At 36.0% G+C, this 67,248-nt stretch overlaps 6 protein-coding genes across 6 annotated transcripts; 1 reads left to right on the forward strand and 5 right to left on the reverse strand.

Moving 5' to 3' along the window:
* Positions 1–11,707: 11,707 nt before the first annotated feature.
* LOC110683272 (pentatricopeptide repeat-containing protein At5g50990-like) lies at positions 11,708–15,215 on the forward strand. Its single transcript, XM_021859619.1, has 3 exons — positions 11,708–11,834; positions 12,283–13,983; positions 14,938–15,215. Exons 1-2 carry the CDS (start codon positions 11,741–11,743, stop codon positions 13,797–13,799), a joined length of 1,611 nt encoding a protein of 536 aa, XP_021715311.1. The 5' UTR covers positions 11,708–11,740; the 3' UTR covers positions 13,800–13,983; positions 14,938–15,215.
* Positions 15,216–17,616: 2,401 nt separating this feature from the next.
* On the reverse strand, positions 17,617–20,452 carry LOC110683274 (random slug protein 5-like). Its single transcript, XM_021859621.1, has 6 exons — positions 19,660–20,452; positions 18,959–19,223; positions 18,821–18,857; positions 18,500–18,605; positions 18,143–18,253; positions 17,617–17,970 (listed from the first exon to the last, which is right to left on the reverse strand). Exons 1-6 carry the CDS (start codon positions 19,771–19,773, stop codon positions 17,854–17,856), a joined length of 750 nt encoding a protein of 249 aa, XP_021715313.1. The 5' UTR covers positions 19,774–20,452; the 3' UTR covers positions 17,617–17,853.
* Positions 20,453–21,133: 681 nt separating this feature from the next.
* LOC110683273 (protein real-time-like) lies at positions 21,134–23,817 on the reverse strand. The gene is made up of 6 exons (XM_021859620.1): positions 23,509–23,817; positions 22,380–22,644; positions 22,231–22,267; positions 22,009–22,114; positions 21,778–21,888; positions 21,134–21,604 (listed from the first exon to the last, which is right to left on the reverse strand). Exons 1-6 carry the CDS (start codon positions 23,680–23,682, stop codon positions 21,488–21,490), a joined length of 810 nt encoding a protein of 269 aa, XP_021715312.1. The 5' UTR covers positions 23,683–23,817; the 3' UTR covers positions 21,134–21,487.
* A 15,523-nt stretch (positions 23,818–39,340) lies between these two features.
* LOC110683275 (random slug protein 5-like) lies at positions 39,341–42,075 on the reverse strand. The gene is made up of 6 exons (XM_021859622.1): positions 41,705–42,075; positions 40,969–41,233; positions 40,794–40,830; positions 40,479–40,584; positions 39,998–40,108; positions 39,341–39,866 (listed from the first exon to the last, which is right to left on the reverse strand). Exons 1-6 carry the CDS (start codon positions 41,825–41,827, stop codon positions 39,750–39,752), a joined length of 759 nt encoding a protein of 252 aa, XP_021715314.1. The 5' UTR covers positions 41,828–42,075; the 3' UTR covers positions 39,341–39,749.
* A 348-nt stretch (positions 42,076–42,423) lies between these two features.
* Positions 42,424–47,982, reverse strand: LOC110683276 (VAMP-like protein YKT61). The gene is made up of 7 exons (XM_021859623.1): positions 47,751–47,982; positions 47,258–47,479; positions 46,419–46,516; positions 44,929–45,033; positions 44,753–44,818; positions 43,969–44,055; positions 42,424–42,720 (listed from the first exon to the last, which is right to left on the reverse strand). The coding sequence occupies exons 2-7, from the start codon at positions 47,448–47,450 to the stop codon at positions 42,670–42,672; spliced, it is 600 nt and encodes a 199-aa protein (XP_021715315.1). The 5' UTR covers positions 47,451–47,479; positions 47,751–47,982; the 3' UTR covers positions 42,424–42,669.
* A 2,474-nt stretch (positions 47,983–50,456) lies between these two features.
* Positions 50,457–51,095, reverse strand: LOC110683270. The gene is made up of 2 exons (XM_021859617.1): positions 50,900–51,095; positions 50,457–50,776 (listed from the first exon to the last, which is right to left on the reverse strand). Exons 1-2 carry the CDS (start codon positions 51,093–51,095, stop codon positions 50,457–50,459), a joined length of 516 nt encoding a protein of 171 aa, XP_021715309.1.
* Positions 51,096–67,248: the final 16,153 nt, after the last annotated feature.

Genomic DNA, 67,248 nt, shown 5'->3' on the forward strand with positions numbered 1-67,248 from the left:
AAGAATGATGATGTTGAATGCCATATTTTTGTAGCAATTCTTCACATTCCGCTTGAGAGTGAGTTCCATTGTCACTTATCATTTCATGTGGGACTCCGCATCGACAAATAATATTTCTCTCGATAAAGAGTGCTACATGTTTTGCAGTGAGTTTAGCGTATGATTGCGCTTCGACCCACTTTGTGAAATAATCAATTGCTACTAGGATATATTCATGGCCTCCTGTTCCTAGGGGAGTGATTTTGCCGATGATGTCAATTCCCCATGTAGAGAATGGCCATGGCGACGTGTAGGTGTAGAGCAAGGATGGAGGAACATGTTGTAAATTGGCATAGACTTGGCACTTAGGGCATCTTTTTACATATTGATGGCAATCCCTATTCATTGTAGTCCAATAATATCCTTCTCGCATTATCTTTTGGACTAATATTTTTCCATTTATGTGAGTGCCACAGATTCCTTCGTGGACTATCCTCATTGCTCTTTGTGCATCCTTTTTTCCTACACATAAGAGAGCTAAACCCTTAGGTACCCTTTTATGTACCTCGTTGTCTATGAGTACATATTGGGAACCCAAGAGTCTTAATGCTCTTTTTTCTCTTTTATCAGCATGGGGAGGGTATTCTCCTTTGGTGACATAATTGAGTATATCCGTGTACCACGATTCTTCTTCTTCTTCTTCTTCGTCTTGGACTACTTTGTCATCTTCTATAGCCAGAATGTATGCTGAATTGTGCCTCTTTTCTATAGTTAGAGGCATTTGCTCGATTTCCATGGGAATCCTAACCATCGAGGCTAGTCTTGCCAAGGCATCAGCAAATTGATTTTCTTCCCTAGGTAGATATGTGTATTCTACCTTCTCTAACTGATTAGTAAGAGTTTCCAGATAGGTTTGGTAAGGGGCTAGACTTTCGCTCCTTACTTTCCACCTTTTAGATATTTGATTGATGATTAATTAAGAGTCTCCGAATATCCTTAACTTTTTTACTCCCAATGCCAAAGCTGTTTCAAGGCCTACCACGCATGCTTCGTATTCAGCAGCGTTGTTGGTAACGTCGAAATCAAGCTTTATGGAGATTGGAACATGCTCTTTTTTAGGTAATACTAGTAATACTCAAACGCCACATCCCTTTTGGTTTGAGGCTCCGTCGAAGTAAAAGGTCCAAGTATCATCTTCAGTGACCATTAAGTCTTCATCTGGAAATTCATTGTCTTGTATTGGCGTCGAGTCTTCTATTGGAAAGTCCGCTAGAAAGTCTGAAACCACATATCCTTTGATAGGTTTTTACAGCATAAACCTTACATCAAACTGGGCTAAATTGACTATCCATATCGATATGCGTCCATTGAGTGTAGATTTCTCGAATAGATATTTGAGTGGATCTAATCGGGAGACTACAAAGACGGTATGCACTAGCATGTAATGTCTTAGCTTGGTTGTGGCCCACACCAAGGCGAGGCACAACTTCTCGAGTGGTGTATAACGTGCTTCATATTCGAGCATCTTCTTGCTTAGATAATAGATTGCGTTTTCTTTGCCTTCTACTTCTTGTGCTAGCATAGCTCCCATTGTCTCTTTGGTAACTGTTAAGTACAACCTAAGAGGTATTCCGGGAAGTGCTGGTGCTAATACAGGAGGATTTGCGAGATAGGCTTTGATCTTTTCAAAGGCTTTTTGACACTCGTCATCCCATATTACTGGTACATTCTTCTTAAGCTTCTTAAAGATTGGTTCACATATCGTTGTCAATTTTGATATGAACCTACTTATGTATTGCAACCAGCCAATAAATCCTCAAATTTGTTTCTCGGTTTTGGGCGGTGGCATTGACATGATTGCTTTGATCTTGGTTGGGTCTATCTCTATTCCTCTAGAACTTATGACATAACCCAAAAGTTTACTTGAGGTGACTCCAAAAGCACACTTAGATGGGTTCAACCTCATATTATATTTTCTTAGCCTTTCGAAAAATTTCCTTAAGGCTACTTGATGGCCTGGACGGTCTTTTGATTTTACAATCATGTCGTCGACATATAATTTGACTTCTTTATGCATCATGTCATGAAGTAAGGCAGTTGCTGCACGTTGGTAAGTGGCACCCGCGTTTTTCAACCCGAATGGCATTACCGTGTATCAGTAAGTGCCCCATGGTGTTATGAAGGTTGTTTTCTCCATGTCTTCTTCTGCCATGAGAATCTGATTATAACATGCGTATCCATCCATGAACGAGAGAAGTGCGTGATTTGCCGTGTTATCTACTAGAATGTCGATGTGTGGTAAAGGGAAGTCGTCCTTTGGACTTGCCTTATTTAGATCTCGATAGTCGACACACATTCTTACCCTTCCATCTTTTTTCGGAACTAGGACGACGTTGGCGACCCACTTAGGGTATTTGGATACCTTGATGAAACCTGCAGTTATTGTTTGTGGACCTCTTCTTTTATTTTAAGAGCTACGTCGGGTTTCATTCGACGCAACTTTTATTTTACAGGTTTCATTCCTGGAATTAGTGGTATAGTGTGTTGAGCTATTTCTCTATTAATTCCTGGCATATCTTCGTATGACCAAGCAAATACATCGATAAATTCTTTAAGTAAGTTAATTAAATCGGTTCTTTCTTGTTCGTTAAGTGTTAGTCCGATTTTAACTTCTCTTTTATTGGTTGAATCATTTGAGATATCAACCGTCTAAGTTTCTTCAATTATCGGTGCCACCCTAGCCCATTGAGTGCTCTACCTCGGGCCATCCATTGCTTTAACAAGTTCTTTGTCTTTTTCATTGTTAGTTAAGCAATGCTCGTCATCTTGGGTTAGATAAGAAGATAAGAAATAAGGAGAAGAAGATATATTATTGTACTCTAAGATCATTACATCAAAGAGTGATATGTCCTCAGGGAATTGATCACTAACTATTCTAGGAGAAGAGATAGAGGGGGAAGGTGCTACTACTAAAGACCTAGATGACTCTATAGGGAGAGACTCCGACTCAGACTCTGACTCAAACGACTCTTCGAACATCGGTCCTTGCCCTGTCGTGATAGATATCTTTCTTCCACTTGGGGTAGTCACCTTGACGGTCTTGCGCCACCCTTGTAATGATTCTTCTGCTGGAGTGATTAGCTTCGAGGGATCGAAGCCTTCGCTTTGTAGGACTTTTTGAATGAGCGAGGAGTTATCCTCCTTATAAGTTGGCTCATTCTTTTCTCGCCCAAATAATAATCCCATGACGTTAAAGTCAAAGCATGGGGGTGCTTTCTCCTTATGGACAGGAGTTGGGATTTCATCTGTGAAATAACAATCCAAGAAAATCTCAAACTTCGGTTGCCTTATGCCGTTTACAATAAATGGATCGAGAAATTCATGTCATGGATAGTCCTCTCATTCTTTTATAAATTGACCATTAAGTGTATGAGGGTACTGATCCATTGGGATTGCTTTCTTTTGAGTGCGAGCGTCTCTACGTGCCTTTGATTTTTCCTGGGCTCGCTTGAGATCTTTCCGAGTCGGTTCGAAACCAAGTCCGAAAGTGTCTAACTTAGGAAGGCCAGGTGACTCCAGCGGTTTTGCTATTCCCTTCTTCTTTCCCAGGGTCATCCTAGGAAAATGTCCTTGTTTCTTCAGAATAGCATTTACAATCATGTTGGAATGGGGGTCATGGCAAAGAGGGGTCCTTTCATCCTCCTAGATTAAGAATACCTCTTCGTTAAAGCCCCATAAATCTTCATCATCCTCATCGTGATCCACGTTAATTATTGGGTTTTCTATGGACTTGATCCTCATAGGTGAAGCATCGATGGTGATAGGAATTCCCCCAACTATGACTTTTACTTGTTGGTGGAGAGATGAGGAGACGACCTTTAGGTCATGAAGCCAAAGGCGTCCCAACAGTAGATTGAATGAAGCTTTAATGTCTACTACTTGGAAAGTAGTAGCATGTTCTATTGCTCCCGCCGTTACATTCATGGTAATTTTACCAAGAGCTTGACGACGAGTGTTGTCGTAGGCCCTTATTCCTTGTGTAGACGGAGTTAAATCTTCATCCCTTATGCCTAGCATCCTCGCAGTTCTAAGTGGACAGACGTTGATGGTTGATCCGTTGTCTACAAGAGTCATAGGGACGTTCATTCTCTTGAAAACTACCGTGAGGTTTAATGCCTTGTAATGTTTGTCACCTTCTGGAGGTAAATCCTTGTCAGAAAAGGTGATCAAATTGATTGGACTAGGAAGATCACTTGTGAGGAAGTTAGCCAACCCTCAGGAGTGGTGTCAGAATCTATCCCTATTTTGTCCAAGGCATTCATTACAGTCAACCTATGTTCTCGGGATGTCGCCAAAAGTTTCCATACGTTCATTTCAACTTTTGTTTTCTTAAACTGCTTGACGATATCATTGTCTTCAATGATAGGTATGGGAAGTTGTTGTGTGGTTGGCATGGGTTGTGTTGAAACGATAGGTTGCATTCTCCCGGATCTTGTGAGGACGTCTATTGACGAATCTTCTTCAGCCCAAAAGTCATCCATGGCGTATGACACCGAAGGTGGAGGTCCTACCATGTCTTTTAAGTAGACGTCTTCTTCATCACTGTCCCAAACTCCATTAATATTTGCATCCTCTTCTTGTGGAACTTAGACTAGTTTCTTTTCATCAATCATTTTCTGAATTAAATCTTTAAATTTAAAACAGTTTTCGATGGTGTGACCCCCTGATTGATGATACTGACAGTAATATCTATCTGTCCTTTTCAATGATTTAAATGGTCTAGGTTCGAGAGGTTTGATCTCGCCACTCTCGGAGAGCATTTCGAAAATTTGTACATATGGGATCCCAATTGGAGTGTAGAGTCTATTACTCTTCTTGGGTTTTTTGGTGACTTGTAAAGGAAAATGCTTTATCTCATAAGTCGTTCTCATGGGTGTGAATTCTCTCTTAGGTTCATCTTTCGGGAGTGGAACCTCGTCATATTTCTTTTGAAGTTCCTTTATAGCCTTGAGATTTTCACGTAGCAAATGGGATCCTTCCATCATAGACAATGTGAGAGATTGTATGTCCTCTTTACTTGCTGGTTTCGGAAGGTTATCCATGGCGTCGAAAAAGATCTCCTCCTCTTCTTCGATGGCATGGATTTGTTTGACAGGTTTAATGAGAGACGAGGGGTCAACCTCGTTTTCCTCATCAGAGATAGCCAAGCCATGAGCGAGAGGCGCATTATCAATACTTGGCTTCTTACTGGCAGGGGGCAATGGTAGCTTGTTGTTGTCGATTAAGTCTTGGATAGCTTCTTTAAGCTTCCAACAGTTCTCGGTGAGATGGCCCCTACCTTGGTGATACTTGCAGTGTGCATTGGGGTTCCAGTTAGCCGACCTCTTTTCGACTGGTGGGTCCCCAAATGGTCCAATGGGAGTTATAAGACCTTTTGCATTTAATCGATCAAATGCGGTGTCATAACTCATGCCAATAGGAGTAAAGTTCCTCCTAAATGGTTTCTTTTGTCCTTGATTATTCATAGCAAGGACTTCACCTAGGTTCAAAGTGCTAACGTTGTTTGAGTGGGTGGTTTTGGAAGAAGAAGGATTGTCGTTCTTCTTTCCTTTCTAGCGACTGTTGGAGTTATTGTTGGAAGCTTTTAACTTAGCTAGGTCGTCTTCAATATTGATTACAATGTCGTAGACGGCCTTGAAGGTATGGAGATTGTTTTGATACTTGATATGCTTGGAGTACTTTTCTTGAAGGTTTTTGATGAATAACCTTACAGACTCTTTTTCACTCGACACCTCGATCATCTTAGCTGAGGTTTCTCTCCATTTGTTAAAGAAAGAGGTGAAGCCTTCGTTCTCTTTCTGCTTGAGGATTTCAAGCTCCCTATGGTCAGTCTCAACTTGAATGTTGCATTTGTATCTATCAACGAAAGCGTTTGCTATGGACTTCCAGGTGGAGGTCTTTTCTTTCTCGAGAGAAAAGAACCACTGCTGGCAACGGTCTCGAGAGATAGTGAGAACAGAGAGGGGAACACCTTCTTATCGATACCCTTAATACTCATTATTTTTTTGAAGGCTCTTAAATGAAAATATGGGTTATCGGTTGCTTTGAATTTCGGGATGTCGTTGGCATTGAACTTCTGCGGAAGAAGATCTTTGTCCACCAAGACCCCTTGTGAACTAATCCCTTGAAACTTGTAGTCGCTAGATAGCTTGCTTAGACTCTCTTGCATGAGGTACATCTGTTGTTGTTTCACAGGATCATCGATCTTAAGTGTTAGGAGCTTCAGTGCCTCAGTCACGGTAACCAGTTGGTTCCTAAGCTCATTGACTTCTTCTTGTGTTGCCATTACTGTCATAGATTTCCTCTTACGAGTTATGGGTTTGTCGAAAAGTTGGACTTGTACGAAAAGGTTGTCTTTGATTAACCGTCCTTCCTTTCTTGACCACGCGCTGTAATTTAAACCATTTTGCGTTTTAATTACTTGACTCAAATCAACCTTGACTTTACGGTTTTAAAAAAAAAGAAAAATGAAAAAAGGGTGCATATTTATGTCAAAAATGATGTATATATTTTTTAAGAACTAAGTATGGTTTTTAAAATTGGAGGATTAATATCCGACTTACCCCCCTAAAAAAATTACGGAAAAAAAACGCGCATACAAGACTCTCTTAAACATGGTCAAAGTGTGTGTATTGGTGTGTGTGTGGAGTGTAAGTGACATGCTTGGACTCTTGTGTAAGACCATGGGACTTAGTGCCTAGACTCAATTAATGACTTGACAAATTAAAGTATTATTGACAGCGAAATTTAACCGAATTAATTAGTAAACTGGTTAAATAGACACTAGGTAATGACTCGATCAATAATCCGAATTGTCATCAAAACGACAGGACTGGCGCCTCTCTTTGTAGTGTAGCGCCAGACGACAGAGCTGTCGCCAGACGCCACACAGACAATACAGAGTGGCGCTACAGTTCAAACTTTGGCGCCATTACTGGAGCTTCAATCTGAGACTGTTTTCGATGTTATTAATCAACAGGGGATGCCTAAAGTCGTACTAGGTCAATTCTGGTTAAGATATTAGACTTTATTTACTCAAATTAATTAATTAATTGATTAATTAATTAGGCAAAGTTCTTTAAGTTATTAATTTATTTAATTTTAACACAAGTCAAAAAAACGGTTAAGAAAAACAGATACCATATGCACAACAAATAATGCACAATTAGTCAAGTAGGCACGATATGATGCAATGAGTTTGCAACCTAACCATGGCTCTAGTTCTCTAAAATTCGGGATATGGGTTAGTCAATAGAGGGTCCATGGTTAATTATCCGAATGCACCGCGCGAAAGCCTAACTGTGAAGGGTTGGCGCGAGTGGATGGGACACCGCGAGTTTTAGAAAAAAAAAACTCGCTTCCATGGTTTGGTGAATTCAACAATCTCGGATGTACCCTTTGTTGCTCAGAGCGTTCAATCAGATTGATGGAGCATGAATTCCCAGAGGGTTATGTCCATATGTAGAACACATATGGGTTTCAGAAAAGTGAGAAAAACTCAATCAGGAAGTAGGATCGAACAAACAATGCGAAAAACTGGTCGAAATTAGAACGCATATTTCTGGCTCGGTATTGGAAGAATTTGGCGCCAGCAAACAGAGATTGGCTCTAAATTTTAGCTGTAGCGCCTGGCGACTTAACTGTCGTCTGGCGCTACAGTTAAAAGTCTGGCGCTAATATTCTGTTCGCTGACGCTAATTCCTACATGCCTCAGCAGCTTTCTGTGCTCGATAAAATTTTCCAGTTTCGCGCAGTGTTATTTCGGTCCTAATTGTGAAAGATATTTCTCAAATTTCCTACGTGTAAAATCCTATGTTTTAACTCATTACGGATGGTCTTTCCAATGAGATCTTTTTTATGCATATGACAATAATGTTAATCAAAATTACGCACATGAAATACTTAGAACATTTCGAGTCTCATCCACTCATTCTAAATCATTGCCGAAATAAATTTCAGGAATTAAAATAGAAATCCTCCCCAGTAGAGTCGCCAAAAAATGTAGGGAATATTTCAAGCGTTAATCCCCTAGCTTGAACCCCACTGTGATCATACACTAAAGTACGGTGGCGTCCAAAGGGAAAGAAGATAGAGCAAAAGAGTCGCCAACAAGTTTTTTAGGAACTTGTAAACCGTTCACGAGGAAAGGTTACACCCCTTAACGATCTAAGAGATCGTCAACTCCATAAGGTATTGAACCAAATAGGGTTCGGGGATGAAGGTACAAATCCAACCTAAAAGAGATTGAACCTGGCCTAATAATAGGCCTCTACTTTATTCAGATCGTATTCATGTGCGCTTTCTGACTAACATGCAATCAATAGGTTTACCCTAAACCTGTTTAATCTATGTTGGTTGAATATTAATGCACAAATAAACTATTATTGGCGATCACTTGAATTATAATCATATTAACCCTAAATAAGATTATTAATTATCTTATTAAGCGTGATTACAAGTACAAATTCCCTTTAAACATGCATAAAAGATGTGATCAAGCAATAACAATAAATATAATCAAGCAACATAATAATAAATAAATAATAAAAATAATCATAATCAAAACAATAATCAACATCATGTTAATAATAAAGCATAATAATAGCAAGATCCTAGGCATGATACTAACAAGATTAATAACAAACCCTAGCATGTTACTAAGCAACAAAAAATCATATATTTAGCCGTAACATGATACTAACAATCATAAATATTAGGAAGAACATAGGAAGTATCGTACTTTTAATCATACTTGGATATTAAAGTTACCCTAGACATGATACTAGGAATATCATAATAACCTAAGCATGATTTCTTATATCATAAAATCAATAAAACAATTAAAGCACTTACTTGGATGCCTCGTACCTCTTTCTAATAACAAAATACACGCATTAGTAACTTCAAGAAAAATAATAATTAAAACAATTAAATTAAATAATTGAAAGAGAGATTTGGGACCAAACCCTCAGAAATTAAAACCTTTCACGTCTAGGGCGAAGGCAACTTCGAATATGGCTAGGTGTATCTAAATCTAATGAATGCGGAATTTTTGTATTTGAGAGAAGGCTAGTTTAGAAAAGAGAGAGAGAGAGAGAGAGTAATCAAGAAAATCTTGATGAAAGTAGGTGAATCAAAACGGAGTTTTTAGGAGACTATTCATAGAAAAAATAAGCCTAAAAGATAAAACATCAAAAACAGAGTTCTAACGCAAAAAGCCAGATTAGCGCCAAACGCTGACCTTAGCGCCTGGCGCTGACTAAGAAATTGACGTGTTTTCTTAAAATCAAATAGAAATTGCCGTACAGGAGGATAAAATCGTATTTTCCTCAAAAACGTTCTTTTATTCTGATTAAAACTCTAAAAAAAGTCAACAAAAGTCAATTTATCAATGCTAATTGAATTAGGAATGAAAAGAACCTTCTAGAAGAATCTAGAAGACTAAAACCATTCCTAATTGCATTAGGAATGATAAATCCATATTAGGCCCTCTTCTAAATCATTGGGCCGCATATAAGGCTCAAACCGGGCCCAGTTCAGTAATTTGGCCATAACTTCCTCAATATTCATAATTGGGCTTATAATATATCGTTGGAAAGCTCTTTTCAAGCCCCATCCAACTACACTACTATTGGACCCATATCATGGACCAACCAAACTAGATTGGCTGTTTTCTTAAAATAGGTTTTCAAAAACAGAGAGAAGAGAAAAGAAATTAAAACTATCCGCAACACTAAACTTTCCACACTTTCACCTCATTCGATTATGATTCGACGTGAAAGGCACTCATCACTGGATTTGGTTTTGGGGAGACAAAAATGGGTGTCTACAGTGGTAATCTGAGCATTTATTTAATTTAAGGGGTGGTAATTTAAAATAAAAAATTAAACAGGTGGTTAGTTCGAAAATTGTTACATTTTTGGGTGGTAATTTAAAAATTTTCCTTTTAAAAAAAATGAAATGTTGGGGATTTTGAGTGCTATATTGAATTGTTGATAAAGTAATTGTATACTCGTGCTAATGCATGTCATATGTTATACTACGTACCAAAAAAAAAAGTGAAATGTTAGTAGTAGTCCCTTGGGGAAAAAAAACAAAAAGGATATAGTGAATGGGGTAGTTATTGTTTTTTAAAAATTGATAAAAAATATATACTCTACAATGAGGTTTTGGAGGCTCCTCATTCACTTACTCTGCATTTATATACTTCTTGTGTTCTTTTTTACTTAACATGTTTCTTTTATCACGCTTGTCAATGCAAAACTTTAGCGATCAATAACTTTAATTCTTCATAAGTAAAAAATATAAAAGTTTTATATTACGATAGTACTTATTGAGACGAATTTAAAAAAGATATAATATAAATATATTTTTACTTACATATTATTCACAAAAGACGGTCAAAGGAGAGGTGGTGAATAGTGTAAAAGTCAAAGCGGGTCAAGTAAAAAAGAACGGAGGAAGTATTAGATTTTATTTTATTTGGCATCCAAACAACTTACACCTCATGCTTTCTTTTTTTCTCTCTCTAGCTTTTAGAGAGAGATAGTTCCCTCTAGGATTTTCCCTTGGGAGGGTTTTTCCTAGCCTCTTTTGCTAGGGTTTTTTCTTTGTTTTTTCTTCAATCCTTCCCTACTTTTCTTCATCTCCTTCATTCTTGATTTTTATTTGTGAATTTTGTAGGAGCTTCCACTGGTTTTTACCGATAGAAAGCCCCAAAATCTCTTTAATTGCTTTCAATAAAAAGATACCATCCTTAAGATGGTGTTCATGGTAGGGGTTTTAATTATTTGTTTATTGAAGAATGAAGATCAAAGGTTTTGCAATTTCTACTGGAATTTAGAAGATCACGGAAGGATATTCATCCAAAAAATTATGCATCTACAGATCTTATGCCGAATTAGAGCGAACTCACAGATTGTATTGCTTCGAATGAAGTTTTTTTGTTAAGGCTATTATCAATCGATTATGCGATGTTATTTTAAGGTTTTATATGTTTTTGTTGGAATTTTAAATTTCTCAAAAATTGATTGTAAGTGTCGTTTGACTATTTTATAAATGCAATCTTTAATCTTCCAGTAAAAAAAAAAAAAAAAAAAATAAAAAAACAACTTCCACCTCTCTTAACTTCCACTATTATTTTTCTTAATAACACCCAACTACAAAAAAAAAACTACCTATTTATTATATATCGAGTATTATATATATATATATACTAGGATAAGGCCAGTCACACATTACTTCGTGCGTCGCTCTATATTATGTCTACTATAAGTATATCTAGTACTCCGTACTCGACAAGGAAATAATCCAAATAGCTTATCACGAATATACCGAGTATTATATATATATATATATCAACTTCATGTACTACCTCCGTTTCTTATTAGTCGTAACTTTGGAATATTTTATATCTCACAAATAATACTCAGAGTTGCAACTAATAAGAAACAGAGGTAGTATTTGAAATATAATTTTATTATATATTGAGAACTTTATAAAATTCAATTTCACTTTTTTAAAATATAATTTTGTTATTAGATTTTTTTTATATATCCCGTGCATTTTGCACGAGTACACCCTAGTAATTTACACCCTAGTAATTTCAATTGCGGAGTATTCCGTGCAAATTACAAAACAACCCTTGTATCGTTCGAATTTAAAAACTACCCAGAACTAAAACAGGAGGAAATGTTTTAACATGCCGACGCTTCACCAGAACACTAGGATGTGCCTCTCTCTCCTCTTTTCTCGTCGCTTTTCTTCACCCCTTCCTGCCGCTGCCACTGCAACAGGTCTATTTTCTTCATCAATCAATCTTTTTTTTTTCTTTTTATTATAATTAATGGGAAATTGATGATTTTTAATTGCTGAATTGATATAGACAAAAAAAATGCAAAAAATGGTCACTTCTTGTTTGTTTACTGCCTTCTACAAACAAATGCTGATTACAACTGAATATCAACACTTTATAGTATATTTTAATTTGATTGGGTATTGTTGGAAATGCATTGTTTCATCGTTTAAAGCTTACCAATTAGTTGCAATAATCAAATTTTAAGTATATGTTGATGTTTTGTAAGTATATGTTGAGACACATCTTACAAAATCATGCATGATTATGTTTTTTTTAAGTATAAATCATCAAACATAGTCCAATTAGAGTGTGTAAATAGTGTCCTAATATTTCTAAATTAAGTATATTCATGGCAAGTTGAATATGGTTATCCATTTTTTCCCCAGATTTTCAAATGCTTAAATGTGTTCTTGATGACTGTAAAACCGCCTTGGATTCGAAAGCAGTACTTGAAACCCATGTCAAGATTGTTAAATTAGGATTTGGCATGGACTATTCGCTCGTATCTCATATGTTGCTGACTTATATTGATTGTGGGAAGCTTGATTTTGCCCGCCGCCTTCTAGATGAAACCCCATGTTGGAATGCTGATTTAATTACCGGGAATATAATGATATCAAGGTTTATGAAGAATGGAGATGTTGAAGCTGCCAAAAGGGTGTTTTTTAACATGCCTTTAAAAGATGTTGTCTCATGGAATTCCTTGATTGGTGGTTGTGTTAAAAATTCTAGAGTAGAGGAGGCATTAAGAATGTTTAAGGATATGTGCTTATTGGGTGTTGAGCCGGATGAGTTTACATTTTCTTCTGTTATTGCTGGGTGTGCACGGCTTGGAGCTCTTGACCATGCTTTATGGATACATAATCTCTTGATCGAGAAGGAAATTGCATTGAATGACATTTTACTGTCTGCAATTATAGATATGTATGCAAAATGTGGGAAAATAGAAATAGCAAAAGAAATTTTTGATGGTTGCAAAAGCAGTAGTGTGTCTGTTTGGAATTCGATGATTACTGGCCTGGCTGTTCATGGTCTTGCCACTGATGCTATTTATGTATTCTCTCGAATGGAAGAGGAAAATATTTTTCCTGATAGTATAACATTTCTTGGAATTTTAGTTGCATGTAGTCATTGTGGTTTAGTTGAGCTGGGAAAGAAATATTTTGACATGATGAATAGAAAATACTCTATAGAGCCAGAACTTGAGCATTATGGAACAATGGTTGATATTTTAGGTCGTGCTGGACGACTAGATGAAGCTTATGCCACCATCAGAGCAATGTCAATGAAACCTGATGTGGTAATATGGAAGGCACTTCTCAGTGCTTGTAGAACTTACAGAAATGCACCACTAGGTGAAATTGCCATTAGAAATATATCATCCCTTGATGGTGGTGATTATGTATTGCTGTCAAACACATATTGTTCTTTAAACAAGTGGAGCAGCTCTGCAAACATGAGAGAGGAGATGAAAAGGGAGGGGATCCACAAGGATCATGGAAAAAGTTGGATTGAATTAGCGGGGATCATACACCATTTTAAGGCAGGTAATCAGGCACACCCTGAAATGGAGGCAATATACAAGATTATGAAACAATTGATTAAAAGAGCCAAGTTAGGGGGTTATGTTCCTGCAACAGACTTGGTTTTGATGGATGTTTCAGAGGAGGAAAAGGAGGAGAATTTGATTTTCCACAGTGAGAAATTAGCATTAGCTTTTGGAGTACTTAAAACTAGTCCGAGAACGGAAATTCGAATTACAAAGAACTTACGAACTTGCTATGACTGTCATTCTTGGTTTAAAATAGTTTCAAGGATGTTGGCAAGGGTGATCATTGTCAGGGATCGTGTCCGATTTCACAAGTTTGAAGCTGGTTCTTGTTCGTGTGGGGACTACTGGTGAGTGTTCAACAAGTTCTAATGAACGTATGAAACTTCCTTCATACATGAGGCTGTTTCCTAGTGAGGATATACACCGCTGACAAAATTAGATTGGTAAGCTGATAGATCAGCTAAAGCTAGAGAGAAGAAAATTGATCAAATAGTTTGTGTTGTTCTGCTTCAAGTTTGGATATGAAGTAATGAAGGTATTCCACTTATGTTGAATCTGTTTTTGTCTGTTTCTTCTTCCATTAACCCCTCTTTGTAAGTCTTTGTTGGTCAATGTTAGAAGAAGAATATGCATGTCCAAGTATGTGAAACTTAGTTAGTTATAATTCCAAGGTTATATTTGAAGAAATAAATGAAACTTAGTTATTCTTACAACTTTCAAGGTTCTACTGTACTCGGGTAATAAATTTCCATATTGCCCATCCTTTTTTAAAAAAATAAAATAAAATAAAATAAAATTCTTGGTCAGTTTTCTGTGCCAATAATTTGAATATTCTGAGGCACTAGTCTGTGGACCAGATAATTAGTTGTAATTATACACTCCAAAGTAACTTTTACCTTTGTCGGAAACCACTTAAACAATATGTAAGTGATTATAGTCAATTATCATTCATTGTCTTTTATAGTATCTGTGGCTTATAGTAGAACAAAGTAAATTCACGAACAATTAGAAGAACTAGTAAGATGTATCTACATGTTTGAAATTTGATGACCATGAACTTGTTTGGGTTTAGATTTGGCACAACGAACTGAACATGTTTGGTTATTAGTTCAATTAGGGAGTATGTTGTTATGTGATCAAGATTTTTTTCTAGGTTATAATGTTGTGTTCCTTGTGTAGCCTTTAGAATGCAGAATTGCAGAAAAAGTGTACATGTTTCTTTTAATCACATGCCTTTCACGTACAAGATATAGGAGAATTGGATTTGGAAAGTCTGCAGCTAGTCAGCTACTAATCTTATTCTCGCAATTAATTAGTTTGTCTTAGTTTGATTGAGTGTTAGTTGATCCATTTTAGACTTTATTCCAGGAGCTTCTCTGTCAGTGGCTGTGCTCGGCTGCCTATGAATCTATAATGTCATTTTTTTTTCTCTTGAACTACTTTTTAAATTTTCTTTTTTAGGTGGTGACTTTGAATTTCTGCTCTGCAGGTGCTGTATTAGTCAATCTTACATTTTTACTGCTGCCATGCTTCTAAGTGTCCTCCTCAAGGTTGGTGCCTTAAATTGCAATTTGGATTTGTAGTCATCTAAAGATGTGACCTGGATATTTTTTTTCTCACAAGCTTGTTGAGTGCACGGTGTTCTTCTACATTGTCAATTGATTGTTATCTACCTTGTGTCTGATGCTTTTGTTGAATGAAATCGATTGGTTCTATGATATAGTGATATACTTTGCTGTCCTTCCATACATAAATGGAACATGGAACTAAAACACTGACCTATGTCTCTATATGTGGGTTACTATACTGTCGCCTGTAGAGATCATGGAAAGAGTAGGAATCCACCCATATCTATATGTGAGTTACAATGTTGCACCTTATGTGGTTGGTTTATTAAAGGTTTAATTGCTGGTGTTCCATATCAATTTCTTGGCTCTCAAGGATGCTGAGCAAATGCATGTTCCTACCTCTGCAAGTTCCTGACTTTCTTACTTAGTCGGGCCAGTTATATCCTAAAATTGTGCCCAATGCAGCTTTTGAGTTAAGGTATCTGCTGGTAGACTTTGTAAAACTTTCCAACTGAGATGTTGGTATAGAAGGATTTTTCTCTTAGTTGTTTGTCATGGTTGATGGATTTTGAGGTCAAAGCTCAAGTTTGATAATTTTAATGAATCTGTTTTTGAGTGAGTCTTACTGTAATGTAAAAGAAAGGGGATAGATTTCAGCTACGACTCCTACGAGCATTGCATCGAGTTACATATTTAAAGAGGCTGTGAGCTGCTAGTAATATTGGAGTTACCAAATAAGTTTATGTTGTGTTAATTCTCAATCGAGCAGTGAAACCAGGATGACCTTTCCTTTTTTTTCATTGTGGGTTGACAACTTTCCATTTTCTACCCTGCTTGCACATGCAGATGAACTATGCTGCTTCTAAGAATCTATGGATCCCTGGGCTGGGTCATCCTTTGGATGCTATGGCTGGACTTAAATATTGAAGTTATTTTGGAAAAGGGAGGTGCCAAGGTGGGTCTTGGACTCATGGCTGACTCGTACAGCAGTCTTGTTTCCAATTGGTGTGGAATAGCAGATTTGGAAACTTTTCCCTGACCAATTTAGAGGCACAACACAAATGACCTAATATCTTATTAATTTTTTTTATTTCTAGTGAACTTCTGCTATTTAAAATTTGTTTAAATGCTCATAACTTAACCTGCCAGTACATACATGGGTAGAAACGGTGGTAGAGCAAGTTTAGCCCCAAGTCTTAAGACTTGGGGTGACATCATCATTTTGAGTCTTGAGATTTATACTTAAGACTTTTCCCATTTTTCTTCAAAAATCTCAAGCAATTCTCAATTTGAGTCTTGAAATTTCAAGACTCAACTTAAGACTTGAGATTGGGACCCACTTCACTTTTATCTTTATTATCTTTTTTTTTTTTTTTTTACACTTTTCTACATATAATATGTCAAATAATTAAGTCTTAGGGCTAAAGTGATAAATTTGTGTAAGTCTTAGTGAGTCTTAACAAGAATTTGTTGACATCATTTTCAGTAGGGACCACCAAAAATGATGTCACATCCAAGCCTTAAGACTTGGGGCTAAACTTGCTCTAAACATGGTCTGCTAGTAATATTATGTTTGAATGCTGTCGCTTAATCTGTTAATTCCTTGTATATACTCTAGGTAAACCATATATTCCCTAGCAAGCTTTAACTTGGAGTGTATTATGTGACAGAAAATTTTGTTATTTAAGTAGAGTACAGTTTTACCTTGGCTTCGCTGTGGGTTTCACAGAATAAAATAGGATAATCAGAATTTTTTTTATTGGTTCTACTAGCTTTAATTTGAAACATACTTGGAATGTTTCTTGCTTATTCAAGCCTATAACACTCAGGTAGTGACTTTATGTATTCAGTGTTATCATGATGTGATTGGTTTTTTCTGAATAGCTTATGTGATGCTTGTTTGTCTGTTTGATTCTCAAATAAGCATTCCGGATTTAGAGTATCCCAAATTGACCTTAGCTAAAGCATATCACATGGGATGGTATGACGGTACCTAAATCTTTGGGGTGTTGAACCTAATCCACAAACTATGAACTGTAGGGATTCTGAATGGAGATTTATTTGGTTTCGAGTTTCTTGGTCATGGTTGTTAGCGAGCCATATCTATGTGTCCTTTTGACAGTTTCCATGTGCCCGCCATGTACAATGCCGGGATATCAGGAATTGGGGGGAGAGTTTGGTTTCCTGTATCAAGGAATTTAGCATAAACTTGGTACAGAATGTCAATTTTGAACTCATTGAATATCAGTTTATCTGAAACTTAGATTGGCATTTAATTTGTAGAGCATGTATTACTATTACTATTACTATGAAATTCGAGGAAGCCCCAGTTAATCTCTGCGATAAACAAAATTTGTTTATCACGTGGCATTTTGGTAAATAAATCAACAACTTTATCCAGTCATCATCTCTGTAGGACCCACTTTTATGGAAAAAAATGTTGATTTATTTACAAAATTGCCATGTGATAAACAAATTTTGTTAATCTCAGAGATTAACTTGTATTTACCCATGAAATTCATTGCGATTTGGAGAATGGTATCTCTGTTTAGAAGTAGTAAGATTTATTCCTTTCTGGTGATGGTAATAACATGAGCATAGCATGCAAATAGTGTATATATTAATAATTTGTCATCATACAGACTTTGGTTACTCATAATTTAACAATAGCTAAACACGTAACAATTGTGGATTCTGCCTGCGAATCTAATGAATACACATTTTTCCAGATATGATCAACGGGAGTGATCAGAAAGGTAGAATCACACTGACTGAGTTCTTTTGACAGCAGTGGATTCTAAAGGGTGTCCTTGTGGCTTTGCAGTGCTACAGTATCTTCAAGCATCTTGAATGGGCACTATCGGCAGTTTGCCTCCATATATGTCTGGAAGTTGGCTCTCCTCAATGTCTTCTAGCATGGTCGATTTCATCTGTTTTTTCTCCACAAATTCTATCTGCAACAGTGTGAAAAATAGTGATTGTTTCTCACATGGAATAATATGTAAGTCATACCCTCATGGTCTCATCCTTTACGTTCATGAGATTTAAAACCATTCCTTTACCCAAAACCAAATAAAGAAAGAAAAATAAATAAATATAGAGGGCAAAGTGCTTTCGAGAACTCACTTTGGTCTTGGTGTTGTCATCGATGAAGGGGTAGATAACCTTCCATACCGCCATAAAGATTTTTGGTGCGTGCACTATGCATAGCTTCCCTAATCTTTCTGGGTAGCAATCCTGGAACACACCCATAGCACATTATTTTCTTTCTGCGATATAGTTCCTTTTTTTTTTTTTTTTTTTTTGTGTCATTATTCATCTGTGAGTAGTTTGTGACAAACGTGCCATTGCCACAAATTCTAGGAGTCAAATGATCATTGAATTATAATCTTTCCCCTCTGATTTCTCTCAAGGGGCTCTTATTAGGAATATGATCATAGTGTTTGTAAACATAGGCCTAAATGCAACTAAAACTGCATTTACCTGCAAAATAGAGAGCGCCCCAAGATATCCTCGGATGTCACTGTTGGAGTATCCCCAGCCCTGAAGATCACCTATAGCAAGAAACTTTTCCTGTCCAGCAGGCATCCTGTTTTATAGTTACCTATATATTAGCTACGCGGCTATAAACATCAATGAATGACACACTTAACCACAATTATCTCCGAAATCTGCTGTAGTAGTCTAGGATTTGGGATGGCCTAAAACATATGAGATTAACAGAAAGCATTTTAATGAAAATGACCTCACTAAAATGCATTGTATACTTCAATTCGTATACAAGAATGAAAACGAGAGAGGTACCTTGCGCATAATGTGTCAAGAGTATACACAACAAGACCTGTTCAGAAACCCACCAGAGAAGTATGTTTAGATCAGAAACTAACTTTTCTGTAGATTGTTGCAGCTTAAGTAGTAATAGTTAAACAGTAAGATACATACGCTTAAACTCATCAAGACCCCCTGATTTGGAATTTTGGTAGTGCCGACCTGCAAACGCAACCACAATAGGGCGTCCTTTCTTGTCTACACCTCCTAGATGAATTTTGTTATGGGAAAGGTCATACTGTATCTCTTCCTTTGTGACACAACCTTTTGGTAAAAATGTCTTCCTCCATTTCAAATACTTTAGGAACATGGCACCCGCCTTCTCCACATTTAGATCACGAGCTCTTAGAAATCTTCTCAACATCAAGTCATCTACTTCCTGGTTTGCACATCAGAAACCCTTCAGTTTTGTACAAACATTATTGTTTTTGTAATACATAAATAAAGTCACTAATGGTAAATGACATAGACGAGATTCAATCTCGGCTCTTGAGTACAACCCCAAGAATACAACACATAGTTTTGTGATGTATATTGTAGCAATACTTATTTTTTTTGTGATCTTGAATCTTGATGAATAGTTTAATTAGTTCGACTTCTGAATTTTTAATGTCAGAGATTTTATAAAGATCAGTACTAGTAATGTATTATAAGGCTTAATGTTATGGAGGACAATTAGCTAGAGTAGCATCACTAGCATGAGCTCTAACACGAAATGCTTATTAAAGCACACAAGTTCATATGAGATCTTCCCTAGTTAATTCATCTTTCTTGTTGGGGAAGGGAAGATTGAGCAAAAAAGTAGAGTAGAAAACCTTAGAAGAGGGATCTCGGCTTTCGACGAAAACTCTCATCAGGGAGAGCTTATGTTGCTCTGCTGTGTCGTCCTTGCTTTCTATTCCATTACTCGCATGATCTGTTTCTGCCATCCTCACTTTCTCTATTTTCTCTCTCTTTTGTGTTTCTAAGTTGCTGAATAGTGATTATGGAAGAATGGTTAAACGATAGCAATAACGATAACAATATTGTGACAGCAGAAAGAAATGACCGACCCAAAAATTATCAACCCAGAATAAATGACCAACTTTATGTGTTGATGTTGTTGTGTATGGTTTTTGATAGGTAGGGTGCGATAAATGAATCACCGGGGTGTATTCGTGTAGGATCTAATTTGCGTCTATTAATGGCTAGGGCCAGTGGGGTTTGATCTTACAACCTCGATTGATATACAAACCTTTATGACTACAGAAGTTTTGAAAAATCATTCATGTCTTATTATTGGTCATACCAACTACTTGATATCTTGAATTCATTTTCCCACCGGTTTTGGTGGAGGTGATTGTTTTGTGGAAGATGAGAGAGATTGGAAACTTGAGATCTTGGTTAGCTAATAGCTATATAAAAGCGTTGATTTTTTTTTTTTTTTTTTGATGGGTCGTCAGAAAAGTTGATATTTAATTGTTTGTATTTATTTAGGTATTATAATATTCAACCAACTAGCTGTATTTATTGACTGCATGTGTATGGCGTGGACAAATGACAAGTCGTGACCACACTTCATTGACACCAAAATCTTTCATTGGTATTTTGTATGAATATGATCCTTTGGAAAAATAATGCAACTCTTTCATGACGTTTTAAACTAACAAACCATATGAAGCCAATGCCAACCTAGTTAGTTTGTTATCAGTCTTGTAGGAGCTGTAGTTTGTTTTTTTTTTGGTGAAGGGGAGCTGTAGTTTGTTTTCGTCTATGTTATTCAGATTCGGCTAGAAGTGTCAAACATAGATACTACCTCCGTTACAGGTTATGTGCAACAATTAGACATTTTCCCTTTCTGCTTTATGTCAAATCGTTGCACATAAGCTGTAACGGAGGTAGTACGTCACTCGTGTCTAGTGTCCAAATTAGTCGAGGTGAAATGAATAGATGGAATAACATAGATTTGCAACAACAAATTCTGCAGCGAAGGAACGAGGGGAAAAGAGGAGAGGGGAGGTGAAGCAAGGTTTTTCTTTCAAATCTTTCCAATTTTGAACGGATTTATCTTACGTAGTTATAGAGTGGATATAAATAGGCCTCACTCTCAGAGCTAATCAAACTTGGCTCGGTCCATGATCAGCTCTATTCTCTAGCATTTTTTTGTTGTCCGAGTACCAAATTGAGACCAGAATAACGGAAATGGACCCTTATCCTCCCAATCCCTTCTCTTTCAATCTTTTTAATAGAATGAACAAGTAGTTGGGTTCACTTCTTTTTCAGGCAATTAATGAATGAAGATATACAAGATCACGAATAAAGTTTGTGAATATGAATAATTGCATAAGTAGTCTGAAACTTTGGCAGCAAAGTGATGGAATATGCCATCTAAACTAATAGACAATGATCACTTCCTAGTGATAATATTACACGAGTCAGTGATGGAGTAGTACGATGGATATCTTATACAATCACAAAGCCCTAGTATATCATAATTCAACATGAACTACAGAGGTTTATGCTATTGATTCTTCCGGCTACTTGTATTTGCGTGGGAGTGTTAAGAGGTACTATCCGTGGTGCAGGAATCATTTCAAATTTTTTGAAAATTTGTTTCCTGAATATCATCTGTTTCTGTGTCTCGCTCAGTTATACTAATTACTGTCAGGCATCTTGAATAGGTACCAGCGGTAGTTTGCCTCCATATATGTCAGGGAGCTGGCTCTCGTCAATGTGTTCAAGCAAGGTTGATTTCAGGTGCCGATTCTCCACAAATACCATCTGCAAAGTGCGAAAATGGTAATTTTAATTAACAGATGAAATATTTCATATGAGCTATACTTCTTAATTTCTATAGCAAAATTTGTTCTTTATGTTCGGAAGTTTTTTAATGCATGTTTGTATAACTAGCAAACTACATTAGAACACTGACTTATAAGACAATTTTGAATTACCTTAGTCTTAGTTTTTGCATCTATGAAAGGGCAGATGATCTTCCACACTGTCATAAAGATTCTTGGGGCGTGTACTATCAACATCTTCCCCAATCTTTCTGGGTAACATTCCTGCAATAAACACAAGCATTGAAGCGTCAATACATTGTTTTAGTCTGAAAGTAACGAGGGAATATGTTGATCAAATTGTCAGTATGTATGCCTATGCCTGAGTTGCATAATTGCATATACCTGCAGTAGAGTGAGAACCCCTATGTATGCACGGACATCACTGTTAGAATATCCCCATCCTTGAAGATCAGCAATACCCAGATACTTTTCCTGTCCAGGCGGTATCCTGGTATAGTAATCAGATACAATGTTGCAGTTTAGTCAGGCAGTAAACATTATTTGATTGCACAACTACAACGGAAAGGATTAAGGACTGTCATATGAGATTGCGTAGAGCATAACCTTGAGCATATCTTGTCAAGACTGTAAACACAGAATCCTGTAAAACCAACGAAACCAGAACAAGCTGCTTAGAACTTTGCCAAAGTTGCATAGTATTGCAGAAGATTGAAAAACTGTGTTTTCGCAGATAATATGAGTAAGTAACATACGCTTGAAGTCATCAAGACCTCCTGGTTTGGGATTTTGGAAATGTTTACTTCCCAAGACAACGTTAATTGGGCGGCCTTGCTTATCAAAGCCTTGCAGAAACATTTTTTTGTGGCCGAGATCATACTCTATCTCCTTCTCTGAGATAAAGCCATTGGGTACAAATGTCCTCCTCCATTTGAGATACCTCAAGAACAACCCTGCTGCTTTCTCCACATCTAGGTCGCGGGCTCTTAAGAATCTCCTCAACATCAAGTCATCCGCCTCCTGATGCATACATTGTTAAGTTATGGACTACATAACTATGTGTATATTGACAAACAAGTGCAATTTTACTAGGCATTGTTGTAATGCAATCGTGTGTGCGAGTCTACCACTAACTGTGCAAATTAAGGTTCTAAACTTCTCCGGTGAGCTTAAAATCGAGAATGTTGGTAATTATTGAGATAGTTTTAGAAGTTTAAGGATCATTAAGCGATATTTAATAAATACAGTAGTAGCTTGGAGATTATTTTGGCTTCTACTTCATTTGATGCGTTTAATTTACTTGACTATTCTTAACCTGCATTTAGTAGTTGAAAATTTACTTTTGTCTTACTCATTTACTACTAGGCTAGATCATGGCCTAAAATGGTCCCCGGCTTGGTGCCGAGGCCCATTCTTAACCATGTTCACTTTATCTAACACCAAATACAAGATTAAAATTATTTTTACTGATTAAAACTAAATCTAGCGCGATGATTTCTCATAAGCAATCATAACTAAAAAATGTAATACGCTGTCGATTAGTTTAGTTGGTTCAAATCAAAATAGCTAGTAAAGAATAAAAAGTTAACAGATTCACTTAGTCACGTGCTGTCTTCTTCCGGGTTTGGTGGCTGGTTATGAACAAAATTATAGGGTATTTGAATGTTATCCTTGAACAATTTTGCCATGATTTCCCCTTTTGTCTTTGTTAATAATTTTTATTCCTTTTGCATATAAATTAATCATGAACCTCTACTTACACTATATCACATAGAATAACACACTCGACAATATATAATTCCGATCATAATGATAGACTAAGCTTTGAATCATACGACCACTTAAAATTACCGAAGATGTTACACAAATAAGTTCGATACTAACCTTAGCCAAGGGATCTCGACGATCAACAAGGGTTCTCATAAGAGAGACTTTATGTTGCTCCATAGAATTATCCTTGATTTCTTTGCCACTATTATTATTATAATTTTGATGAACTCTCTCTGATTTAATTTCTGGGATCTCATCATCATGTATTATTGCTTCATGGGTCTGCATTTCTTTGTTAGTTAATCTCTCTCTAAGTTTCTCTCTCAATTAAATTACCACAAAATATATAGAGAGAGAAAGTGAGGGAGATAGGGGAAAAGAACGGCAATAATATCAGCCAACCATATGGGCTTAACAGAAATTTACGGCACTGACTTGACTTAAGTAGTTTGTACAATTAGAAAGTGTTGATTGTGTTTGTGGACCTTTATTATATTTCAATTTTTGGGACTACTTTTAAATTGCCGGCTTTATTAGGGGTGAGCGTAGCAGGGTACTTTGTAAAAATTTAACGATCCAGGACCGAAACTTGTTCAGTAGGTTCCTAAAAATTGGGAGCCGGAACTGGAATCGGGTTCCGATTCTGGTTCTAAAACAGTGTATCCTGTCTTTCAAAGTAAGCTTAATAGTTACTTGATTGTTTAGAATATTTAATATAAAATTACAAATACTTATATTAACTAGGGCAGCTAACGCGCGCGATGCGCGCTCAATAGCTAGCCATATCAAAAATCTTTTTCGATTTTTTTTATTTCAAGGAAATCTCTTTCAATTCGATTTAACCTTATATCAGAAATTTAGTTCTTGATAACTTATTAATGAGAAAAATATATAAACAAATATATTAAGGGGTATAAATTATTCCATGCACTATTCTTAATTTTTTTTTTTTAAAAAAAGTATTCATTATTAATGACAGTGAATAAATAGTCTAGATGGTATAATTGTCCAAACACTATTCATTACATAAAATTATACACATTAATGAGGGTATATATGTAAATACACATTTTGAAGGGCATAATTGGCATAATACTATTCATAAGTGTAATCTTGTACTTTTTATAAGGTAGGGATACCATTAATTAAACCTTTAAGAGTAAGATGAAAAATGAATAAGAGGAGGGAGAGAGATAGGTGGCGGCTTTTATACAATTTTGATATAGGGCTTTTAGACTTGGGCTTAAATGATAGGTTCCGGTTTCATATATCCTATATGGAACCTATACTAACAGGGTATTCTACAGGTTTCGGGTCCAAAATTTTATTACCCGAAACCGGAAATTGTTGCAACAGGTTCCCAATTTTATTACCTAGAACCAGAACCTGATCTACTGGTTCTGAGCAGGTTCTGGTTCCAGGTCGGGGTACCCTGAATTTTTACTCACCCCAACTCCCCCAGGCTTTACTATTTTTTTTTTAAAATTGCGTTATAGGAATTGGGTACAAGTTTTTTGGTGGTGAGAAAAAGAATGAGATAGAAAGGTAAAACTACAAGATTGCCCATGTGAGGTACATATAAACTAAAAAAATCAAGGGTTAAAAGTACGGCTATTATTGATATTTGTAGTGTGAACATAATATGGACTATTTGTTTTCCAAAAATAGAAATAATGCAATATATGTGATATTTTTTTAAAAGACAAGTGGTGCAATATTAAAAATACGGAAAAAGTAGTACTTAAGGTTACAAACTCACAAATTAAGGCTTAGTCGTTTCCTCTCTATTTTTTTCTTTCCAGGGTTCTTCATAAAAAGTGTTTTATAGGCTAGAAATAGCCAAATTTAGAGTTCTCTTTAGTTTCTTTATGTGTTTTGTTATTGAATTAAATAGATCTACACTTTTTGAAGGTAGTAAGTACCCATATTATAGGTTTGAGTGTAATAAGTGCTCCTATGGTGGGCTTTGTTCTAGTTTTATTTTTGTTTTTTGAGTTTCGTATGGTAGAAGTGGTTTCATGGGTAAAGATTTGTGCGGGATCGAGAAAGAGATTAATCTTTCTATTGCAATCAGATGAATCAAACATAATTTTTTTTCACAACTACAATAGATCGATATATTCTCAAAAACGTTGTAAATCACAACTGTATAAAAAGAGGGTATGATTGCATCAAAAAAATAAAATAAAAAGAGGGTATGAATAATGTACGATTTGCCATAATGACCGTAGCCCTGCTGAAAGAATGTTTTTATTTGATTCAATTGTCGTATATTTATTAGATTTAAATCTCTTTATAAATGTCATATGACTTTTTATTTATAAATCAATTTTTATTTAAAAAAAAAAAAAAAAAAAAAAAAAAAAAAAAAAAAAAACTCACAAATTAAAATGGACACCCATGTATTATTGGCCTAATCCTAATCCTTAAATGCCTAAGTGGAGGAAGTACTGAAGGAGGTTAGTTATGTATGGGGAAATACATAACATAGCAATAATGTAAATAAATTGCAACTTTTATGTAACGGTATGTGATAATGGAGGGAAAATGAGGTGAATTGCTGTTCGTCGCTCTCATTTTACACAGTAACGCTCCCATTTTGACTTGAATGGCCAAATATGCCCTTTATGCAAGTTGTAATATAAAAAATAGACTTTCTTCCCTTCATTTACATCTATATTTAGTATTTAAAAACTATAACCAAGAAAAACACATGTCTCTATCCTATTACACTTCAATATCTTTTTCTCTAACCTAAATGCCACATGTCTTCTTACACTATTAATTATTTTTTATTACACTATATTTCTTTAATTCTTTCATTAAAATTATATGCTTCATCTTCTATGTACACTTCATCTTCATCTCCCCTCTTCAATTTAACCTTTTGCTTTTCTCTCTTTAATTTTAACCCCTCCCCTTTATTTAATCCCCATTTTCAATTACAATACCAAAAATTAAATTTCTTAATCATATATTTTGATCACACATTATAACCATAATGGCTTATTGATATATCCTAATTCATCTTTCAATGCAATTTTTTATGAATAACCCGTGCATTGCACGGGTCAATAGGCTAGTTTTACATAATAACGGTCCCCTCAAAGTAGTACACCGTGAATCCCGAGCCCACGACATCGGTCCCCACGACCTTCAAACCAAATCGGTCCCCACGACCTTTAAACCAAATCGGTCCCCACGACCACCTTAATTCGTTTTCTTTTTAAATTAATCATCAAGTTTTTACCGACGGGTCTTGGATGATGGACGACTGGAACATTCGTATGCCGGAGAATGCATCGGAACATTCTGTAAGTTTTTTTTTTAATTTTCTGAAAATGGGACATCCGTCCAAAATTTCCGGATGTCCCATGGTGGATCCGCCTGAATTTTCCGGATCCACCATGGAACATCCGGAAATTTTGGGCGGATCTAGACTTTCGCCTAAAATCTTCGGATGTTTCATGGTGGATCCGGAAATTTCAGGCGGACCCACCATGAGACATCCGGAAATTTTAGGCGGATGTCCCATTTTTCAGTTTTTTATTATTATTATTATTATTATTATTATTATTATTATTATTATTATTATTATTATTATTATATTAATTAGTAATTATGTTAGGGTATTGTTGTTTTATTATTTATTTCAGATTTAAATTTGTAGAGAGATAAAATGAGAGTGAATGAGGTTAGAGAGTGAAATATGTGACTCGTTGAGTAGAAACTCCGTAATTATATGCTAGGGGTAGAAAAGGAAATTCCTTATAAAAATGGAAGCGTTAGTATGTAATTTGCGAGCGACGTTTAACAACTTGTACGGTAAAAATATATAACGGTGTAGGACCCATAGCTGAATAAAAAATAAATGGAGAAGGGCCCATTAGTTGATAAAACAAATCTAAAAATAATTTATTTATTTATTTTTTTTATCTCCTCTCTTTTCACTATATTACTCCCCTCTCTCTCCTCAATCTATCTCCTCAATTAAAGCAATTTCTGAGTTCTTCTTCAATGAAGCAACTTCTGAGCTTTCTCCTCCGTTGAACCAGCTTTATAGGTTATGAATCTCAAAAAAAAAAATATTAATTAATTACTTCGCTATTTTTTGCTCTATTTTTTTTTTAAAAAAAAATATGAATTCACATTTTTTTTTCTTTAATTATTTCACTATTTTTTTGCTCTACTTTTCATATGATTAATTTAGAATTCCTTCAATTAAATCCTAAATCCCCTAAAATTGAAAGGATCTTATCAATTAAATCACAATGAGTAAGCTATTTCACTTTAATCGCTATTATAAGTTGAATTTTCCTTGATTTTCTTACTCTAAAAAATGAAATTGCCCTACTTCGTTATAAATCATTGTTTATTTATTTGGTTTTTAGCAGCGAAGATGGCTCCTTTCTAGGCCGTGAAAATTTTAGGTTGACCTTAATTACTAAGGTTGATAAATGATAATAATGTTCATACTCTTTTTTTTAATTACTACGTAGCTTTTATGTCTACTATAGGGTTAGATGGACTTCTTAATAGTTAATATATTAATTTCCTAGTGTTTATTAACTGCTTTAATTATTGAACTAGTGATGCGGAGTTAACTAATTCACTTGCCAACCTTAAAAGAACATATGCACACTAAAAATTAAGAACTTAACAATACGAATCTAACAAGATCCTACATGACTATATTATAAATATATGCACGCTAAAATATTAGATATGGAAATTGTTAAATTGATATGAATCTAACAAGATCCTACATGACTATATTTTTAGTTAACTATAAATCATTAAAGCTAGTCAAAGTGAAACGCGTGAATAACGTAAAAGTCAAACTGTTGCAAGTATAAAAAAAATAGAGGAAGTATATATGCAACTATATACTACAAGGATTTCGTTAAAGGTCTTTAGGGTACTACTAAAAAACATCTTTATAATTTTCAACTGTATAATAAAAGGGTTTCGCTAAAGGTTCCTAGGATACTACTACTAGGGAGTCAAGGGTATTTGTTTATCTTTTTTAAAAAAGATTATCTAAAATGACTTGAAAATTTTCAAAAATATAACATTGAGTACTTACAAAATTAATAGAATCAACTTTAACTTCTTCGAAATATGTAGCTATTTATAGTTAATGAATGGTGATGATGATCGAGAATATGCTTGATAATAAAATATACTTGTGTCGTTATCCGTATCATCAATCATCACACAAGTATCATTGATAGCTTCAAATTAAGTTTACATGGAGCTCCTAACCTTATCAAATCATCTTACAGATTTCATCCTACAGTCACATTAAATAAGCGTAACCGGTGTCAAGCTTCAAAGGTTACTGCTCCGATCAAATCCTCTGTTTTTTTAAGAAAAAAATCACGACTCTATTTCATGTGCTTCATGGAATTCTCTCCCTTGATTTAAGCTTCCTCTCTTTTAATCTGGGCTTTCTCTCACTTCATCCTAAAGGGCGTCAGATTTTCATAACAACCTAACAATCGAATTACATAAATTAATGATTTTGAATTTTCGATCAAATTGGAGGTCGAACATTGCTATGAACACAACCAGTTATAAATTTCAATGTGAATCAAACAAAACATATGGCAGTAGAAAAAGATTGTCACAAAAGGGTGTGTGGTGCGTTTTTGTGGGCGAATAGAAGCCATTGATGGGATTCAACCATTGATGTTATATATATACTTTGAAATTTTCATTAATATATTACAGTTTTAACCTGCAATGTTACACTATAACATTAATAAATAAATAAATCACAATTGATCGACACAACAACAAGGAGTCAGTAGCTACACCAAGCAGCAACATCTTCTAGCACATCAACATCTGTAATAATTTGCGCATAATTATTTTTTTTACTTAATCTACTCAAACATCTGTACTAACCTTTGTTAATTTTATCAAATTTCAGCATAAAAAAAAACAAAGAAAGTAAAAGGATGAACCTTCCCTTCAATTTAAAAAAAAAAAATTAAATAAAAGAGAACCAAGAAATTTTCAAAGAGAGAGAAAGAAAGTAACTTGAAAAATCGAAGAGAGAGAAATAAACAAAAGATCAGGCAAATCAAAGAAAGGGGGCAAAAAGTTAGAAATGGAAGACATAAAAAATATTTTTCATATAACGGGACTACTGTTCATAGGACCCACAACAAAACGGGTTGCACATGTGGCAAATTTCAAATTGGTTGAGTAATTACTGACAAGCCCCTCGTTATGTATTTCATGGTACATCACAAACCTCCCTTTGGAAGGCCTCATGATCCGTCCCACGAGGCCATGGCAAAATCTCCACAGCTCAGGTAAGTAGGTAACTACTTTCAAACTACCAACTTCACAGCTCCACCTCATCCACATAAGCTACCGTCCACCCTAAACCATACCCCCTTTGTTTTTTTATAAGCTAGAGTTGGGATTTTATTCTATTCATATGTCATTATTGAGTTTTTTTTTTTTTTTTTTTTTTTTTTTTTTTTTTTTTTTTTTTTTTTTACGAATATATAATATATAAATATGATAATATAATATGTTATTGGATTTTTCATAATGTCTACTTTTATAGATTTTTTTTCATAATTTTTACTAATCTCTAATTAAAAATATTGATGGTCAGAGTTGTATCTCGACAAATGTGCAAATCCAACTTAAGCTTTTGAGTTATGAAAAAAAAATAAAAAAAAAACGAAGAAAATACCTATTAGTGTCCGGTTGTCCCACCATGTACCGTACCCATTAACTCTACTTGTACACATAATTTGAGTAGGGTTGTCAAAAGCTGACATGACACGATATGATACAAAATACTAGTAAGTGGGTTTGGGTCAAGAACATTTACGAGGCGTTTGGCAATAGGGATAGGGATGATGAGGATAAGAAGGTAGGATAAGGATAAGGAATTATTAGGTAGGATAAGAATAAAATTATGATTTTCATTGTTTGGAATGAGTTGGGAATAAAATTGGGATAAGTAGCATATTTACTTAACTATCCTTACTAATTTTTCTCCTCTCTCCTCTTCCTTCCCTTTCATTAAGGGCAAATTTGTCTTCACCTTTTAATTTCTATCCCCAAACCTTATACTTGTCCCCCATTGTTATAGGAATAGAGGGATAAGCCCCAAATCAGTCTCCATCCCTTTTATATGGAATAACTTATATCCCCTCAAACAAACAAGGGATGATGGGACATGAGGGATTATATAAATCCTTATCCCACCAATAATCCCCACAAACAAACATGCTATTAAGTAATTGGGTCGACACGAACCCGACACGAAATTAAATGGGTTAAGTTTGGGTTGAAATTTTCAATCCAAAATCGACATGCATAACACGATTATATTAATGGGTTAAACGTCTAGCCGTTAATTTGAATCCAACATGCTTAACTTGTCTATTGAATTAGTAAAGATAATTGGCTTTTTTTTTAATGTCAATTTTACAAACCTTCCTAATTAATGTAGTATATATATATATATATTAGTACAAACTTTTAGTGGGTAAACTTTTTGGTTTCAGAGGACAAATTTTACTACTATTTCAATTTTAAGTCTTCTATATTCTCTTATATGAATTAATAAAGTAAATGGGTAGAAGGTTACTTAGGTAACTCGTTTAATAAGCGGATTAGGTTTGGGTTAAGGATTTTCAACCCTTTAATAAATGGGTTAGGTTTGGGTCAAGGGTTTATCAACCCGTTTAATATTGACACGAACACGAACCCAATATGACACGACCCGTTTGACAGCCCTAAATTTGAGTCATGGTTCTTTATAAAAAAACTACTTGTAAATTTATTTATTTTTTGAAAAAGTTCCAAATGACACTAATTTGAATATATCTTATATTTTTTTTTTGAAAAAAAGTTCCAAAGAACACTAATTTTCATTAATTTAAGTCATATGACATCTACAATTAATGATTGAATATATCTTTTAAGATTGAATAATTTTTATTGAAAGTTTTTTTTTTGTTATTAAACCAAATTAGTTAGCTCATTCGAAGGACAAGGTTTTATTTGTGTTTAATTTGGTCTCTGGTTGTGCGGGGCTACTATTGATTATGGCTCGGATTCGGGTTACGGAATCAACACAAGAATTTTCTTTCTCACAAAATTGCGAAGCGGCGACGGATCAACTCAAAAAGTTGTATGAGACAACGAACCGAGAATGTGATGAATTATTATATTTATATTTTTGGATTCTTAGCCCTTCCCCGATTAATTCTTGTTTGGTTTTGCTAAATTCGTTTTCATTATCGTTAATTGTCAATTGTAGATGTCGTATGACTATTATTAATGAAATTTAATGTCCTTTAGGACTTCATTCAAAAAAAAAAAAAAAAAAAACAAATTAGTTAGCTCAAATTTGCTGAATTGAATTTGTCAAAATTTCTTTTTTTTTTTTTCCTCAAAATCCAAAATTTATACAAGTTGAATAGAGTTTATATGAGAAGTACGTTAGTTGACGTTGGCATTGCAAATCAATAGCTCATTAGCTCTTATTTTTAACTTGACACTAGTTTTTGGACCCGAGTGATGCCCCAAATTATTACATGAAACTAAGTGATCATTATTATACATTGTAATTTATAATTTAATTTTCTTTGAATGAATTTGTGTTTTTTTACAAAATAATTTAAACCATGTGGTTCTGGTATACATATATAAGAATCAATCTCAGCCCTTTATTAGTTTTGATCTAACTATCTAAAATGATGCCTTATTAATGACAATTCTGTAATTTTGAGGAGTTCATATTTAAAACATAAAAAAAAAGGATTTTTTAACTTTTACCACCAAAAAAATCACGAAATTGTTTTTTACTACCAAAATTTTTAAAAGTTTTATTTTACCACCATAAAAAAAAATAAAAATTGTTTTTTACCACCTTTTGTCAAAAACCTAACGGAATATTCTAAATTCTTCGATTTTTTTTTTCCAAACACATCATATTTAGGGGTTTTGAGGGGCATTGTGGCCCTATGGGTCCAATCTGAGGTCGGAATCGACAAAAAATGATCGGAAATGCCTTTTTTGTGCGTTTAAAAATACCTCGGTTTGCGTGAAACACGCAAAACGAGGCATTTTCCATCATTTTTTGTCAATTCCGACTTCAAATTGACCCCATAGGACCAAAATGCCCCCCTAAACCTATGAACAACATGTTTTGCGCACGAAAATCGAAAAGTTTTTCTTTAAACCGTTAAATTTAACGGTTTTCTTGACGGTAGGTGGTAAAAAACAATTTTTAGTTTTTTTGGTGCTAAAATACAACTTTTAAAATTTTTGGTAGTGAAAAACAATTTCGTGATTTTTTTTTGTGGTAAAAGTCAAAAAATCCAAAAAAAAATTTAGAACACAGAATAAAATTTAGAACATAGGGAAAATTTAAGCTCAAAAAATAATTTAGAACATAGAAAAAAAATTTAGAACATAAGCTGAAAAAATAATTTAGAACATAAGCTGAAAAAATAATTTAGAACATAGGAACAAATTTAGAAGATAAGTCGAAAAAAAAAAAATCGAACCATAGCTACAAACATAGTTACTTAACCATCTAAGCCAATCATAAACTATGTTATAAACATTAAAATAAATGTATATTATTGATAATCACAAGGTCTAATTAAAGTAGTAACCGGTGCAACGCCCGGGCTACATACTAGTTGTCTTTAAGAGAAGAACTATTGTGTTGTGTTCGTTGCACTACATCACTATTTTAGTTAAATCTTGTGATTATATGTATTTAATATTTACGAAGTCCTTTTTTTCCTTTTTTAATTAGACATTGTGTTTTGCAATATTACACAGTTATTTTCATGTCTGTAACATGGTTGATAATTGGCTTAAATGGTTAAATAACCATATTCCTATAAGAGGTTGGCTATGCAAATCTCGTCATCCTTATGTTTTTATATGGAGCAGTGTTGGTTGATTGGGTGACGTGGTATAATGAGTAAGATTGATCGAGTGGTGATGTGACATAATGAGATGTTGAGTATGTGACATTGTATAATAAAAAGGGTCTACATAACAGACGTTAAGAATGCCTTTTAATATATTAGTATTAATATATTGTACGACAATATCATTTGATAAGTTCGAATTACTAGTGATAAATGCTACCTGACATATCTATTAGTAATTTTTTTCTTAAAAAAAAAAGTTAAAAATTTGAAAACATACATTAAGATTAAGGATCTGTTCTCTTGAGCTTAATTTTAGTTCAGTTCAGCCCCAATCAGTTCAATTCAATTCAGTTCATTTCTTAATTTCAGCTCTATTCAGTTTTATATACTACCTCCGGTCCAAATTACTCGCAACTTTGGAATATTTTATATCTCACAAATAATACCCCAAAGTTGCGAGTAATTTGGACCGGAGGTAATAGTTGTTTTCAGTAAATCAGAACGGGCCCTAAGTTGGTTTAATAACCCTTAAAAATTTTGTTAAAGTCAAAATATTTATTTTTATACATTAGTAAAAAGAAATGGTCAAAATACGGTGTACAATTAGTCTAAAAGTCAAAATATTGTATATAAAAGTTTAAAATAGAATAAAAAGAAATATTAGTTGGAGACTTGGAATTTTAAATTGTAATGCGTTTTGCCAAATCACAATTTAAGCTATAATTTAGACTTTAAAAAAGTATAATAAATACTAGTAAATAACATAAAAGTCAAAATATTGCGAGTAGCTTGAACAAAGTGTCAAATAAATTTTGACGTCGGGAGTAGCCAGCATAATTGGGCGGATTTTGCCAACTACTCGTATTTATGTTAGCGTGATAGATATGGTTGTTTCCAAAATTGATCTAGCATAACTGATTGGACTCTACCAACTACTTTCATATCACTAAACAAGCAATTTCCTGGAATAGAAGTTTTCTGTGCTTGTATAAAGTTTTCTAATTTAACCATTTGATGACAACTTGTACAATGCTCACTTATTTTAAAATATATTACTACGTACATATAGAATTCCTCAATAATTGAAATTATTATCGAATACGGAAGCTTTTACAATGAGTACAATTTTGTTGGTATCTTTGAATGACCAATAAGATTGGGTAATGCTAATAATGGTTAAGTGCCTATTTCTCACGGGAGCGATTATAGGGATACCTGAGAGGTTTTGGAAATTTGGAGTCCTGGTTTATAGGAGAATTTGAAAATAATCAAAGTCATGTTATATATCTTTTTCAATTGAGAAAATCAGCTCATTAAATCTAATACTCCCTCTCTTCTTGTCACATTGACACATTCAATAATTGACTATATGATTTGGGGTCATTAAGTTAGACCATGTATCATAATTCTCCTTCGTAATTTGAAATTTTATGTGCTTAAATTGTTGTTGTCTTAATTTCGAAAAATAGAAGTACTATATTAGAAAGGAAAATTTGTCAAAAACAAGCTTTTAAAGTGTCCACTTTATTTAAAACAACCTTTTAATTTTTTTTTTTTTTGCAATTTAAGACCACATTATAATTTTTTTTTATCAAAGACAACCAAATGTTACTTTCCGGCGTTGACTCAATTTTTGCCGATGTTGACCACGAGTGTGCGAGTCACGTGACCTCCTACATTGCTTAATACACCCCTTTTTCCTCCAATTAACTCCTATTAAAACCTCTGCTTCTCTTTCATCCCTCTTTTAGTACAAGTGAATTGGAGTGAAAATTGGTGTATTAAGCAATATACGAGTTCATGTGCGTTGCACACTAGTAGTTAACATCGGGACAAATAGAGTCAAACGCCGGAAAGTAGCATTTGGTTGTCTTTGATAAAAAAAATTTATAATGTGGTCTGAAATTGCAAAAAAAATTTAAAAGGTTGTTTTAAATAAAGTGGACACCTTAAAAGGTTGCTTCTGACAAATTTTCCTATTAGAAATGTGATTTATATAGCAAAGAACGGAAATGTAAAAGTAACACGACTTTGTATGATACATATATATACATACATACATACATACATACAAGGCCAACAAGGTATGAAGATCGAACCCCCAACCACCTGGGGGGATTGGGGGGGGGGGGTGTGTGTGTGTGGAGGCATAGACGGATTTAGGGAGTGGCCTGTCTACCCCATGAAACCATGATCCTAAAAAGGTATTAGAAATACCTTTGCTAAGATGGTTGCATGCTTGTATAGTGGTATGTCTTACATCATGGCACGGGCATTGATGGATTTTTTACCCCTACTGATTTTAAGTTTATCTGTTGTAAAAATTTAAAGTTAATTTAATTTATGGAAATTTTGACATTTGCTACCATCTAAAAACACTTTGCTTCAGATTTGCTACCTTTTTTTTTTTTTTTTTTAATTTTTTTTTTTACTTTGCTACCACCTTAAACAGATGTTAAAATTCACTACCACTTAACGGAGTCCGTTAGAATTTGGGATTTGTTAAACATCGCCCACAAATTACTACATAAAGCCCACAAAATTCACTTGGTTTCCCTAAATTGCCCTTGACCTTAAAAAAAAAAAACACTCACACTCTCATCACTCACACTCTCATCACTCACACTCTCATTGCTCATCTTCTTTCAACCTCTCTAAAAAAAAAAAATTCAAAATAACGGCAATGTCGAGGCGGCAAGGCAAGGAAGTGGCGGCGGCGGCGGAGGGAAGGATGTCCCAAGGTGGAAAGGTATATTTTGTTTAAAAAAAAAAAAAAAAAGGGGGAAAACCGCCGTGAAAGCGGTGGGGCGCCCTGGCTGGACGCCCAGCCGGCGGTGGTGGCGCCAGATGCAGACGCCGCCACCAGTTGGCTGGCGCCTGGGCTGGACGCCACCGCCACGGTTGCGGCGCTTAGACTAAATATAAATTGGCTATACATCGTACCATGTCGTCGTCTGGAGTCCTCTAGAGAGTTCCTGATGTCGTTCTTCTGAGTTTCAATTGACTTGTTCAGTCTAGCGAACAGTGTATCCAAAGCAGCGGTCGATGAATCAATCCAGTCCTTGGTAGCTCTATGAGCGCTCTCAACTCTACATGTTGTAGTGTTCCCAAAATGAAGTACCTGGTTTGTCCAATACTTGACAAACTTTTCCCTATGAGGGACCCATTGATGCATCACATAGTCCACCAGTGCCGGACACCACTGGTACGAATCCCTGAAGTTAGCCAATGCTCGCTCATACGCTTCCTCTGTGGTAGCCTGTAGGATCTTCCGCCACTTACCATTCACCAATCTCTCTGCCATTTCCAAATTCTTCCTGAAAAGGTTGTAGGCTTTCACTTTCACGCAGTTGTTGATGTGCCATGTGCACAATAAGTGGTTCGATTCGGGAAACAGCTCTGCTATGGGGCAAAGAGACCTCCCTCACAGTCGCTGATGATGGCTGCTGGATGAACATTAGGCCCGATGTAGTTTCTCAGCTTCTCCAACACCCAATAATAACTTGGAGCCGTCTCATCCCTGATGATTGCATGACCAATCAGAAAGTTCTGGTTCGTTGGAGCCATCCCAACCATCTCAACCAGAGGGAACTTGTACTTGTTTGTCTTGTACGTTGAGTCGATCAAAATCACAAATGGCCAAGACTTGATCATATCAGCACAATCAGGATGCACAAGGAAAAGATGAGTCACCTCCGCTGTATCTTCATCAGAATCAAACCAGAACAGGTAACCACGTGATTGTGCCTGGTGTAGCAGCTGCTGTATAGGGTTCCTTCCCTCTGACCGTTCAAACCTGAGTTGCTGTCTGACGTTGTAGATGTGTCTTCGGTTTGGATGGTCTTCTGGAAATTTCTCTAACACAGATGCTAATATTTTAGCAGGCTTCACTTGAGCATCACTCATTTCTTTCACAACTAGTTTCGCAGCAGGACTTAAGCCGCTCAGTTGTCGATGACCCTCTTCATATACTATCATCTCATGGTTGTGATACCCCCATTTAGAGTAACCTATCACTTCCCAACCGTCACGACTCCGTAGTTGTCGAACCTTTACTCTGAACTCACACCCACAACCTTTCCGCTTTGTGTCAAACCGAGTGGCTGTACGAAAATCTCTTTCTTCTCTTTTGCGATAACGGTCACATCTCAAAATGCGATTCATTCTACCATCCCGTTGAGATTTATGAGTTGCTACTACCAAGCAAAATCCAGCTGCAATTGCAACCTGTTTTGCCCAATCAATCGCCTGTTGAGCTTCTACGAATGGACCATCATGTCCAAATATCCCACTGTAATCATTTCCGTCTCCACCATATTCCTGCATCAATTATATATTACAATAAATACATTTAACGGATAATACATTTAATTTCTATATTTCCACAGAATTAACACAAAAAAAAAACATAATTATATATAATCAAACTTAATTTTTATAAAAACCCAATTCGAATTTTCAAACTAAATTTCAAAATATACCATTTCGAATTTTCAAATTTAATTTTAAAAAAAACCTATTTCAAATTTTCAAATTTAATTTACAAAAAACCCATTTCGAATTTTTTTAAAAAATCATTTTCGATTTTTTTTTACAAAAAAATTAAATAAAAAACAACAACAAAATCAAAAAAGAAAAAAAAAATTAATTATTAAAGGTGGCGTCTGCCAGGGCTGCCACAGCCACTGGACTGGCGCCTGGCAGGGCCGCCTCACCCAGTGGAGTGGCGTCTGCCCAGGACACCAGTCTGGTGGTCTGGGCGTCTGGGCTGGACGCCACTCAGGTGGTCTGGGCGTCTAGCCTGGACGCCACTCTGGTGGTTCTGGCGTCCGGCTTGGACGTCCAGGCTACGGTTTGGGCGTCCATCCTAGGCGCCGTAGCCACTACGACGGTAAACCGTGAATTTTAGCGGTCACTTACCTCGTTTTCCGTCGACGACGACGTACCTCCGGCGTCCCCGCATCTCCGGCCTGCCATCCGGTCTCCCCCGACGAGCCAATACGGCTCCACATTTTTTACACCGAGATTATCTCAATTTTAGCAAAAGGGCATAATGGTCAAATCATAACATATTTGTGGGCTTTATGTGGTAATTTGTGGGCGATGTTTAGCGTTTCACTAGAATTTCCGTTATGTTTATTAAAAATTTAAAAAAAAAAAAAAAAAAAAAAACAAAAAACAAAAACAAAACCAGCCACCCAAAACACCTTAGCCACCATCCCCCTCCTGCCGCCGGCGCCACCTCCCCATGGTCCTCCACCTCGCCGCCGTAAAACTCCCCAAAAACCGCTCTTCCTCCTTCTCCTTCACCCACATTCTCCACTCTCGTTACCCACAAGCTTAATTGAATTGGGGTTTGAGATTTGCTCAGATCGATTGGGGTTTTTGGCTGGGATTGAGGCGGGTTTTCGAGGGGAGGGGCTGATAAGGGGGTTGGGATCGCGACGCCGGCGCCTTGCGAATTTGGGTTCGATTGCTGGGGTTCGAACGGACTGGGGTTGCCATTTTGGGTTCGATTGCTGGGGTTCGAACGGGCTGGGATTGCGAATTTGGGTTCCTCTTTTCTGTGTGCGGCGGCTGGCGGTGGCTGGGATTGGGTGTTGGTGCTAATTGGTGGTGATGTGAGGGAACAGGGGAAAGGGGCGGTAATTGATGGTGGTTGGCTGTGGTTCTGCTGCTAATTGGCGATTGTTGATGGTGGTTTGAGCGGCTGGGGTCGCGGCAGGGGATTTGGGAGCGGGTTGGGTGGTGGTTGCGATGGGGTTGATGTTGAACAGTGACGGTGGAAGGAGTGGGTGGTTGGGTGGTGGTTGCGGTAGGGTTGATGTTGAACAGTGACGGTGGAAGGAGAGGGTGGTAGGGTGGTGGCTGGACGGTGGTCGGGTGATGGTAACGGAAATGCTAACGGTGTAAGACAAGTGGTAGTAATTTCTAACAAACTCTGTTTAGAGTGGTAGCAAAGCAAAAAAAAAAAAAAAAATTAAATAGGTAGCAAATCTGAAGCGAGATGTTTTAGGTGGTAACAAATGTCAAAATTTCCTTAATTTATAAATCAACACTAAAATCCGGCCCGGTGAATGTAAAATTTCTGGATCCATCATTGGACGGAAGGACTAACTATCCCTCCATTTCCTATGTCCTCCTTTGTATGACACATATAGGTAACATTATATTGGTTCTTCGTTTTCATCGAATAATAGCAGAAAATTCAAAATTATACTCAGTAGTATTTAACAATCTTAACACAAGTTGCAAAAAATATCTGTAGTACTCTGCTTGCCAATTCAGAGAATAATATGTATTTCTGCTCAGATAATCAGATGGTACGTTCAAAGGGATTAAACATGAATAATAGTGATAACAGTTGGATTGTTGGAGCTCTACTTCTGAAGGTTTTTGTTTCTGAAATGCTATATTTTTGTACTGTCAGGCAACCTGAATAGGCTTCAGTGGCAGTTTGCCTCCATATATATCAGGAAGTTGACTCTCGTCGATATCTTCTAGCATGGTTGATGTTAGTTGCCGTTTCTCCACAAATACTATCTGTAAATAACCGCGAAAATGAATTATGGTTTCACTCATGAAATCTAGCCTTGTAAATCACATTATACATGTATTTTTTGTTGATGAACTTGCAAAATTTTGACAGATGTGCTTTAATTTGGATTACTTACTTTGGTCTTGGTGTTGTCGTCGATGAATGGGTAAATAATCTTCCATACAGCCATAAAGATTCTTGGTGCATGGACTATGAACAGCTTACCTAATCTTTCTGGATAACAGTCCTGCAAACAAACCCTTCATATATTTTTGGTGTTTAAAGAGTCACAAGGGCAGGGGTGAGAATCGATCCAGGATCTCCCTCAACCCTCACTCTTACAAACCCTTCATATTAACAAGCTAAGAATTTTTATAATACATAATTATCTTTTTTGCTAGTTAGATGTGTATAATGTAATATACTAGTATGAAGTTGGTTTATAAACTTGTATTAGGACAATTTTCCTAGGGGAGTCGTAGTCAGGGAGAAATTGTGATCTTATATTATTATTACCACCTACAAAATGGGCCGTTAAATTAAAATACTTATCCGAAAAGGTAGATAGAGTGTTAGGACAATTGTCTAAAGCAGAACAAAAATTAAACTGATTTTACCTGCAAGATAGAGAGAGCTCCAAGATATCCACGGATGTCGCTGTTCGAGTACCCCCATCCTTGAAGATCTCCAATAGCACAAAACTTCTCCTGTCCAAGGGGCATCCTGTTTGAATAATTAAATCAATTGAAACATTTAATTAGGCTTTCAACATCAATGTTGACACACATTAACCGCAAAAAAATACCAATAAACCTTTTATTTCAGGTGATCTAATATAAATTCAAACATTATTCACTAGCCAGTAGAAATATTCAACAACAAAAAAAGGAAAAAAAAAAACCACAAAGTCTTAAGAAAGTTGCTGTAGTAACCTTGTGCATATCTTGTCAAGAACATATGCAGCAAACCCTGTAAAACCCACAGAAAACCATGTCATCAGAACACTAAATTTAATTTCCTGCAGCTGGTGCGCGCAGCTGTACATCAGATCATGGAAGTCAATCTAGCAGTGAAGATGAATGAGTTAAGATGAGAATGGATGCATACGTTTAAATTCATCAGAACCTCCAGGTGTGGTGTTTTGGAAGTGTCGGCGAGCCAACACAACCAGTATAGGACGTCCTTTCTTATCGTTACCTCCTACAAAAGCTTTGTTTTGAGAAAGTTCATTCTGTATTTCTGACTCTGATACATATCCATTAGGTATGAATGTTTTTCTCCATTTCAGATACTTCAAGAACATCGCCCCTGCCTTCTCCACATCTAGATCGCGTGCTCTTAAAAATCTTCTAAGTGTCAAGTCATCTACCTCCTGGTGTGCATTTTAGAAACTTTTTTAGCTTATGTTAAGTTTATGTTATTGGATCATGCATACAAATATAAAGAAATTTTTTCATGCATATTAAATTTGAGTACTAGACATTGTCAAACTATTCATTTTTAGCACCTTCAATTCTAACTGAAAATTTTGTTATGTTGATCAAGCAAAGGCAAAGACTAACTAGAGGGCTTAACTTTTGTCCAAAGTTTTCGACAATGTCATCCTGTTTGCTCCCAAGCACTCTTTGATGATTAGTTTTTTTTTATTTAAGTATTCTGTTTTTTGGATAATCTTAGCTAATTAAGGTCTCAAAGGCTACTTTAAATTTTGTGTTTGTACTTTTACCAATTATATGCAGAACAAACCTAACAAATAATGTTCTTTTGTACATATATAGATTATTGCAAAAAAAAAAAAAAAAAAAAAAAAAAAAAAAAACCAAGGGATTGAAAAGGAGAAAACCTTAGAAGAAGGATCACGGCATTCAACAAAGGCTCTCATAAGTGACAGTTTATGTTGTTCTGCAGTATTTTCCTTGCCTTGGATGATCTCCTTCACATCACTCCCTTCACCGGTGTCTTCCATTATTCTTTCTCGATTTAATTTTTGTTTGGAATTTTTCGCGTTATCTATGTGAGTAGTCTTACAGTTCTCTCTAAATAAACTACACAAGTAGCTTAGCTCAAGTAGTGACAGCAATAGCGTGACAAGAGGGGAATGTATGATTAACCAGATTTATTATCAACCGAATTTAAATGACTCAAATTACTTGTAGAATGTAGTACTAATGTAGTATATGGTCCTGAAAAGAATATGCACACAATAGTAGTGTTTAGATTGTTTAGAATACTATAATTGGGTATGCTAATTGCCAACTACTAGAATTTATGAGTACGTAATTTGCGTTGTTGAGTATGTAGGCCAGTTGGAATTGACAACAACGTGAGCTGCATGTTAGGAAAAAATTATTTTGTTGGGCTTAATTGATTGCGTAATAACTAGAATATGAGAAGACAATCATCTAACTACATTTATTTGATTTCATCATGTATTTATGATTTTGTATGTGTGATGTTAACTAGTTCTACTCTTGTACATACATATTCTAGAAAATGGGAGATTTGTCCCTACTGTGTTGCGATTATATAAAATGGGTTGTAAAACATTTTGTGATTGTCTTGTAATTAAAGCTTTGAGATCAGATTAAATCAGACCAGACCAGACTATTATGCCGAACAAATCTTATAAAGAGATATACACATATGTAGTGGATCACACATTAAAATTACAACTTAAAAATAAATTTCACGAATTCCATTCCACATAATGTAATAGGTGATTTGTATGAACAGATGAAAGTCCCCATTCTTCATCGTCTCCACATTTGTATGTTGATCTGTCAAGGTAGCATTAGTCTCTACAAAAACTCATAATATTGTACAGCAAGAGTTGGTCTTTTTTGCTTGCTTGTAGAACATCTGTGCCAAAAACAAAAATTTGTTACCGTAAGTTATCATAAAAGAAAAAGATTTTTCCCAACACTCGAGCTACAACGTCACAAGTCTCACAACCTTTTTTCTTTTTTTTTTTGAGGGGGGAAAAAAAATAAAAAATAAAAAATAATTTCAAGCTAAATAAAATCTTGTTTGTCATGCATATCACAATTTCAATTCAAACAATTAAACTGATTATCGTTGAAACAAGATACCAAATGAAAATTCTACAGCCAATAACATTGAACTCATACTTGTTAAAACACAAACCCAAACTCATGTTCTCATTCTTTAATTATTTATTTCTAACGCTTCATTCCCCCATTCCTAAAGTCCAAAAGAAGGTGATTTCACATCTAGCATGGTTTAGGCCCCTTTTGGTTTGATGTATAACATTATCAAACAAAAACTAGTTTCGTGAAAAGAATATTTGCAAGGAAAACCGCAATTGCAAGTTAGTTTTCCCTTGTTTGGTTCAAACTTCCCCCCCTCCAATCTCTCCTTTTCTATCTATGTACTCCTATAAACTTCATAATTATTTTTCAGTGTTAATTTCAGATCCTTTCGGACTTTTCCTCTTAGAGCTTGTTTTGAGTAAAATCTCCAAAGAGAAAAACCAAGAGTTCTGCTTTTTGCAGTACAAAGCAAGAGAGCTCGGATGAAATGTACAACGCCAAAAAAAAGCTGCAGACAATTATTCAGCACATCACATTCTAACACACACACATGAAACAAATATATAAACAAACAATATTATCAAATTTGAGTTACTGAGTTAAAACCTTAGCTTGCACATTGACATAAGACAAAACATTTAACCTTACTTGATAAAGAGATTAAATGATCCTAGAATAACAAACTGAACAGTTTATCTTGGAAAATTTCCTATGTTCATCTGTGAAAAGATAAAATACAAAATTATAGGAATTTATTTTTGAGGCTTGTTGGTTATAAAAAATAACAGTCATGTTCTCCAATAAAATTGTGACCAAGGTACAATGTGGATAGGCAATGGGACACCTATGCAATAGATCAAGAGACAGTCCTCCCACATCTTTCAGTGAAAAATAAAGGCCTAAAATGTAGGACAATATAAAGAGCAGAAAATTCTCAAACATAAGCATATCTGGCAGAAGTACAAGGAAAAAACACCACTTGCAAGAAATATATACATACAAGCAAACACCAAAATAAAAAATAGCTAAAAGTTACGAACAATGATCAAATAAACACCTGTGATGCAGCACTAAGATCAGAACTCTTTTCTACCAAGCTATCCAGCCTTTCACCACGCTCTAGGACACTATCAATTGTCTTATGCTGCAGAAAATTGAAAAAAAAGGATTAATAAAAAAAAATAACAATTTAATATCAGACAATCTTATTGAAAGAAATAAAAGAGAGTACTAAGCAGACTCATTCCTGCAATAGTGCCATTACACCTACCAACAATATGCCTTTGTATGCATTATGCATTTTGATAAAGCACAATATATTTCTTATTAGGTTACCCAATCATCACATTGCAGAAAAGGAACTGTCGGATGAGCAGTATTGCAGTAGCAAGTATATACTCCATATATACATATTAGAGTAATACATGTCCAAAAAAAAAAAAACTGTCAACAAAACTCTTAGCATTGACATAGGTTTCTAGGAATACCAAATCTTTTCAGATAACTAAACTCAAATGGTTCAAATTTGATATTACAAAACCTAAAGCTGTAAAAGCTGCTGCTTTAATTAATGAAGGCTGGGCAGAGACTGATAAATAGCTTTTATACCTAAAAATGTATGTAACAAAACAAAAATGGCACAAGTTCAGTAGACAAGTACATGTAAACGCATGTATATGTGAAGTAAGGCAAAGCAAACTTTTAAGAGTTGGTGCCAAGTAGATGATAAGGTTTATAGAATAGATTTATCGTAAGATACAAGCTGTCAAATCACAGTTTTAGAAAGCAAAGGACATATTAAAATAGGCCATGTTACTCAGATGACAGCGCAAATTTCATACAAGAATAATCTTAGTTTCATCCAGCTCCCTTTGAATCTTCAGTAGCTTGTCAGCTTCAGCTGGGTCCTGTAGATTTAGTAAAAGAAACCATGATCAGTTCTGTCTCAAAAAGCATACACATACAAAATACCTCAATCAATATAATGGTCTAATTAGAAATGCCAACACAGAAATACCTGGTACTTGGCCAAAGCCTCATTCAAATAAGGCCATGGTTGTGTGCTATCAGAATTTACACCTTTCCATGAGTCACCAAATGCCTTTTGGTATTCATCTAACACCTATAAAGCATTAACATCAATAGCCATCCATGGATTGAAGAAATTCAATTGCTACGGTTACTTTGTCAAATTGTCAAAAAAAGAAAGGAGGGGGGGGGGGGGGGGGGGGGAGCACAAAGCATGCACTTGAATATAATAGTGTCACTAACAATACCAGCTGAAAATTTGCAGATCAAATTATCTTAAACTAAAAGTAGATAACTGTAAATAGGCAATAAATAAAGTGGATCTTATTCCAACATCTGTAAGAAAGGGGAAAACTAAGGTGACCATTAGTTTAAACTTTAAAATACGTTATTTTGCAGATCAAATTAACTTAGTTCGTACAGTGTTTTAACTCACCAAAAGATTTGTAAAAAATAAAACAAAATTATACATATTTCAAGGGGATATAATGTTACCTATGAACCCCCACCCCCCAAAAACCACAAACCAAATTGCAAACCCATACCAAATATAAAACTAGTTAAATGGCTTGGGAGGATACGATACTCCGTATTACAATTACAATATTGCATACAACATTAGTTCTTACAACTATTTTACAAGAGTGATTGGATAGTAAAGAAAGGATAAACATTATCAATGAAATGGGGAAAACAATAGAGAGCAAATGAGGAAGGAAGAAACTAGTAAAAGCACACACACACACACACGCACAAAAAAAAAAAGAATGAAAGAGATTAAAGTTGTGAGATAATCCAGAAGACAGTCTTGTGTGTGTGTGTGTGTGAAAAATAAAAAAATGAAAACAGAGATTAGCGTTGTGAGATAATCCAGAAGACAGTCTCACGTGAGTGTGGATGGGTGGGTGGGTGTGTGTGTGCACGTACACGTGGGCGTGTGTGCATGTGTAACGTGTGTGTGTTATAGGAGATACTACCAGCTAGCACAGTTGCAGATAAAGACCGACAAGTGAGGATAGGAGACACTACCAGCTAGCACAGTTGCAGATAAAGACCGACAAGTGCGGTTAGGAGATACTACTAGCTACACAGTTGCAGATAAAGACCGACAAGTACGGTTAGAAATCATAGGAGAGGACAGCAGGAAACGTGATGTAACAGTACACAGACACACAAATATTTCAACAAAGCCTCACATTCTAAATTTTAGGAAATTTTGACAATTACCACCTTCTGTTATGTCCATTTTAGCAATTACCACCTTCTATTTTTTTTTTTGAAAATTACCACCTTCTACTTTCAAAAACATCAAAAGTTACCACCTTCTTGCCCCCCCAACTACCACATGACATCATTTTGGGCTCATTCTTTCCCTTCCCTCCTTATTTCCCTCACATTTCTCATTCCTATTTGGATACCAGCAGAGGTTTATTGTCTATGCCATAAGAAAATCACTATACATGTAATAGGCCAAAGTACCTGGGTTAGCAGCGAAAATGCACTCCGGACTGGGTAGGGGTCATCCATAAAACCCAGTGCACAAAGGCCCCCTCTATTGTAAGCATGCACCTTGTATTCTGATCAAAAGAAGAAAAAAAAAAAAAAACAAATAAGGTTCAGAGCCAATAAAGCTGAACAAGAAAAAGATGTGAATGTTCAACTATTAGCATAATCCTTCACTCACACTTTCTTTTTAGCTAAATCACTCGTGAACCTAAAGCAGCAAACTCAAGTAACAACACTTGCAGGACTCATTCATAGGGCAACTGCCAACCGTTGGATTTATAAGCAATGTGATATCAAACCCCAATAGCAATCCTGAACATAATTAAACATATACATAGTATTTGACATTCTCATTATTGCTGAAACAAGGTAAGCTTTGTATGAATGTTCAATCATTTAATCAACATATTTCATCAAACAAATTACTTTTATCTAGCACACTAATCAACCAAAACAGAAAACACAAATCACGGTACTCTTAAAGGGTGCAACTTAGAGGGCAACATCCAATATGTGTAAATCAAAACAGTTTGTAAGTATCGAACCCAAACCGCAATCCTGAACAGAATCTAACACAATAATTACCCAATGAGCAATTTAATTTCAGCATATGATTAGAACATTAGAGCTGATCCTTAAAAAAACAAATAACTTTGCTGAACTAAATATTAAATTTCAATCCCAAACCCATAAAATCAAGGCACAAACATTTCAATCAACCCAAAAAATGGAATAATCCTAAACCCACAAAAACAGACAATCAAACAAGACCAATTACAATAAAATGAATCAAAAAAAGTAAAAATAGAAACCTTCATGTTGAACAGATTGACGTTGGCCAGGACGGGTGCGTTTGGCAACAGTACGAGAGACGAAGACGATGAATTCACGAACGCTGGATCTCTGAAAGAACCCGAAAGTACTCACATCCGATGCATTTGCTAAGATTATCGGATTTTCTTCACTTGACCCGCATTTCAGAACCACAATTGCCGTGATCTTCATCACGACTTCTTGCTTTTCTCTCTACAAAACTGAAATCATTCTTATTAGGTTGTGCTTGGATATCTACTCAATTCATTTCAAATGAAAGATTTCAATTTCAGAATTTGAATTCAATTCCGAAATAGTTGAATTTCAATTCCTGGATTTCAAATTCCATGTGATGTATGAACAAGAATAGAATTTCTACAGATATGCAGAGTATATTAAACATTGAAAAACTGAAATTATTAAATTGATATGTGGAAAAACTTTGATTGAAGGATACAAAAAAAATTAAAAAATTAAAATTTAGAAGATTACCTGAGCAAAATACAGCGCCTAAGCAACGAGAAACCCAGAATAAAATTTGATTTATATTCTTCTCCTTTTCAAACAACGAAATCTAGGCCGGTTCTTTAGAGTTGTTTTCCTTTGGAATCAATTGCTTAAAATAAGAAAATGAGGAATCTTAGAGCACCCACAACGCCACAAATCCACAATAGTGGGGTGGCTCATAATTTTCTCTTCCCTACTTTTCCCCCTCCGAGTCACCCTCTTGAGTCACTCCTTTTATTTTTCCTATAATGATGAGTAACCTCATCATTCTCTCTCCTACTTTTATCAATACCCCACCATATTTTGTTTCTCCTATCAATGAAGTTTGTGTTTAATTATTCTTCTAATAAACATATTAGTCGAACTAATGACATCTATAAGTTCTTGAATTTGTCATTAATTTAGTTTACGTAATAATTATTTATAATAATTATCAAAGTATTCGTAATAATGACATGATTAATTTAAATATTATTTAAAAAAATATATTGAAGACTTAACTATTATTACTCGTAAAATAACAATATCACATTTAATTCATAGACGGAACTGAAAAGAACACGGGAAAACATAACAGTGAAAAAAAAACATTACATAAGAAAATAATTATCCGACTACTTGATATCGTCATTCATTACCAAAACGACTCCATACGTGCTCAACCAAGTCTTTTTTCAATGACACATGAGTTTCCCTGTCTCGGACCTTATTTTTGTTTGCCATGTAACCCGCTAAACTGAGATTACGTAGTCGTCCTTCTCTCACAGTGAATGGTTGGTTAATATCTTGGTTTGAAGATCCGGCTATATTTTGAGGTTGATTAGTGATAAATTCATATGCATCGTAATGCAAATAGTTCTCTCGCTCATCTTAAACAATCATATTGTCCATGATAATGCATGCCATAATAACTTTCCATAGGATTTCTGTCAACCATGCGAGAGCTGGTTATAACACCCCCGATTTACTAGCTAATAATAAATAGGAATTAAAGGAAAATAAATAACCTTTGAATAAAATTGCGGAAGCATACACCTTAATCGAAGGTATTACCGCCACACTCAACAACCTGTCAAGTGTTAAGGCTTACAAAATCCCAATAATTACAACCCGATAATCTAAGTGAGCTATTTATACAACTTTATAAATTAAACTTGTTATAACAAACTAATCGAAACACTTGAACTCCTTTAGCTACAACCACTTAATCAACCTATTTAGACAAACTTAACTGCTCACCATTAAGGACAAATTCCAAAATAGATCGTCGCAGGGCCACCATAAGAAAAAGACATGACCGCAAACACAAGTAGCACAACAAAATAACACATACGTCAGCAAAAAGCTGAGTAATCATCACATATCAGAGTATATAGAGTATACTATAATAATTAACATTACTATATCAATTAAATAATGTAGTTCGAAATTACATTACACATTGTACTCTGAAAAATAACCTTTATCAACTAAACCTCGAATAATAATAATACGAACCTTTACTCAATCAACTCATATAACCCATAAGTGTGTCATGCTCGTTGTTCGATCTATACCTAGCCTTGGACATGGGTAATTCGAATAAGTAAACCAACAAGTATAAAAACTTGAATACTCTCAATAACCAGAAAACACCTTCAAACCAGACCACATACGGGTCAATTTCCACTGTAGGGGACCATATAAAAATATAAATAAAGATTGTACCTCATTCTTAACTCATGATTATCATCCTCTTACCAACATGCCAAGGGCTAAGATATATAACGCCAAGCCTCAAACCAAGAACAAAATAATAATTCTCAACCTTTTGATCTTATACATCGATCAAATAACCATTCACAAACTAATAATAATATCTCAACAATGACACATGTTCCCAAATAACATAACAATTCAATTCAAAAACATCTCAACTCTTAGGAAAATAATACTAGCACCCAAAAATAATCAAATCTCAACCTAATATAATAATACTCTGCATTAACAACCCTAAAACCTCAATATAACAATACTCTCTAAAATAACAACATTAAAAACCCTAACACGAAATAACACAATAATCAATTCGAAAAATTAAATCATATAATACAGTATAACAAAAGTAATACAATATTCAATACCAATCAAATCATATAATACCATATAATAATCAATTACATACATATACAAGATTACAAATAATAAATCATACAATTCATATATAATAATAAGAAATACAATACAAACGACTCCAAAATAAGTTCTGTGTGATTACCTTTCGAAAATAATTAACCAAATATTAAAGAAAGGTCTTGATTGCTTTATCACATCTTATGCGCACAACTCCAAACACTTTGCAATAAAAAGTAATTGGTTTGATCAAATGATGATCTTGGATTGCCGCATGATATAAGAAGGGAATTGATGAAGTTTGAGCATAAGACAAATAAAGTAGTGGAAACAAGTTTACAGAGGTCAAAGCTTAGAGTTTTTGAGAAGAAAAAAAAACATGACTGCACATACGGCCATATATATATATATATATATATATATATATATATATATATAGGGTTTATGATAATTTATACGGTATAGGATAACAAAAAAAATTATAAAAAAAAAATTTTAATAATTTTTTTTACAAAATTAAAAAAAAAATCTTATTTTAGTCATAAAATATATCTGATAAACTCTTAAAATATTCGGGTATTACACTGGTTGTCGTATTATTGCGAATCGAGCTTGTAACACTCCGAAGGCACGCTCAACATCTTTGTGATAACTTTCTTGCTTCCTCGTAAATAATCTTTGCTTAGAAGTTTGTGGAAGCTTGATGGATGGGATAAATGTTGTTGGATATATACCATATGTAAGGTAGTATCCCATATTGTATCTATTTCCATTCACATTAAAACTCACCTCTGGGGCTCGACCTTCACAAATATCATCGAACATTGGCGACCGTTGGAGGACATTTATATCATTTAGTGAACCAGGTGTGCCAAAAAAAGCATGCCATATCCACAAGTCTTTGGAAGCAACAACTTATAAAATTATGGTCGCAGTTTTACTTCTTCCTTGGTACATTCCTTTCCATGCACGTGGACAATTTTTCCACTCCCAATGCATGCAGTCAATGCTCCCCAACATACCGGGGAATCCACGAACATTACTTTCACGAAGAAGTAGCTCTACATCTGAAGGTGTTGCCCTCCTCAGATACTCTTGTCCAAATTTAGAGATAACCCCTTCAACAAAGTGTTGGAGACAATCTCTTGTTGTACTTGCCGCAATTTTGAGGTATTCATCAACTGCATTGGCTGATGTACCATAAGCCAACATCCTCATTGCCGCAGTGCATTTTTGAAAAGCCGAAGCACCAAGTCTTCAAGTGGCATCAGCCCTTTGTCGAAAGTATTCGTTACTTTTTCTTAGCTCCTCAACAATGCGCGTGAAAACGTGTTTACGCATGCGAAATCTTCGACGAAACATATCGTCATTATAAAGTGGTTTAGGACTGAAGTAGTCATTATATAAACGTGTATCAGTATCTTCACAATCTCTTGGTACATACCACCTTTGCTTCTCAGGATCGGGAGTGAATGGGACATGAAAAGTAGAGGTGACAAGGGGGACAACAGCTGAATTGATAACTTCCTCAATTAATTCCACTTCCTTACGCCTCTGAGTAATTGATTCGTGCCACTCAGCATAGTCGTTCACCATATAATCGAAAATACAAGAACTTGATGAACTAGATGAATTTGAATCAGAATTCATTTTTGGGTATATATGGTAAGAGTAGTGTTTAGTGTGAGACTGTTTTTGTGAGGAAGGGTATTTTTGTTTGTGTGTTGAACTACAAAGTGAATAGGCCTTATATAGAAATTTGTAAATGATTTGAAAACAATTACAGATGAGATAATGTATGGTGACAAAAAAGTAGAAGATGAGATTTCTGATAAGGTTTTCAGATTTCCATCCAATTACAAAACAAAGCATGTATTGGCACACAACTCTAGATGATGAGATGTTCTGATCATTCTGATCAAATATCCTGATTTCTATCCAATTACGAATTATTATATAGGCACGCAACTCTAGAAGATGAGATTACTGATAAGGTTTGCATATTTCCGTCCAACTACAAACCAATGTTTGTGCCCATATCTCTATAAGATGAGATTAAAGAGTTTCTTCATTGACAAGTCAATGACTTCAATTATATTTAAATAGCATTAATAAAAACTAGTTTTACATATGCTCAAAAAACAATTGTTAAATCATACCAAATGAACAACAACATAAATTAAGGCAAACGTTGAAGAAGCCTAAACTAACTTAAAATAATATTAAACTAACAACATGAATAACTAGCCTAAAAGGTGGCTGAACTCCTCTTTCAATTTCTGAAATAGTTGTTGGTCGTCCTCAGAGAGGTTTGGTTTTGCAAGTAGAACACTAAATAACTTGAACCTCTTTTCCTCCTCTTACCTTTTTTTCTTCTCAACATCTCGCTGCTTTTGATAATCCAGCATTTGTTGCGCTACATCAGCTCGCTTCTTATCAACACTTTTGTATTGCTCCTTCATCACATTCATCTCTGATAAACATTCATCTCTGATAGGGCTTGAGTAAACGAATCTAAACTACTAATTCCAGAACTAGCTATAGATTTACCTTTTCTTTTTGCCTTTTTCACCCCATCTGGACGTCCACGCCGACCTACTTCCGTTGGAGTATCTGGTTCTGATATTTTGGAGCTATCACTTTCACTAGTATTCGGAACTTGCTTGTTTGTTGGCCTCCATTTATCATATTTTTTTTAAAACATCCCATATACTGATTATAGTGAACCGGGCTCCGTTACATGATGCACTATACATTTCTTGAGCTTCAGTCATGACATTGTAAGTGTTGGTACCACTTGCATTTCTACGTTGTGCCGCAACATAGCACCCAACCCATAGGTTCACATCTTTGTTTATTCTAACCCAACGACCTTTCATAGCTCTCAAGGTTCTGCGGTGGATAGAGGAAGAATTGTCTTTCCTAGCTTGCTCATACAAATCATATATGGATTTCCACATCATAGCCAAACTATGATCAGTTGTTGTCTCCGGATCTTCAATCGCACATTCTATCCAAGATGAGACAAGTGCGTCGTCTTCTTGTGCACCCCACTTTGCATTTGACGTGATGGTGTTGCTATCTTGCAGATCTTCACCATCAACGTCATCATCGTCATTTCATCATCATTGGCATTTCTTTCAAGAGGAGTTTTGTTGCTACTTCCATCTCCCCCGGGAGTTGTTGGACTATTCTCCACTTGGATTCCAATGTGTTGAGACATTGGGAACATTAAACCAGAAGAAAAATTTTGGGCAATTTGATTCATGAATTGTTGTTGGAATTGGTTAGGAAACTGCTGATTAAGATTTATAATTGGTCGGTTAGGAATGTTATAATATAACATTCTTTGAACATTTGGATTAGCAAGACCATTTGGATCAAAGTGGCACTAGTAGAAAATAAGTAATGGGAAGCCCCAAATGGCAAGCGGTTTTAAAAATCCGCTTGCCATTTACCCAATTTTTTAAAAATAAACCTGTAATATTAAATGGCAAGCGGTTTTGGCGCGAACCGCTTGCCATTAGATATATTGGCAAGCGGTTCAACCCCAAACCGCTTGCCATTTAGAAAAAAAAAAACCGGGATCACAAACCCTAAGCCAATAAATCCCTACACATTCTCACAGGCCTCTCTCTCCTCTCTCCCCTTTCACCCCTATTACCAGTTCTCTCTCACTCCTCTAATTCACTCCCTCACTTCTCTCTCCCCTCTCCCTTCCCCCCTCCATTGTCACGCATCTTCTCTTTCTTCTCAACTCTCCTTTCTCCATCTCCTTGTCTTAGCTTTCTCTCTCATTTCTTTCTTTCCTTTCTCACGCCAAGACCCATTGGTGCTTGTGGGTTTTTGAGCCAATTCCGGTGGTAGTCTGGTGGGTTTTCGAGTGAATTCCGGTGGATTTTTGAGCCAATTCGAGATGGTTTTTGAGCCAATTCGTGTGGGTTTAAATGGTGTAGTCCGGTGGTGGTGCGTGTGGGTTTTTATGGTCGAATTCGACAATAAAAACTCTAGGTCTAGAGTTTTTATGGTCGAATTTGACCCATAAAACCCAAATTTAAAGCCAATTTCGAATTTTTTGGTGGTATTCAAGGTATTTCCTTTTTCTTTTTAATCTTTTATTTTGTTTTTTCAGTGTTTTTTTTTTAATTTTATTGTGATGGGTGGTAGAATTGGTTTGTTTCAGGTCAATTTGTTGTTGGTGGGGTGTCGTGGTGGTTGGTGGTGTTGGCCGGTGTTCTGGTGTTGGTGGGGGTCGTGGGTGGACGGGTGGTGGTGGGTGGTCGTGGCTGGTGGGTGTTCTGGTATTGGTGGGGTCGTGGCTGACGGGTGTTTTGGTATTGGTGGGGGTCGTGGTGGGTGGTCATGGCTGGTGGTGTCTGGTGGGTCGTGGTGGGCCGGTGGTGTTGGTGGTCGTGGCTGGTGGTACGAAGTAACATGAGCTTGGTTTTTTTTTTTTTTTTAATAGAGCTAATTTTTTTTTGTATTAGTTGTATTAATTTTATTACTTGTATTTATTTTTGATGTGAATGTAATATTACAACAAATCATTAATAAAAATATTAATGTTTTTACATATGTTTGGTTTGTGTACCAATTTATGTGAAAAAATCCAATTTTTTTTTTTATAATTTTTATACCCATAATGGGCAGCGGTTTGGCGCCAAAACCGCTGCCCTTTCTCTAGTAATGAAAAGCGGTTATGAACCGCTTTCCATTTAAATGGCATATGGCAAGCCCCCTAAGCCCATGCGGTTCAAAACCGCTTGCCATTAGGGGGTTTGAACCGCTTGCCATTACGTTTATTCTACTAGTGTGGAAATTAGCTTGAAAATTTGGAGAATTGGAACTAATTTGGTAATTTTGATTATTTGGGTTATGTGGGGAGTAGAAATTATTTCCTTGATTATTAGGATCCATAATTAGGACTACATTATTTTTTTGAGTTTAGATAATATATAACTTAGCTTTTGTGGGTTAGTAGAGGGATGGTAAAAAATTTAAGTGTGAATAACATAGGCAATATTGGTCTCTTTTTATAGGCAAAAATATAAGAAAGCCGTTGGTAATTTTTTTTTTTTTTTAATTCAGAGAAGATTTTTTTTTTTTTTTTTATTACCGTTGAAAGTTTTTTAAGAGATAAAAATCATTTGAAAATATAAGCTCCAACAGCTATAAAATCAATGGCTTCAATTTAATCAACACAAAAGTAAGTGGACACGTGGCGAAAATCTGGCGGACCGCATCCTCCTTGACGCGCGTCAGAAATTTCAGAATTTTTTTTTAAACAATCAAACGGTACCCTTTTTCAGCAATAAATGGCAAAAAAAAAAAATATGAAACGCAACGTTCAACTTTATGTGGGCCGAGGCGTCAAGTGACCCGCCAGAGAGGGCATCCCCAATCTATGGGTTACCCATGAGTCACCTCCTACAATGGTGAGGTAGCTCAAATGGAGGAGAGAGAGAGAGAGAGAGAGAGTTGTGGGGAGGGTGCTCCCCACCATTGTGGGTGCTCTTAGTAATTTGGAATTTGATTGCAACTTTGTAATTAATGTTTTGTCTTTTCTTATTTTATTTGTTTTATTTATGGTTATTGGCTATAATTAAAGGAAAATACTATACATACCCTTTAGAGCTACATATAAACATTAAAAATATTCTTGAAAATTGTTTAAATTTAGAAAATCATGACAAATTCACACTAATCTATGCGTGTTTTTGTCATGAATTCCTAATTTTATACAATTTCCAAAAATGTTTTTAATGCTAAGGGCTATATATAGCATTACCCATAATTAAATCACCTATAATAAATTTTGATTGAAATTTTTTTCATGTCAGCAATCCACTAGCACATACATTAACCAATCACAATTATTTGACTCTTTAAACACCTAATTAGATTAATAATTCATGGATTATGAAAATTATTCACCTTATAATAATGTTAGGAAATATTCAATATAAGTACATCATTTTGAAACGCCCAAAATAGTATATGGGACTAACAAAGTGAAACGAAGGGAGTATAATATAAAGTTTTGGTAGTAAGAGATAGAAATAATAAAAAAAAAAAAGTAATGTGGGTGGGGTTGGTCGAAAAGACAAATAATAAAATATTTGTGAAAGTGAGGTTAATAGGAGAGAGAAATTATAAAATAATGGCAGGCTCTTTTCCAAATATAGTAGTGTTGCAACTAATATGAAACGACCGAAAATGAAAAGTGTTGCAACTAATGTGAAACGAAGAGAGTAGTTTAAGTCCATGCAATACACGACTTTTATTAAATTTTATTACTGTAATATTTATTGTATGGCCTTTTATAAAAAAAAAAATATACTCATAAATATTAATTCAAAAATAAATGTTCCCTCAAAAAAAAAAATGTAACTTTAATTTTACATGTAGCTATACCAATGTGAAGATTATTATTGTAGACACCCATTTGTGTCTCCCCAAAACCAAACCCAGTGATGAGTACCTTTCACGTCGAATCATAATCGAATGAAACGAAAGTGTGGAAAGGTCTAGTGTTGCGGAAAGTTTTATTTTCTTTTCTTTTCTTTTCTCTTCTCTCTGTTTTTGAACTTTATTTTAAGAAAACAGCCAATCCAGTTTGGTAGGTCCATGATATGGGTCCAATAGTGGTGTAGTTGGATGGGGCTTGCAAAGACCTTTCCAACGATATATTATAAGCCCAATTCCGATGAATATTGAGGAAGTTATGGCCAATTTACTAAACTGGGCCCGGTTTGAGTTTTAAGTACGGCCCAATGATCTAGGGGAGGGCCTAATATGATTTATCATTCCTAATGTAATTAGGAATGGTTTTGGTCTTCTAGAACATTCTAGAAGGTTCTCATCATTCTTAATTCAATTAGGATTCTTTAGAGTTTTAATTAGATCAAATAGCATTTTCGACTGAAATTATATTATTTTATCTTCCAGTACGGAAATTTTATCAGAATTTCGAAAACGCGTTAAAAGCCGGTTTGGCGTCCAACCCCAGGCCTTGGCGCCTGGAACCAGGATTGGCGCCAGACGCCAGCTATTGGCGCCTGGCGCTAGCCACTGGTCCTGCCGCCAATGAGCCAGGGCTGGCGCCAAGGTGGTTCCGTGGTCTTCAGACTCTGTTTTGATAAATTATCTTTTTTTGGCTGATTTTCTCTATAAATATCGTATCAAAACTCCGTTTTCATGGACGGATTGTCAACACGAATACACCAACTATCTTCATCATCTACATCTAATAATCAATTCTCATCAATTCTCTTCATTCATCATCTTTCGTTCATCAATCATCAATAACATTGATTCTTTAGTATTCTTTTCTATTTTGCTTTTTAATACAAAATTCCGCATTCACAAGATCTTGATACACCTAGCCATATTCGAAGTTGCCTTCGCCCTAGACGTGAAAGGTTTTAATTTCTGAGGGTTTGGTCCCAAATCTCTCTTTCAATTGTTTAATTTAATTGTTTTGATTATTATTTTCCTTGAAGTTACTAACGTGTGTATTTTGTAATTAGAAAGAGGTACGAGGCATCCAAGTAAGTACTTTATTGATTTATTGATTTTATGATGTAGATATCATGTTTATATTGTTAATTATGATATTCCTAGTATCATGTCTAGGGTGTCTTTAATATCAAGTATGATTAAAAGTATGATGCTTCCTATATTCTTCCTAATATTTATGATTGTTAGTATCATGTTAGGGCTAAAGATTTGATTTTTATTGTTTAGTGACATGCTAGGGTTTGTTATTAATCTTGTTAGTATCATGCCTAGGATCTTGCTATGCTTTAACATGATTATAATTGTTATAATTTATAATTATTTAATTTATGATGATATTATTATTATTAACTATTATAATTCATGTTTATTCATGATATTGATTATTTATTTATTATGTTGCTTGATTATATATTGTTATTGCTTGATCACCTTTTATTGCATGTTAAAGGGAATTGGTATTTGTAATCACGCTTGATAAGATAATTAATAATCTTGTTTAGGGTTAATTGTGATTATAATTCAAGTGATCACCAATAATAGTTTATATGTGCATTAAATTCAACCAACATAGATTAAACAGGTTTAGGGTTAATTCTATTGATTGTATGTTAGTCAGAAATCGCACATGAATACGAGCAGAATAAAGTAGAGACCTATTATTAGGGTAGGTTCAGTCTCTTTTAGGTTGGATTTGTACCTTCATCCCCGAACCCTTATTTGGTTCATGACCTTATGGAGTTGGCGATCTCTTGGATCGTCAAGGGGTGTAACCTTCACTTCGTGAACGGTTTACAAGTTCCTTAAAAACTTGTTGGCGACTCTTTTGCTCTATCTTCTTCCCTTTTGGACGCCACCGTACTTTAGTGTATGATCACAGTGGGGTTCAAGCTAGTGGGATTTTAAAGGCTTGAAACTATTCTCTATAGTTTTTGGCGACTCCACTGGGGAGGATTTCTATTTTAATTCCTGAATTTGTTTCGGCAATGATTTAGTATGAGTGGATGAGACTTGAAAAGTTCTAAGTATTTCATGTGCGTAATTTTGATTAACATTATTGTCATATGCATAAAAAGGTTCTCATTGGAAAGACCATCCGTAATGAGTCAAAAACATAGGATTTTACACGTAGGAAATTTGAGAAATGTCTTTCACAACTAGGACTGAAATAACACCGCGCGAAACTGGATGATTTTATCGAGCACAGAAAGCTGCTGAGGCATGTGGGAAGTAGGGTCAGGGTCCAGAGCTTGGCGCCAAATTTTTAGCCGTAGCTCCAGACGCCAGTATTGCGCGCGCCAGTATTGGCGCCAGGCGCTACAGTTAAAAATTGGCGCCAGTCTCTGTTTGCTGGCGCCAATTTCCCCAATACCGAGCTAGAAATATGCGTTCTAATTTCGACCAGTTTTTCGTATTGTTTGCTCGATCCTACTTCCTGATTGAATTTTTTTCTCATTTTTCTGAAACCCATATGTGTTCTACATATGGACATAACCCTCTGGGAATTCATGCTCTATCTACCCGATTGAACGCTCCTGGCAACAAAGGGTACATCTGAGATGTTTGAATTCACCAAACCATGAAAGTGAGTTTTTTTCCTAAAAAACTCGCGGTGTTCTATCCACACGCGTTAACCCTTCACGGTTAGGCTTCTACGCGGTGCATCTGAACAATTAACCATGGACCCTATTTGACTAAACCAAATCCCGAACTTTACAGAACTAGCGCCATGGTTAGGTTGCGAACTCATTGCATCATATTGTGCCTACTTGACTAATTGTGCATTATTTGTTGCGCATATATATTCTATGCTCCTCCTAACCGTTTGTTGATTTGTGTTGAGATTATAATTAATGACTTAAAGAAATTTGCCTAATTAATTAATTAATTAATTAATTATTTCGAGTCAATAAAGTTTTTCTTCTTTTAATCGGAATTGACCTAGTACGACTTTAGGCATACCCAAGTTGACTAATAATATCGAAAACAGTCCCAGACTGAGGCTCCAATATTGGTGCCAAAATCTGGGCTGTAGCGCCACTGTATGGTGTGTAGCGCCAGACATTTACTAAAAAGTCTGGCGCCAACCACCATATTGTGACGCCAGTCCTGTCGCTTGGCCGACAGTTCGGATTATTTGTCGAGTCATCACCTAATGTCTAATTATTCAGTTTCCTGTTTAATTCGGTTAATTCTGCTTAATTGAATCAATATTCGAGTTTAGGCACTAAGTCCCATGGTCTTACACAAGAGTCCAAGCATGTCACTTACACTCAATACACACACCATTACACATGTCTTGACCATGATTAAGGGAGTCTTGTGTGCACGCGTTATTTTTCGTCATTTTTTTTAGGGGGGTAAGTCGGATATTAATCCTCCAATAAATAGTACTTAAGTTCCCTAAACACATGTACATTATTGCTCCCTAAAATATGCATACTTTTTTTTTTTAAACAAAAGCCATAAAGTCAAAACTGATTCGAGTCAAGTAATTAAAACGCAAACTGGCTTAATCTACAGCGCGTGGTCAAGAAAGGAAGGACGATTAATCAAAGATAACCTCTTCGTACAAGTCCAACTTTTTGACAAACCTATAGCTCGCAAGAGGAAAGCAAGAGTTATAATGGCAACTCAGGAAGAAGTTAAAGATCTCAAGAAACAACTGGCTACTGTAACTGAGACACTAAAGCTTCTCGCACTTAAGATCGAAGATCCCGCGAAGCAACAACAGATGGACCTCATGCAAGAAAGCCTAAGCAAGTTGTCTAGCGACTACAAGTTTCAAGAACTCACATCCCAAGGGGTCTCGGTGGATAAGGATCTTCTTCCGCAGAAGTTCAGTGCCAACGACATCCCAAAGTTTAGGGCAATCGACAACCCCTACTTCTATCTAAGAGAATTTGAAACAATAATGAGTATCAAGGGTATCGATAAGAAAATTTTCCCTTCTTTGTTTTCGCTATCTCTCGAGACCGTTTGCCAACAATGGTTCTTTTCTCTTGAAAAAGAAAAGACCTCTACCTGGGAATCCATAGCAAACGCTTTTGTCGATAGGTACAAGTGCAACGTTCAAGTCGAAACTGACCATAGAGAACTTGAAATTCTCAAGCAGAAGGAGAATGAAGGCTTCACATCTTTCTTTAACAAGTGGAGAGAAACCTCAGCTAAAATGATTGAGGTACCAAGTGAAAAAGAGTCCGTGAGATTGTTCATTAAAAATCTCCAAGAAAAATATTCAAAACATCTTAAATATCAAAATAACCTTCATACCTTTAAGGTTATTTATGATATTGGGATTAATATTGAAGATGACTTAGCTAAATCTAAAGCTGCCAACAATAACTCCAATAGTGGCTGGAAAGGAAAGAAGAACGACAAACCTTCTTCTTCCAAAACCGCCCACTCAAATAATGTTAGCGCCTTTAATCTAGGAGAAGTCCTTGCCATGAACAACCAAGGACAAAAGAAACCGTTTAGGAGAAACTTCACTCCTATTGGCATGAGTTATGACACTGCGTTTGATCGGCTAAATGCAAAAGGTCTTATAACTCCCATTGGACCATTTGGAGATCCACCAGTCGAGAAGAGGTCGCCTAATTGGAACCCCAATGCACATTGCAAGTATCATCAAGGTAGGGGCCATTCTACTGAAAGCTGAAACTTAAGGAAGCTATCCAAGACCTGATTGACAGTAATAAGCTGTCGTTGCCTCTTGCTAGTAAAAAACCGAGTATTGACAATGCACCTCTAGCTCACACATTGGTTATCTCCGATAAAGAAAGCGAAGTTGACCCCTCATCTCTCATTAAGCCTGTCAAAGTGACCAAAGAAGAAGAAGAAGAGATCTTTTTCGATGTCGAGGATAATCCTCCAGAACTAGCAAATGAGGTAGAGATACGAATACTCACACTACATCTGAGGGAGACATCACAACTGTTACATGAAACTCTCAAAATTTTGAATGAACTTCGCAAGGAATATGATCAAGAACCTAAGAGAGAATTCACACCAGTAAAAACGACTTATGAGGCAAAACACTTTCCCTTACAAGTCACCGAAAGACCCAAGAAGAGTAATAAAATTTATACTCCAATTGGGATCCCGTATGCACAAATGTTTAAAATGCTCTCCGAGAGTGGCAAAGTCAAACCTCTCGAACTGAGACCATTTGAATCATTAAGAAGAACAGATAGATATTACTGTCAATACCATCAGTCAGGAGGACACTCCATAGAAAACTGCTTCAAATTCAAGGATTTGGTGCAGAAAATGATTGATAGAAAGGAATTAGTCCAAGTTCAACAAGAAGAGGATATAAATGTTAATGGAGTATGGGACAGTGATGAAGAAGATGTCTATTTAAAAGACATATTAGAACCTTCACCTTCCATATCATACATCACGGACGACATTTGGGCTGAAGAAGATGCATCAATAGACGTCCTCACAAGATCCGGGAGAATACAACCTCCTGTTTCAACGCAACCCATGCCTATTGTACAACAAGTTCCCATACCTATCATCGAAGACAATGACATTGTTAAACAATTCAAGAAGACAAAAGTTGAGATGAATGTATGGAAGCTTCTAGCAACATCTCGAGAACATAGGTTGGCTGTGATGAATGCCTTGGATTAAATCGGGATAGATTCTGACACCACTCCTGAGGGACTAGCTAACTTCCTCACGAGTGATCTCCCTAGTCCAATTAATCTAATCACCTTCTCTGATAAAGATTTACCCCCGGAGGGTGACAAGCACTACAAAGCGTTAAACCTCACAGTAGTCTGCAAAAGAATGAATGTTCCCATGACGCTTGTAGACAATGGATCGGCTATTAACGTCTGTCCACTTAGGACTGCGAGGATGCTCGGCATAAAGAATGAGGATTTAACTCCGTCCACACAAGGAATAAGAGCTTACGATAATACTCGACGTCAAGCTCTTGGCAAAATAACCCTAAATGTGACGTCAGGAGCAATAGAACATGCTACTGCTTTTCAAGTGGTAGACATCAAAGCCTCATTCAATCTGTTGTTAGGACGCCCTTGGCTCCATGACCTAAAGGCTGTCCCTTCATCTCTCCACCAACAAGTGAAAGCTATAGTTGGAGGAATCCCCATCACCGTTGATGCTTCGCCAATGAGGATCAAGTCAATAGAGAATCCAATCATCAACATGGAGCACGACGAAGATGATGAAGACCTATGGGGCTTTAACGAAAAAGTCTCCTTAATCCAAGAGGATGAAAGGAAATCTCTTTGCCACGACCCCCATTCCAACATGATTATCAACACTATGCTGAAGAAGCAAGGACACTTCCTTGGGATGACCTTAGGAAAGAAGAAGGGGATAGCAAAATCGATAGAGTCACCTGGCCTCCCTAAACTAGATACTTTCGGACTTGGTTTCGAACCGACTCGGAAAGATCTCAAGCAAGCCCAGGACAAATTGAAAGCACGTAGGGACGCTCGCATTCAAAAGAAAGCAATTCCAATGGATCAGTACCCTCTTACGCTTAATGGTCAGTTTATAAAAGAAGGAGAGGACTATCTATGCTATGAATTTCCTGAACCATTTGTTGTAAATGGCATACGACAACCAGGATTCGAGATTTTCTTGGATTGCTATTTCACTGATGAAATCCCAACTCCCGTCCATAAGGAGAAAGCACCTCCATGCTTTGACTTTAACGTCATGGGATTAATGTTTGGGCGAGAAAAGAATGAGCCAATTTATGAGGAAGACAACTCCTCACTCATTCAAACGGTCCTACAAAGCGAAAACTTCGACCCCTCAAAGCTAATTACTCCAGCTGAAGGATTACTGCAAGGGTGGCGCAAGACTATCAAGGTGATTACTCCGAGTGGGAGGAAGATATCAATCACAACAGGACAAGGGCCAATGTTTGAAGAATCGTCAGGGTCAGAGTCAGAGTCTGAGTCAGAGTCTTTCCCTTTAGAATCTTCTAAGTCTTTAGTTATAACGCCTTTCCTTCCTGTTTCTTCTCCTAGGATAGTTAGTGATCTAGTCCCTGAGGACATATCACTCTTTGATGTAATGATCTCAGAGTATAATAATATCGTTCATTCTCCTTACTTCTCGTGTTCCTCCCTAACCCAAGATGACGAACATTGCTTAACTAACAATGAAAAAGATAAAGAATTTATTAAAGCAATGGAAACACTTGAAAAGAAAACACCAGTAATTGAAGAGACTGAAACAGTTGACATCTCAAATGATTCAACTCATAAAAGAGAAGTTAAAATCGGACTAACATTGAATAAACAAGAAAGAACCGATTTAATTAACTTGCTTAAAGAATTTATCGATGTATTTGCTTGGTCATATGAAGATATGTCAGGCATTAACAGAGAAATAGCTCAACACACTATACCATTAATTCCAGGAATGAAACCTGTAAAACAAAAGTTACGTCGAATGAAACCCGACGTAGCACTTAAAATAAAAGAAGAAGTTCAAAAACAAATAACTGCAGGTTTCATCAAGGTATCCAAATACCCCGAATGGGTCGCTAACGTCGTCCCAGTTCCAAAGAAAGATGGAAGGGTAAGGATGTGTGTCGACTATCGAGATCTAAATAAGGCAAGTCCAAAGGACGACTTCCCTTTGCCACACATCGATATTCTGGTAGACAACACAGCAAATCACGCGCTCCTCTCATTCATGGACGGATACGCAGGGTACAATCAGATTCTCATGGCGGAAGAAGACATGGAGAAGACAACTTTTATCACACCATGGGGCACTTACTGTTACACGGTAATGCCATTTGGGTTGAAAAACGCAGGTGCTACTTACCAACGTGCAGCAACAGCCTTGCTCCATGACATGATGCACAAAGAAGTCGAGGTATATGTAGACGACATGATTGTGAAATCAAAAGACCGTCCAGGCCATCAAGTAGCCTTAAGGAAATTTTTCGAAAGGCTAAGAAAATACAATATGAGGTTAAATCCCTCAAAATGTGCTTTTGGAGTCACCTCAGGTAAGCTCTTGGGGTACGTCATAAGCTCTAGAGGAATAGAGATAGATCCAACCAAGATTAAAGCAATCATGTCAATGCCACCGCCAAAGACCGAGAAACAGATTCGAGGATTCATTGGCCGGTTACAATACATAAGTAGGTTCATATCAAAACTAACAACGATATGTGAACCAATCTTCAAAAAGCTCAAGAAGAATGTACCAGTAACATGGGATGACGAGTGTCAAAAAGCCTTTGACTGGATCAAATCCTATCTCGCAAATCCTCCCGTATTAGCGCCAGCACTTCCCGGAATAACCTCTTAGGTTGTATTTGACGGTTACCAAAGAGACAATGGGAGCCATGCTAGCACAAGAGGTAGAAAAACAAAGAGAATGCAATCTATTACTTAAGTAAGAAGATGCTCGAATACGAAACACGCTATACACCACTCGAGAAATTGTGCCTCGCTTTGGTGTGGGCCACAACTAAGTTGAGACATTACATGTTGGTGCATACCGTTTTCGTGGTATCTCGATTGGATCCACTCAAATACTTGTTCGAGAAATCAACGCTCAATGGACGTATTTCAAGATGGATAGTCAACTTAGCCCAGTTCGATGTACGGTTTATGCCACAAAAAGCTATTAAAGGATCCGTGGTGTCAGACTTTCTGGCAGACTTTCCAATAGAAGACTCGACACCAATACAGGACAGTGAATTTCCAGCTGAAAATTTGATGGTCACCGAAGATGATACTTGGACCTTGTATTTTGACGGAGCCTCAAACCAAAAGGGATGTGGTGTCGGAGTGATACTAGTATCACCTAAAGAAGAACACGTCCCAATCTCAATAAAGCTTGATTTCGACGTTACCAACAATGTTGCTGAATATGAAGCATGTGTGGTAGGCCTTGAAACAGCCCTGGCATTGGGAGTAAAGAAGTTAAGGATATTCGGAGATTCCTCTCTAATCATCAATCAAATATCTAAAAGGTGGAAAGTTAGGAGCGAAAGCCTAGCTCCTTACCAAACTTATCTGGAAACTCTTACCGATTAGTTAGAGAAGGTAGAATACACATATCTACCCAGAGAAGAAAATCAATTTGCTGATGTCTTGGCAAGATTAGCCTCAATGGTTAGGATTCCCACGGATATCGAGCAAATGCCTCTAACTATCGAAAAAAGGCACAAACCGGCATATATACAGGCTATAGAAGATGACGACCCAGTACAAGACGAAGATGAAGAACAAAAAGAAGATCCATGGTACGCAGACATTCTCAAAGATGAGACTTTTGGCTTCTCAATATGTACTCATAGACAACGAACTACATAAAAGGGTACCTAAAGGTCGAGCTCTCCTATGTGTAGGGAAGGTGGATGCACAAAGAATAATGAGAATGGTCCACGAAGGAATCTGTGGAACTCATATAAATGGCAAAATGTTAGTCTAGAAAATAATGCGAGAAGGTATTATTGGACTACCATGAATAGGGACTGCCATCAATATGTGAAAAGATGCCCTAAGTGTCAAATTTATGCCAACTTACAGCACGTTCCTCCATCTTTGCTCTACACCTACACCTCACCATGGCCATTCTCTACATGGGGAATTGACATAATTGGCAAGATCGCTCCTCCAGGGACAGGAGGCCATGAATTTATTCTAGTAGCGATTGATTACTTTACGAAGTGGGTTGAAGCACAATCATATGCTAAACTCACCGCAAAAACATGTAGCACTTTTTATCGAGAGAAATATCATTTGTCGATATGGAGTCCCACATGAAATGATAAGTGACAATGGAACTCACTTTCAAGCCGAATGTGAAGAATTGCTACATAAATATGGTATCCAACATCATCATTCGTCCCTTATAGACCTCAAGAAAAACGGAGCAGTCGAGGCAGCTAATAAAAATTTAAAGACTATCATCGAGAAAATGACAGAAAATTACAAGGATTGGCCTGACGAGCTTCACTTTGCATTGTGGGGTTATCGCACGTCAATCCGTACGTCAACAGGAAATACACCATTTCTTTGGTATATGGAATGGATGCCGTACAACCTGTCGAACTAGAAATACCATCTCTACGTATTGCACTAGAGAGTAAAACTCGATGAAGTCGAATGGGCTAGGGCACGATATGAAGAATTGATCCTACTCGACGAAAAACGACTAGAAGCTCTACATCACACTCAGTGTTACCAAACTCGTATGGCTAGACATTTTAATAAGAAGGTCAAGACAAGAAATATCAAAATAGGAGATTTGGTATTTAAAGCACTAAGGAAAAATGTTTAGATCCAAGGGGAAAGTTTAGACCTAATTGGTCTGGCCCCTACATTGTCAAAACAATCCTGTCAGGTGGTGCAGCAAAATTAACTGATATGGATGGCAATGAATTCTCAAACATGACCAATCTTGACCAACTTAAAAATACTACCCATAATTACTTGAGTAGGACACTCAAGAGAGCTACGTTCGGCCTGATTCCTTAAGAAAGGATACGTAGGCAACCCATTATGGGTGCGGCCACTTTACTTTTCGACATCTCCGCGTTCCAGAATCAACAAAAAGTCAACAACAGTCGGAAAAGCAACTGGCGTCACAGAACAGAGCCTGGCGCCAGCAAAAAGCCATTAGCGCCAGACGACGGTATTAGCGCCTGGCGCCAGACCTCAATACTGGCGCCAATTCGCAATTATTGACGCCAATTCAGTAATAAAATCTGGGCGAATTTCGGTGTTTTTTTCGGAAAAATTTTCGACTTCCGTACTCGAAGAATTTCTGGAAAATCATTTTTTCGGTTTTTTCATTGCTTTAATAAAAATAAATTTAAAGTAACAATTTAATT

The sequence above is a fragment of the Chenopodium quinoa genome, unplaced genomic scaffold, assembly GCF_001683475.1.
Source record: "Chenopodium quinoa cultivar QQ74 unplaced genomic scaffold, ASM168347v1, whole genome shotgun sequence".
In the NCBI taxonomy this organism is placed as follows: Eukaryota; Viridiplantae; Streptophyta; class Magnoliopsida; order Caryophyllales; family Amaranthaceae; genus Chenopodium; species Chenopodium quinoa.

Bases quoted from the DNA above. Each gene is read 5' to 3' on its own strand.
- LOC110683270 (XM_021859617.1), bottom strand. From the start codon at position 51,095: ATGAGGATGTTGGCTTATGGTACATCAGCCAATGCAGTTGATGAATAC. The intron at 50,777-50,899 runs GTATGTTGGGGA...TTGCTTCCAAAG, and splicing joins TAATGTTCGTGGATTCCCCG to ACTTGTGGATATGGCATGCT.
- LOC110683273 (XM_021859620.1), bottom strand. From the start codon at position 23,682: ATGCAGACCCATGAAGCAATAATACATGATGATGAGATCCCAGAAATT. The intron at 22,645-23,508 runs GTTAGTATCGAA...TGTATGCATCAG, and splicing joins GTCGAGATCCCTTGGCTAAG to GAGGCGGATGACTTGATGTT. The intron at 21,889-22,008 runs GTATATGCAATT...TGTTTATTGCAG, and splicing joins GGGTTCTCACTCTACTGCAG to GAATGTTACCCAGAAAGATT.
- LOC110683272 (XM_021859619.1), top strand. From the start codon at position 11,741: ATGCCGACGCTTCACCAGAACACTAGGATGTGCCTCTCTCTCCTCTTT. The intron at 11,835-12,282 runs GTCTATTTTCTT...TTTTTTCCCCAG, and splicing joins TGCCGCTGCCACTGCAACAG to ATTTTCAAATGCTTAAATGT.
- LOC110683275 (XM_021859622.1), bottom strand. From the start codon at position 41,827: ATGGAAGACACCGGTGAAGGGAGTGATGTGAAGGAGATCATCCAAGGC. The intron at 41,234-41,704 runs GTTTTCTCCTTT...AATGCACACCAG, and splicing joins GCCGTGATCCTTCTTCTAAG to GAGGTAGATGACTTGACACT. The intron at 40,585-40,793 runs GTTACTACAGCA...TTATTCAAACAG, and splicing joins CTTGACAAGATATGCACAAG to GATGCCCCTTGGACAGGAGA.
- LOC110683274 (XM_021859621.1), bottom strand. From the start codon at position 19,773: ATGGCAGAAACAGATCATGCGAGTAATGGAATAGAAAGCAAGGACGAC. The intron at 18,858-18,958 runs GTATGTATCTTA...GTTTCTGAACAG, and splicing joins GGGTCTTGATGAGTTTAAGC to GTCTTGTTGTGTATACTCTT. The intron at 18,606-18,820 runs GTACCTCTCTCG...ACTATAAAACAG, and splicing joins CTTGACACATTATGCGCAAG to GATGCCTGCTGGACAGGAAA.
- LOC110683276 (XM_021859623.1), bottom strand. From the start codon at position 47,450: ATGAAGATCACGGCAATTGTGGTTCTGAAATGCGGGTCAAGTGAAGAA. The intron at 46,517-47,257 runs GTTTCTATTTTT...TCTTTTGATCAG, and splicing joins TCAATCTGTTCAACATGAAG to AATACAAGGTGCATGCTTAC. The intron at 44,056-44,752 runs GTATGAAATTTG...AATTTTCTGCAG, and splicing joins ATGAAACTAAGATTATTCTT to CATAAGACAATTGATAGTGT.